At 33.0% G+C, this 63,116-nt stretch overlaps 1 protein-coding gene and 1 long non-coding RNA gene across 4 annotated transcripts; one reads left to right on the plus strand and one right to left on the minus strand.

Moving 5' to 3' along the window:
• Positions 1-429: 429 nt before the first annotated feature.
• LOC132745927 (1-acyl-sn-glycerol-3-phosphate acyltransferase alpha-like) lies at positions 430-16,224 on the minus strand. The gene is made up of 6 exons (XM_060734946.1): positions 15,989-16,224; positions 9,498-9,631; positions 6,465-6,640; positions 2,824-2,919; positions 2,466-2,538; positions 430-673 (listed from the first exon to the last, which is right to left on the minus strand). The coding sequence occupies exons 1-6, from the start codon at positions 16,171-16,173 to the stop codon at positions 501-503; spliced, it is 837 nt and encodes a 278-aa protein (XP_060590929.1). The 5' UTR covers positions 16,174-16,224; the 3' UTR covers positions 430-500.
• Positions 16,225-18,217: 1,993 nt separating this feature from the next.
• LOC132745937 (uncharacterized) lies at positions 18,218-28,146 on the plus strand. Of its 3 annotated transcripts, none has more exons than XR_009627920.1 (6): positions 18,218-19,369; positions 19,740-19,889; positions 21,072-21,249; positions 21,743-21,858; positions 25,102-25,212; positions 27,487-28,146. It is a non-coding gene; the product is annotated as an uncharacterized LOC132745937 (long non-coding RNA). The 3 variants fall into 3 exon arrangements; XR_009627919.1 differs by having other exon boundaries at positions 18,219-19,369; positions 19,723-19,889; XR_009627918.1 differs by having other exon boundaries at positions 18,219-19,889; positions 27,487-28,145.
• Positions 28,147-63,116: the final 34,970 nt, after the last annotated feature.

Here is a 63,116-nt window from a genome sequence, read left to right on the forward strand (position 1 = left end):
TGGGAAATAATTAAAAAACGCCCTTTAAAGGCTTCATACACAGGGACTTTCAATAAGAATCCCTTTTTTTTAAGCTCAAAAAAAATCAAAAAAATTACAAAAAGATACAGGGGAAAGGGAAAAAAAATAAATTTTTAAAGCCGGGGTTTTCCAATAAAAAAACCCCAAAAACAAAAAAGGGGGTTTTTTCCCCGACCAGCATGGATCCAGACCAGCCTGCCCATCCGCGCAGTCTGATCAGGATCCATGCTGTTCGTTATCAGTTTCTCTACTTGTAATAGACTTGGTAAGCGAACAGCACGGATCCTGATCAGGCTGGTCTGGATCCATGCTGGTCCCAAACCCATTATGTTGGTTTTGTCATGATGTGGCTCACAATTTTATCATTTTATAACATTATTGCTTGGAACAACTTTTAAACGTACGCTATGATTAGATATAAATTTATATCTATATTTATTGTATATAAGCCGCAGAACACATATGTAAGCCGCGGAAAACTATTTCGTGCCATTGGTTATTTTACTGGCTAGTTTATTTTGTGTTGCTTCGAATGAGGTCTGATTGAACGTCTCCAGCATTTGTTTCCGTACATTCTCCGAGAGATCTGTAACATCGTTTGAAGTCATTCCACGTGTGCTAATACTCGGCATACATGTGATTATAAATTTCCCTACAACAGTGAGAATAATATATTTGGTTTATACAGAATTTTTTTGAGTTTGATTGTGTGAAGAAGCTTTAAGGTTATGGACACACTTTCGAATCAGTTCCTGGAACCAACCAGTACTGAGCAAGAAGTGTAAATTTCTTGCTCAAGTAAACAACAACTTGCCCCTGATGGGGTTTGAACGCATGCGGCTAGTGATCATTAGATTACTACTCTCATGCGTTAACCACTCGGCCATGCCGCCACAAAATAATATAGTTTGATTATTTATTGTCAGGGTATTATAATTAATCAACACATAAAGTCTCAAATAAGATTAAAGCAGCACACTTCAAGATTCATGCTAATTTTAGTGAAAATTTTGAAAATGTATTCAAAAGTAAAATATTATGAAGTGAACATAGAAAGTTGTTTACATATTGCAAGTAACACTTATAATCTATGTAAATTACCAAAAAAGAGGTAAAAATATGCAAAACAAGAGCTGTCACCCAAGTGACGAATGCCCCCTTAAAGGTTTCTTAAGCATGCAGGTATTATGAAATGAAAAGAGAGTGAAAGTAACAAATTGCTTAATATTGTTTTTTGTATTATTGTTCCTGTAATCTCTAATTGTGATAGTCCAACCTTCAAAATAGAAGAGTGACCTTGACCTTTGAAAACAGGACGTGGTTCCTTGATGTGACAGAATGTTGTTATGAGATAGACATTTGTGCCAAGTTATTTCAAAATCCCTCACTGCATGACAAAGTTACAGTCTGGACATGATTGTTGAGTAAGTGGGGACACACATGGACGGACGGAGAGACATGAGCCTTAGCCGCGACACATTGTCTTGATGTGGTAGTCATTTGTGCCAAATTATTTTAAAAATCCTTCCATGCATGACAAAGTTACAGTCCGGACATGAATGTGTCTCTTCAAACTCTTCTCGAGAGAATGAGTACCTTCAAACTATAGGTGTGACCTTAACCTTGAAGGTAGGGACATGGGTATTTGTCGTGACATGTCATCTTGATATGGTAGACATTTATGCCTATTTTTTTTTTAAATCCTTCTATGCATGACAAAGTTACAGTACAGACACGAATGTGTGTACCTATAAAGTTAACTCTCATTGTGATAAAGTGAACTTCAAAATGTTAGTGTGAACTCTATTGTTCCCTTTTGTTCTGTTTACAGGTAGATGGCCCCTTATCCCTATTCGGTAGTGCAGACAGACAGATGGACGGACGTACCAATTTTTCAGGTTTATGAGCTATTTCTATTGTTCTTTTCTTTTGTTTCCTTGTGGGCTTACTATTGTTTCCTTATGAGCTAACTATTATTTACGGAATGAAGTCCTTTGTTCTCTTTTGTCCCAGTGTACCGTTAGTTAGCTCATATACCTAAAATGTTTGTGCGGACAGACAGACGGATGGTGCGATTTTACTATGCCTCCCTTTGGTGGCATAAAAACAGCCATTACTGCCTTAGTCACATAGTAGAATTATAGTGATAAATACTGCAAGATCGGTGAATAAATGAAAATGTAAATGTAATGTCACTTCATAGTATTATACTTCTAAATACTTAAAATGTTCATGAAAATTAGCATGAATCTGGAGGCATGCTGCTTCAAATCAGCTTGTTCATCATTTAATATGGACCAAACCTTTCATCAGTTTTAAAGAAATGTTAATGTTATAACAAGGTCTTTTGTTTCTTATGACAGTTAAATGAAAAAAATTTAAGCCTAGGACATTTCTATGATTGTTAACAGCTCTTATGAAAATGAAGAGGAATTTTATAGTACCTGTAGTAAATTTTTTGTCCTTTTTATTGTAGAACTCAGAAAATGAAGAGAATACAACGGGCACAATTGGAATCTGAAACAGATGATACATAATTATCATAAGATACATATACAATTATCATTGAAATACACATATACATACCATGAAATACAATAATCGTTTCATCCTTCTCTGTTGGTTTTTGTTTAATTTGGTTTTTTACAAAAAATTTCACCCATTTTTTGTCATACCTCAGCAGTAAATTCACATAACCAGCTTTCCTTGATAATTCAGTCCGTTCATTTTTTCCGCATTTTATACATGCAGTAAATATAAGTATAAGTATGTAGATGTAATAACAAACTGGTAAAAACCTACCTGAGCCTGAACAGCTATATGAAAAGCCCCTTTCTTAAATGGCATCATACTTCCATCGTGATTTCTTGTACCTTCCGGAAATACCAGTAATTTTATCTGAAATATTACCATGATTTGTTAGAATAACAACGCTGATAAATTATTTATTAAAATGTTAAAAATGTCGAAACATGACCATTTTTTATCCATGATAATGGCATGAAAGTTTTTGTAATTATTGATTTGTCAAAATAGACTTGAAAATTCTTTTTCTATTACTGCCTGTAATAACTGTTTGGTTGTTCATTTTGTACAATGCTATATCCTTTTTCTTATTTAATCATCTTAAAACTAAATTTTTTCAAATCATAATTATCTGTAGTATAAAATATGTTATCCTGCCACTTGTATCAATTTCGGCCCGGTAAAAAGGTGCCGTGTATTTTTCGGCTCACCCAATAAATTCCTCCGCCTCGCCAGATAAACTTTCTCCATCCACAGTACCAACCTATTATTCTCTATTCGTCTCTATTTAATAAGCTTTCATATAACAACAAGAATGCACTTCAACTAACTAACACTTTTATACTCAATCACTTGTGAAACAGGCCAGATGGCTATTATGGCCTTATATCACCATTACGTCACTGGTTCAAAAGAATAATTAATAAATTTGCTAACTATACATGCACAATCATTCACAAAACTTTTTTTTTTGGTTTTAGGGTGCACCAACATAATTTAGGTCATATGACGCAAAAACAGGAAAGATGATTTTGGCTAACCTTAGGTGTTACAAACTTAAAGCAACACCAGGGGTCAAAACCATCTTACCTGCTGGAGCTAATAGATGCATAGACTTCTGTTATTCAAACCAATTTATTCGCCTCTTACGATCACGGAGGGATGAATGGTGGCTGCAATTTTGATGCCTCAACCCTTAAAGGTAATCCCTCAGCCACAAATAACACTACATGTAACTTGAATAAAGATCATTTATACAATAACATACTTGTAGAAATTTTATCATTTACTTTACTTTACCAAAGGCTACATATTTTAAGCCACTATGAAACTGTAAATGATTTTTTACCCTTGACTTGCTGAATTTGTCTAATCAACTTGCCCAACTGCAAATCCTAGAATTTTCCATTTAAATTTTAAAGGGGATTCATTAAAAAACAAAAATTTTACAAAAATACACCCACAAACAGTATAGAGCCTAGACTGCATGTACTGGTATAGTGTACTGTATGTGCAGGCTGGCCTGGCTCTATACTGGTGGCAAAGGTTTATTATTTCAGCAGAATAAAGCTTAATAACAGTTAACTTCTCTTGGTTTTCTACTTTTATCAAAAATTCTTGAATTTATGGAGAAAAAAATAACCAAGCTCCTCATGCAAAATGTAGTAAAAAAATTCTATATAAATACAGAATGCTATATAAATTAGAACTCCGCGAGTCGGATGTGTCGTCTTGTGAACAATATAGTTTAAGAGAAATGGCCAGGACAAAAATGAAATTTGAAAATCAACAAAGGGCAATAACTCAAAAAATAAGAAATGCAGATCAGCAGTTTCTGTGCACTGCACTTCTTATCAATAAGATCTATCATCCTATTAAGTTTCAAGTCTAAAGCTTTTATAATTTATGAGAAATGGCCTGGACAAAAATAAAGTATGAAAATTAACAAGAGCGATCAGTAATCACATGTGTCGCCTCATGATGGCCAATTTCATGTTTGGACAAATTTTGTGACAGACGGACAGACAGACAGACAGTGCACAACTAGACTTGGTACTGATCATTCCTGTAAAGTTTGGATAAAATTGCACCAGTAGTTTATGAGGAGTAGTCCGGACAAGCTTTTGTGTATCTGGCAACACAAAGAAAAAAACACCTTTTTATCAAAGGGCCATAACTCGGCCAAAAATCATTCAACCGGAAAACCCGTGCAATATGCGCAAAGCTTGAGCTACAGATCAATCCTGTAAAGTTTCATTGAAATTGCATTAGTGGTATATGAGAAGTAGTCCGGACAAACTTTAAAATTAAAAATTATTAAAGGGCCATAACTCTGACAAAAATCATTGAACCGGAAAATGCTGACAATATGCACAACTAGACTTGGTACTGATCATTCCTGTAAAGTTTGGATGAAATTGCACCAGTAGTTTATGAGGAGTAGTCTGGACAAGCTTTTGTGTATCTGGCAACACACAGAAAAAAACACCTTTTTGTCAAAGGGCCATAACTCGGCCAAAAATCATTCAACCGGAAAACCCGTGCAATATGCGCAAGGACTTGAGCTACAGATCAATCCTGTAAAGTTTCATTGAAATTGCATAAGTGGTATAAGAGAAGTAGTCCGGACAAACTTTAAAATTAAAAATTATTAAAGGGCCATAACTCTGACAAAAATCATTGAACCAGAAAATGCTGACAATATGCACAACTAGACTTGGTACTGATCATTCCTGTAAAGTTTGGATGAAATTGCACCAGTAGTTTATGAGCAGTAATCCGGACAAGTTTTGTGACGGACGGACGGACAGACGGACGACGGAGAAGTGATCCCTATATGTCGCCACTACTCCGTAGAGGCGACACAACAAAGGGCAATAACTCTAAAAATAAGAAATGCAGAGTACCAGTTCTTGGGCACTGCACTTCTTATCAATAAGATCTATCATCCTATTAAGTTTCAAGTCTAAAGCTTTTATAATTTATGAGAAATGGCCTGGACAAAAATAAAGTATGAAAATTAACAAAGGGCAATAACTCAAAAAATATGAAATGCAGAGTACCAGTTCTTGGGCACTGCACTTCTTCTTAATGAGATCTATCATCCTATTAGGTTTCAGGTCTATAGCTTTAATACTTTAGGAGAAATGGCCTGGACAAAAATAAAGTATGAAAATAAACAAAGGGCAATAACTCAAAAAATAAGAAGTGCAGAGTACCGGTTCTTGTGCACTGCACTTCGAGTCATTATAAGAAGCATGCATACCAAGTTTGAAGTCAATCCGACTTATAATGACTGACTTATGCTCCGGACAAGCTTCAGGAGACTCCGACAAAGACGCCGACAACGACAACAACTATATCATATATACATGTACATTGGTATATATATATGTGTGTGAATATATGAACTAAAATAAGCAGGAAGTTTAACTGAATATTTACAGTATTTCAGTACAAGCATTGTCAATATATCATACAATATAAGTTATTTAAAATTATTCATTTCTTAAAAAAACATTTTTAATCTGAACGTCCAGTGTAGCGGATAAATAAGCCATTTAACATGAGGATTTGTTTAACTTCCACAGATAACGGTTTTTTGATATTAATTCTTCTAATGCCTATGTAAAAACCAGTTTGATTGCATGGCTAAAAATAGCTTTCTCTGGAAATAAGACATATAAAGAAGGCAAAACATATACTGTGGTCATCAGATCTACAGGAAATAAATATGTAGATCTAAACTTTAGTCAGACTGTACAATACAAGTAGCTAAAGCAATATTTTCCACAGTCGTGACAGCACTGATCTGGACAAATGATTTTTAATTTCACGCCATCAGTGCGGCATTGTCTTACGTACAAATATATGCTGCCGAAAATGCTCAATGTATACAATATATTGTTGTAACTTACATTTCTCTCTAAAATATCACCAACAGTTTTATTCATAGTGTCCAGAGCTTTTTCCTTGTTCAAACGATTTATAAACACGGTTCCACATAATAGAGCAGCTAGTCCAAACGGCCCTGCGTATTTTAGCTCATTCTTTACTAAGCAGCAGCATCTTTTGGGCCAAATCTGTGTCATACCTTACAGAGAATATAGAAAGTTGGCATGCAAAATTATTAGCGTAACTAAAAGGAACAAGCTAATTCAAATAATTCAAAGTACCTTGGAAATCTTTTCAAATCTAAGCTTTTCCCAAACATTGTCAATTATTATTTACCTTTGGTCCAAACACATATTTACCAACTGACAAATATTTAGTTTTGACTTCCATAACTTTATATGTCGCTTGTATTTTGACCTTGTGTGACAGGTCTAGCAGTACTATAAAACCTGTTGACTGCAGTCTCCTTACATGTAGCTAACAAATATTAAAAATTCCCATAGTGAACAGATCCCAATCTGCTACCAAAAGGAGAGGAAAAAAACCATAACTGTACTTTCAAATAGACCTTTAGACACTCAAATAATTATATAGTTTTGGAAATAAAACATATTATGATTTAATAAATTAGATCAAAAAAGGTTTCCAAGGTAACAAATTAACAGAATCTTAACAGCAAACACTGAAAAAGACCATATTCTGCTGGCAATTTTTTTTTATTAACTATTTTAGTATTTAGTTTCTTATTTTGTGTGTGTTTTAATGGGCATTAAGACACAGTGACGTCTGACATTGTTAAGGTCACTTGACAGCATGACATTTAATTAGCTTAATTACCTTAAAGTTCCCCCTCCAGTGATTTTCCTTATTAAATAACAGACTCCTATAAAAGGCCTCTGCAGTTGTTCCAAAAAATTTGAACATATACCGGCTTTTTATTTCCCAAATAAGCAATTGTAGCAATAATTTTTCCCAAAATCGAGAGGCTAAGGCCTCTTCCCAAGTAAGTGAGAAAAAAACACTGCCCTCTGTTCATTATTTCAGGTACAAGTAGGAACCTGAGTAATATAGTGAATTTCCTTACAAATGTAGCCGGGTTTCATTAACTTATTATTTCTATAGGATTTGTCTTCTTACTATTGTTGTTAAGATTCTGTCTTATTGTATATTGCAAAACTTTATAATCAAAATAGAAAATGATTCACACTTGAGGAGGGACATTTAGTGAAATTATAATGAGGGTAAATAAACATTTGGCAGGAGTTTCTAAATTTAATGGCGTACCACCAACATGGCCATAATGTCAAACCTGGCAAAAGACAATTTGAATAAAATAATTTCCCAATTTTAGATACTTTTTGTAAAAGAATAATAAAGACAAAAAAAAAAAACTTAGTAAACCTTGTCTTATATTATAAAAAAATCATCCATCTTATTCAAATGGGTTCTCTTTTGCTGTGATCATTTGATTGTTAAAACCACCAAAAAAAACACCATAAAAAAAACAAATAACCTGTTTTAATGAAGAAAGGGTCTGGCCACCTAGCAAATTGTCTGGTGAAAGTTTAGCAAAATCTGAATGCAACTACAGGTTAGATGCAATCAAGTTTAATAGATACATAAAGGTCTATACAACTTGCAATACATTAAAACCATGCCCGGCGACCCACTTACAATTCCTATCTGTAATAACCTTTTGGCGTTGTTTGCATTTGTAGACAAGGGGCCTTTTCATGGTTCAGTCGGTCTATAAACACGGAACCACATAGAGCGGCGGCAAGACCGAATGGCCCTGCATATTGCAGATTTTTCTTCATAAGAGCACATCCTCTATGGGGCCATATTGCAAACATTCCTGAGCAGTAAATCAGGAATCATTTAATTAAATTATCGATCACTTTGAAATACAACTTTGAAATAAAACATATATGTATGGTAAAAGGAGATCAATGGTTCCTTTATCAAGTGATGGAATATAGTTAATTATGTAAAGTAGAAGCCTAGTATTGAATCACACACTTTCAACAGCTTTCACAGCTTAACTGTTGGAGGAAGACAGCAGGTATCTGTGCATTATTATTTAGAGCAGAACCACCAACCTTCCGGAAGCTAGCTAGATAATGAGTCTCCCACATGAAAAAATCCTTGTATCAGGTGCCAGTAGGTTTATTTGTTTTGGGTTTTACGTCACATCGACACAGTATAGGTCATATCGCGACGTTCCAGCTTTACTGGTGGAGGAAGACCTCAGGTGCCCTTTCGTGCATTATTTCAGGCACGAACGGGCACCTGAGTAGAACCACCGACGTTCCGTAAGCTAGCTGGATAGCTTCCTCACATGAAAGAATCCTAAGTCCCTGTAGGGATTCGAACCCACAGCGGTGAGGGGCAAGTGGTTTGAAGTCAACGACCTTAACCACTCGGCCACGGACACCCCCTGCTATTAGGAGAGAGTGACCTACCCTCATTACCTACCCAGCAATGTTCGCTGTTAAGTAAAAGCTTGACTCTGTAGCATATAGTAATGATATTGGAAGGTGAAATAAACTGCACTGAGTTTGCTTTCTAATATGACCCAGTAAACCTATAGCGCAGTCAGTACTCAAGAATTTGGTAAACAGGTCAATAACATATGATCATTCCATCAACTGTTCATTTCAAGGCCATGAATTTGAAGACAATATAGAATGATAAAAGAACTGACAAATCTGTAAATATATGCTAGAATCAAATTCTTACTTTAAGGGGCTGAATAAATTTTTTTTTTAATATAATATCATGTCAGTGGTTCCTAGAGGCATTCAAAACTTTTAAAACTTCCCAATTTAAATCTAAATACATGTATACAAAAACCTTTTCCTTACCAAACTAAACTTTTAGGCATATATGGCTTTTTATGATATTTGCATTGAAAGCTGAAAAGAATTGAATCTTTTTAAAAGTCAAGTTTGTAAAACTTTTCCCAAATATATTGAAGTGTACAATGCTAAAATTTCCCAATTTAAATGACATGATTGTGTTAACACAAAACAAGGTAAAAACAAACATGTAAATACCAATACAATCAAGGGAGCTCTGGTGATTGATAACTAGTATAAATGGTTTCTCCGACTTCAGGTTTTCTTCTCCCCTAATCTCCACCTCTATACCAAATAAATTCTTCACATGATTCATCGCCCATAAAATGAACCTACAAAACAATTAAATTCTTAGAGGCATATAATGATATAATGTGACCTCAAATGAAGTTTGGCACTCAGTCTCTCAACTCATATATAGTATATAATTTCATGTCTGTAAAAATGTATATGCAGATTATGCTTAAATATTTATTTTATTCCCTTTGATGCATAGTATTTAATTAGCATACAATATATTGTTTGGTTTTATTAACCTGTCAATTCCATACTAATTAAACGGTCAATGCACACAATATATTAATCTTCGAAAGATTTTCGGTAATTTCCGTGAGATGTACTCAGTGAGATTTGATTAAATATAATTTGTGCCTATGGAGCAATTATACTGAGTGGTATAGCGAAATAGGGTAAGCTACAGGTTAATGATTTCTAAGTGTCCTACGTGTTGTGAGATCGAGACCGCGTACCTCCAATGTTTTTTGGTTTTTTTTCTTCTTCTTATAACTATTTTCAACATTATCGGAACTTTAATTGCTTGTTATGTTGTTCGTTTTGATTTAATATGTTTAGCAATTAAACTCCTTTTAAATAACATGCTTTCATAATTAAAATTTATAATGAATTCGGATTAAAATTAGAAAATGTCGTTTCAATGGTGTTAAACACAATACAAATTGAGACAATATTTCTTAGTTGATTCATATATGTGTAGACAATATTGGAAGCACTCTGCCATTTTCATGAAAATATACTGCAAAAATAAACAAGAGGGCCATGATGGCCCTGAAGTCGCTCATCTGTATATAGCCCCCCCCCCACCCCCCGGCCAATTTTTACCCAAGGGCTTTTATTTGAAACCATAAGAAGATGTTTCATGCTAAACATCTAAGTTCTAGCTCATTGGGTTTTTTAAAAGAAGATTTTTAAAGTTTTTTACCATACACATATAGTTAAAAAAATGACACCCCTGGGGCAGGGCCAGTTTTGACCCCGGGCTTTTATTTGAACAAACTTTGTAGATATTTACTTAAAGATGTTTCATGCTTAATATCTAAACTCTAGCTATTTGAGTTTTTCAAAGAAGATTTTTAAGTCTTTGCTATACACATATAAGGAAAATCAATGACCCCCCCCCCGGGGTGGGGCCAGTTTTGACCCCAGGGCTTTTATTTGAACATACTTGGTAGACACCCATTAGAAACATGTTTCATGCTAAATATCTTAGCTTCTAGCTCTTTGAGTTCTTTAAAAGAAGAATTTTTTAAGTTTTTACTTATATGCATATAGGAAAATCAATGACCCCCTGGGGCGGGGCCAATTTTGACCCCAGGCTTTAATTTGAACAAAACTTGGTAGACACCTATTAGAAGATGTTCATGCTAAAATATCTTAGCTCTAGCTCTTTGGTTCTTTAAAAGAAGATTTTTTAAGTTTTTACTATATGCATATAGGGAAAATCTATGACCCCCTGGGGCGGGATCAATTTTGACCCCAGGGCTTTTATTTGAACAAACTTGGTAGACATTCACTAGAAGATGTTTCATGCCAAATATCTAAGCTCTAGCTCTTATGGTTCTTTAAAAAGAAGATTTTTTTAAGATTTTAGTATATGCATATAGGGAAAATCAATGACCCCCCGGGGGGGGCCAATTTGACCCAGGGCTTTAATTTGACAAACTTGGTAGACACTCACTAGAAGATGTTTCATGCTTAATATCTTAGCTCTAGCTCTTTGGGTTCTTTAAAAAGAAGATTTTTTAATTATTACTATATGCATATAGGGGAAATCAATGACCCCCTGGGGGCGGGGCCAATTTGACCCAGAGCTTTTATTTGAACAAACTTGGTAGACATTCACTAGAAGATGTTCATGCTTAATATATCTTAAGCTCTATTTGAGTGTCTGTCGAAAGTATATGATTGTAATATTTCTAAATATTACATATTATACATTCAATTTTCTACCTATGCATGTCCTTGTTGTTGTTGTTGTTGTTTTCTATTTTCAGAAGGCCACATTGGAAATAAGATATATATGATTGTTATTGTATGTTCTTAATGTGTAACCTTCTTTTAATAAAGATATTATTATTATTATTATTATTATTATTATTATAGCTCTTACGGTTCTTTAAAAGAAGATTTTTAAGTTTTTACTATATGCATATAGGGAAAATCAATGACCCCTGGCGGGGCCAATTTTGACCCCAGGGCTTTTATTTGAACAAACTTGGTAGACACTCACTAGAAGATGTTTCATGCCAAATATTCTTAGCTCTAGCTCTTTGGGTTCTTTAAAAGAAGATTTTTTTAAGTTTTTACTATATGCAATAGAGGGAAAATCAATGACCCCCTGGGGCGGGCCATTTTTGACCCAGGGCTTTTATTTGAACACAAACTTGGTAGACACTCACTAGAAGATGTTTCATGCCAAATATCTAAGCTCTAGCTCTTAGGGTTGTTTAAAAGAAGATATTTAAAGATTTTTTCTTTTGGTTGCCATGGCAACCAGAGTTCTGCATGGAATTAAATTGCTTTGAACAATTTTTAAAGGTGACCACCAAAGGAACATTCCTGTGAAGTTTGGATGAAATTGGCTCAGTGGTTTATGAGGAGATGTCATTTAAACCAAAGTTTACGGACGGACGCCGGACGACAGACGGACGGACGCCGGACGAAAAGTGATCACAAAAAGCTCACCCTGTCACTTTGTGACAGGTGAGCTAAAAAAAAGAGTAGGCCTTAAAACAACGGAAAAAGTAGGGATCGAACTACAGACCCCCAGTATATTAGACAATCACTCTACCGTCTGTGCTATCGGGATTTGACAAGGCCTATGCATTGAGCTGGTGTGACTTTTCAAAACATTAATTTTTTACTCCATATTAATTCTCGTAAACTACACGGACAGAACCGAAGTGAAATCGAATATTAAAATGAGTGCTATAATGTATTCAAAATTGACAGGTCAATAAAATCAGACTATAATGTTAATGTGTTTGTTAATAAGATATAATAATGTTATATAAGAATATTAACTTATAGTTTTTAAAGCTATATATAAAATTAGAAATTTCACATTAACCAAGATAATAAATTTAGTTGCTCTATCAATTTTCCTTTGTTTAAATTTATTGGTATCGAAATTTTACGAGAGTGGCTACTGTATGGTCGTATTTTAGTAAAAGTTCTACCTACCCGATCACATACGCTTATGCCGACACATTTCAAAATTATGAACCAAATTGCATAATTTATATTTTGTTGATCTTTGAACGGGATTTTAACAAAAAAACCTCATTTGTCCTTAAATGTTTACTTTAATAAAGATTCTCCGCCATTTTGTAAACAAGAGGGCCAAGATGGCCCTAGATCGCTCACCTGACCCATCAAACTCATCCGAGCAATTACCTACAAAAGCATCCTGACCAGGTTTCATGACAGTTGAGTCAAAAATGTGTCCACTAGAGTGTTAACAAGGTTTTCCCATATTTGAGCAGTGTGACCTAGTTTTTGACCCAAAGCGACTAATATTCAAATTTGACTTAGAAATCATAAAAAACAATCTTTCATACCAATTTCCAGGATATTTGGATCAAAACAGTAGCCACTACAGTGTTAACAAGATTTTTCTACATTTAGCTCCTGTGACCTAGTTTTTCATCAGAGATGACCCATGTTTAAACTCATCCGAGCAATTACCCAGACAAGCATCCTGGCCATGTTTGATGACAATTGAGTCAAAAATGTGACAACTAGAGTGTTAACGAACAAATCTGGACAGACGACAGACATTGAATTTCAAATATCCTAAAAGCTCACCATGAGTAAGCTCAGGTGAGCTAACAAAAGAAAAGGAAGGAAAATGTTATCATGATAAAAGTGTCAAAGTTACATGACACATGATAAGAAGTACATTATATATCGTGTATGTGTAGGCAAAGTTATTTATGATTTAATAATAAATAGTTTAAGTTAGAACGTCATTGTTTTTTATGCTTTTGATTTGTTGTTTTATTTGTATGAAAGAATTATTTTTAATCATAAAAATTAAGCACATGGAATAAATAATCATAATGGCTAAAGTAGCTTGTTATCGTCGATTTCAAGAATAAACGCATTCTCACTTGAACCCTGGCATTGTGTGTTTAGATGTATAATTGTATTTTTAAATAGATAAATATCGATCATAGAGCTAAATATATGTATATCTGTAATAAATATTGAACATAAAAGCATCATCAATTAGCCTAAATTAAAGCCTATACAGGGATTGACAATAGAATTTTTGAATGCCTTTAACAGAACATGCAAACTTTCCTAAATGATGGACAAACTTCTACTGTTAGTAATTGACGCAATTATCTGAGCAAAACAACAATTATTTTTTGCGCTTTTTTTTTGTTGAAAATTAAATTTATTGAAACAAAAAAAACGTTATAATAATAATTATGTAAACGATTTCAATTGATGTTAATCAACTAAACACTCTTTTTTTCTTGCCATCTGGTGATGACTAAAATCAATATTCGTACTTTCTTTTTTTTAAAAACAACATGGCGATTAATCTCTAAAAAGTAAACACACAAAGACAATTGCCAGGGCCAAAAAGCCCTTCTTTGTAGAGGCCGAATATAGGCTGCTTCCCCAACCAAACTAGCCTCTTTTTTCCCCCAGTTTGGTCCTCAAAATTCCCCAGTCTTTTGACATTTCCCATAGAATTAAGAATAAAGTTAAATAATGGTGTTGAATTAAGGTCTTTTACTGCCTTATTTGTATTTCCCAGTGTTTTTTTGCTTTTCTATTTTGAAGACCTTGTTAAAAGTTTGTGTTAATTTTGAGACCCCTTTTCCCAAAGTATGCCAAAATCATGCATATTTTCCCCAAGAAAAAGGCTGAGGCCCCTTCCCCAAAAATGGTGTTTTGGCCCTGATTGCTGTTTCTTGGTTAAAATCATACATGCCATAATTTTTACACTCATTTCTGGGACACTTTTCATTTGGAGGAGGGGCATTGATCAGCAAAAGTTTCTTTTTTGAAATTTACATAGTGGCATACAACCTGTACTGTATTACCGGTATTTACAACTTGCAAATTTAATGACACCATAAACAAAAAACAGAATGTCAATAATTATTAACAGTTTTTCTATCTTTTTTAAGTATTTAGGCATTGTTAATTCAATCAGTCACAGAATAGAATAAAACTATGTTAAGTAATGACAATTAGCCATGTTGTTTACCTGAAACATTCCCTGAATCTTGTAGATTTTATCACCTCAAATTTAGCGGTAATTTTCATGGTGTTTGATCACTAATTGCCTGCAGGCGGATTAAATTCATACTGGCCAGTTGTTAATTACAGTGTATGACACCTTCGCTCAGGAAGCCACATGGGGCAAACAATTAATCTTTTAATTGATCAAAATATTGCCGATAATTGTTTGTTGGAAGGGGCACGTAGATATACCAATCAAAGGATTAGTGTCACCATCGCAATGCTGTTAGGGGATTATCGTTTGTTATTAGCGTTTGCTGTTAGGGGATTATCGTACGTTATTAGCGTTCTAGACTAGTTAATAAACTTGACAATAAAATTATATAAAAATGTAAAATTTCTTGCATCAAAGTAGATTATTTTAGATTTTCTTTTTACCGGGACATAAATCATCTCCGGGACACCTGCGGGACAGACACCTTATTTCCGGGACTGTCCCGGGCATCCGGGACGTTATGGCATGTATGTTAAAATCCTCGTTTAAAGACATAAAATAGCATATGCATTTTGGACTTTTACGGCTAGCCACTTTCAATTTATAGCCCTCGTAAAGCGAACTTTACAGTAACACGAGTACTTGTTAGATAATGATAGTAATGGTTTACGATAACGAACATTTTCCCTGGAAGTACTGCAAAATTATGGGAAATTGACACATCGTAACTTTTTGAATTACAAGACAACGATAAAAGCCGAGGAATTCTGATTGAAAACAGATGCGTAGACTGGTCTTCTGCGCACTTCTATTGGAACCATTATACTTAAAAGGACAGGGAACCAGAATAAACTGAAACAGTGAATTAAATACCGAATGGCAGTTTTAAAATGGAAAATATGGTGTTGAGTGAATTGTTCAGCCCACCAATTCCAATTGTATTGAAAACATAAAATGTGTTAAATTATAATGTACTATAACTTCTGTCAAAGAGCTCACTTTGAGGCTTTGCCTTATTCATATTAACTTAATGATATGAAAACATTTTTTAATGATCAACTTCTTGAAGTTTGCATTAAAAATAATTATATCAAAATATTATTTTGAATAAATCTAAGATAAACACATTAGTACTGCTTCAAAGACATTTTTGTTCATTTACGCAGTATTTGTAAACTGTTAACGGAAATTATACCAATGGTTGTTGACATCACCAGGTCGAAGCCAGGCATAGGTGCATACCACCGTCGCTATCCCGAAAATACATGCATAGTACAACGCAAATTTAGCGTGGTATCTAAAAGTTCCGCTCAATTCGTATAAAATCGGCAAAACAAGGAGAAAACCTATAATAAACCAGTGAAATAATTCAAGAGCCATGTTGGCCAAAGTCCTTTTTCATCTGGGTAAACGGACGCTTCTTAATATTAACGGTTGCAATCGCCCACTTGATCAAGATGTTACAAATGGTACTGAATAGTTCTGATGCTACCAACACGGTGAATAGATTTGTCTAACTTTCAAACAGATATCGCTCTTTTAAAGTTAAATCCATTTAACTGTGTTATAAATTTTAAAAAATCATCAAAATCCGTGCAATGAGTTATTGCGTTTAAAGCAGCACGCCTCCAGATTCATGTCTTTTTTTATGAAAATTTTGAAAATGTGTTTTAGAGAATTATTTAGTGAAATAACCAAAAAGAAGCAATTTAAACATTATCAATGGCACTTTACAACCCACGTAAATTACTAAAAAGAGGACAAAATATGCAAAAATAGCCCTTACTGCGTTAGTAACGCAGTAGAAATATAGTTATAAATACCACGGATGTAATATAAATCTGTGTAAATACTAAAATCTCAAGTCAATAATCGCACATAACATGTAAATTATTACTTGAATCTTGAATAGTTTTACTTTTCCTAATATCTTAGTACATTTTTCTCAAGTTTGATTTTATTGAAATATTTTCGCTCATCTGGAGGCATGCAGCTTTAAAATGCATTATATGTATCTGTTCTGCTGGGCCATGACTAATGCAGACCAAGATCGGCTAAACATCCGTACCGCCTGATCATTGTATGCTCTGTTCGCTATTTAGTCAGTACTTATTTTGATTTTTTTTCTTTAAAACACTTTTTTAAATGGTGACTGATTTTTCACAGATTGAAAGATGGACAAGTCTACTAATGGTAAGGCTTTATTTTAACCGGTCGTTCTGTAAACCAATATACAGTTTCACTGTACCAAGGTTTATTTGAAATACCCTAGCTGACTGTACTGAAAGTGAATATACACGTTAATTTGAACTGGGACTGTGGCGCCGTTATATGTCGCAACACCGCTAAATGTCGCATTTACCGCTAAATGTCGCACCATTGCCGCTAAATGTCGCAACCGCCGCTAAATGTCGCAAAATCATTTGCCGTTAAATGTCGCAATGTTAACGTTAAATGTCGCACGGATTTCCCCTACCGTTAAATGTCGCAACACTATCGTTAAATGTCGCAAGATGTTGAACTCGAGTTTTATATAAATCAGCGGATCTGTGGATTTTAAAGATACAGCGAGTGTTGTATTCTTACGCATTTTACAAAACTTTTTCTTGCTCATACTATGTTGTTATTGGTGGTGGTCGTGTTGGCGGCGGTGGCAGCGGCGGCGGCGAAATTAAAACGCTTTTAAGGCAAAACTTAGAAGAATTAAAATTACCTCTTATGAAAAAGGTAACAGAAATATTTCATGGATTTTTTTGGTTGAAAATATGGAAAAATATACTGAAAAACATTACAAAAGGAAAAAAGATTTTTCAGCCGTATGTATAAGTTACCTGCCCCTTAGATTACCTCAAATAAGTGGCTTGCCCGGCTATAGACTACACGTGAAAATCAAATAAAAAACAGTTAAAAAAGATATAGAATTCTATACCTATCAATGAAATTTTCAGTGTCAGTTCTAGCTAGGCGCCGTTGAACGTTTTAATAGCCAGAGCAACAGAAATAAATTAGGGTAGATGTGATATATACGCGCTGCATTTTGAACAATCTTATGAATGTTTTTTTATTTTCTACTTTTGCAATCTGTTTTTTTTTCTCTTTCAATTTTGTTATTTTAGTCTGATGCTGATTTTTTTTTAAAATAAGTCAGTGTTCATGTAATTTACTTTTTTGTTTACATTTGTTACAATGTCACGAATGTGTTTCCTATTCTAATTAAAATCTGGGACCAAAACATTTATTATTGTTCCAGTTAAAATATACAAACCAGGGTATGAATTTTTTAAAACTAACGCAGAGATATAGATAAATTTACATCTCTAATAAACGTTATTACTATGACGAAACTGGTAATATCTTTTTCTAAATTTATATACTATTGGATGCATGTTAACTTGTGTGCAAGATTTCAGATTATTCGCTCACTCTATTTTTCCAGTACAAGTGCAAAATGACCCAAAAATGAAAAGTGGTTAAACGCTTTTAAAACCCAAATCGGACAAGAATTACACATAATCGCGGATTTATATATTACATTGTAATTAAGATCCTTGACAAAATAGAATTTATATCGAAATCAAATCAGAGTACATATATTTATTATATACCTATAAATGAAATATTGAGAAATATTGATGAAATAAAACGCTTATTTTCATTTTCGTACTTCACTGTAAAAAAGTATTTTAGTGAAACATATTTTCTGTGTATTCACTGGTGTCTTGCCGGACTTCTCTCTTTCAAATTTAAGGAATAGTTTTCTAAATTGTAATTTAAGAATAGAGACAAATGTATATAATAAACAGAAAATTCAAGTTTTTTTCTATAAATACATGATTTATTTTCATATTGTGGCATGAAAATTATCACATTTCACTCGTGGATACCGCCACTCATGAAATATTTATTCTCATACCACTTGATGAAAATAAATCGTGTATTTACAGAAAAAACTTGAATATCCCCTATACATTTTAACATCTTTTGTATATTTGTCCTGCAGTTTATCTATGTACGAATGTATTTTTTATGTGTTTAGGTTTTAAGACCACAATGGAGCTCCTTTAATTAAATACTTTAACAAACTTATATATTATGAACCGTTTTTAACTTTAAGGTCCCAGCTTCTTTCAATATTTCATTTTGGTACAACTTCCAATTGTTCTTGCGTCTTAATGCTCGAATGACGAATAAAAACTGTTTCGCGCATGTCAGGTGATGGTGTGCCAACCACGTTAACTTTTTGGTCCTTCCGAATTATCCAGACGGGGAACAATAGTTTTATATAAATTCATAGCAAATTAAATCGTGTGACTGAAAAGAGATCGGAAAATGTTTTGCTGGCGTCTTTAACGGATTATTTAGTAAAGTCGTTTTGGTGAGAATCAATCAGTGGTTAAACATACAAGATTGTCCCCGAGCGCTCAAGATTCATGGTCGAGTGATTTTCCATGCACTTTACTGTTAGCTACATTTGCGTGAAGTTTGTGAGAGGGACGTGACGGAAACAAAAGTATGGCAGATTTGGAATTGTTTCTTTTATTTTAGGACGTCGAAGAACTTAGTATCAATCAAAAATGTAAGTTATTTTATATTTTATTAATAAAAACTATATAGCCGAAACGTAATATTATTACACATGAAAATCGGGAAAGCGTTACTGTTTCTTTTTTAGGAAAAAATGTAAATATTTCACAGAAAATTCGGGAAATGTTATTGTATCACATAAAATTTGTAAATTATCAAATATTTTTCGTAGGTACAATTTGTTTGACACAAAGTTAAATTTTCCATGAATATGGACTTTAATTATAAATTAGCATTAATCATAAGGATTATACATGTTAAACTTTTAATTTTTCATGTGACGTTTCGATCATAGTTATTTTTGACCATTATGATAATTGGCTTATGATATAAAACAAAATACAGATATGAATAATTGATAGTTGGCATATGAGGTCTAACAAAGTATTGACACGGATGATTGACGTGTGATATGTAAAAATGATGGCCATGTTGATGACAATGTTGTTTTGATGAGGACGTCCATGGGTGTTACAGTGATGATGGAATGACGTTGTTCAAGTGAGCATCAGGTAAATTTAGTTATTTAAAGGAACGAGCTTTTTTTAGAAACTAGTTATTATTAGACAAATGAGTTTTAACTTTTCTTCGTAAGTTTTATCAGTTTCAGAACGGAACCAATGAACTTGCAAGTAATCATACTATATCGGGCCATGCTTGTGGAACAAGGACAGCACACATTATGCAACATTAAAACAGCATTTACATTTGGAAAATTTGACATTATAAGAAATTTGATATACATATAATACATGTAAATGGTATTATGTCAGTAACTGAAACTGCGTAGAATTACAAAATTTTATTTTAGAAATGAAGATTCTTTGTCAAAACTGAAAACTATGTTTTATGTTTATGTATATTGACGATATTTTGTGTGCATTGTTTATATCGATTTTGGTTGTTTTGGTTTCTTTCTCAATTTTTGGAGTTGGTGTGTGATTTGGGTTATTCGATTTTGGTTCGGTGTTTTAGTTTGTCTCTTTGTTGGAGTTGTTTATGAGTGTTATGGTAGTTTTTCTTTGTCTTTGTTGGAGTTGTTAATGTCATTTGTGTGTTATGGTTGCCTTTCTTTGTCGAAAATTCTGGCCTTATTTCTGAATAGTTTGGGAATTGGTGGTCGATAAGACAGTTGATTCTTTGCTGATACATTGTGATCGATTAAAAAATTTCGGATTTTGGATTTTGTTAAACATGTACATGTACTAGTCGAATTATTATTATTCATCATTTCAAATAGTTATATCAATTTAATAAAAATGGGAGACACATTTATAGTTAGTCTATATTGAATTTTTAGCTGTACAATACCCAATTTTGTATAATTATATTGATGTTTAATATTAATGTGATATTTTTGATAATTATATAAATACATAGGTGGAGAATGCGGCAATATATTAAAGATAACATTGATTCTTTTAGATTTAGAACGTGACATTTCTAATAATGATATTCGGGTGTTGAATGCGACATTTTTAACAATTATATATACTGATTATTTTAGATGCAGAATGCGACATTTTAGACTAGTATAATATTATTGTTCTTTGGTTTTTCGTTTGTTTTCAGATGTCGTAAGAAAATATCACTGGATTACTTTTGAAAGACAAGACTAGATAAAATTGTATATTTCTAAATATTACAACTATATAATTCATACTATTGAAGAAAAATGTTTATTGATCATTTAGCAGACGTAAAGCAGGAAATGGCGGAAAGAATCCTAGCAGACGACAGTTGTCGCGCAGATGCAATCATGCACCATATCAGACTGCCCGAAATTACAGGCTGGCCCAGCTCTACTGTATACTGGACTCGCTTTCAGCATGTTACAGTAGGGTTTGAAAAAGGAAATCATAACTTTGTAACGTATGTCTTGTCTACTTTTTGAAAAATAAACTTTCGTGTCAATGTAATAATTATGTTGACATATCATTATTGTCTAATGTTTCATAATGAACCATTTTTAGCCAAACTGTTTGAAAAACGAGTAAGGGCTATTTTAGTCACTTGGTCGTCTGTTCTCGTAAAACATTTCGTTTTGCATGTTTTGTGTGTAACTTCCTACCTTAGAATTCATTATGATTGTGTAACGGGGAACATAATCTAAACACCTTTAACTTTAAACTAGATTTTGATTTATATAATTACATGTATGCCACTTAGTCAGCTTGATTTAAAGCAGTCATGTCGAAAATAATAATTTAAGTTTACAATATATTCTTATCAAATGAGCATAATAATGTTGAGTTATGGGTCATTAAGAACATTTCAGTAATTTAAACAAATAACTTACAATTATTTTTAAAATGCTAAAAAATGTAACATTTGTTCAACCATGTTACCAATAATGTTTCCACAGGTAGCAGACGACAATAAATTTTAAAGTGGAAATTTGCGACTTCCGGTGTGTCTGCTACTCGATGTTGTGATCTTAGTTACTTCCCCTGACGTTCAGTATATGAAATGAGGGTCGAGGTAAGTAAAGATATTTTAAAGAAATACAAAATTTAGCTAAACATAGAACAATACATTTTACAGATAAGGCTTTGTGAGTCGCTGATTACACCTTTAACTCCGCAAAATATTTTAAATGGACTTGCCCATCTTCAAATCTGGACAAAACCATTACTCATTTTAAGGGAAAATTTCAAAATATGTCATGTATGTAGTGACTTAATATCGAATAGTGCAGATCATGAGCAGATGTCAAGGATATGCCGACTGGTTTTGGTCGGCACTGGTCGCACGGGTACATGTATATGATGCTGGCACTAGAAGGCTGAGAGTAAATCAAAATATTGTAGATCTACCACACAAAATATTCAGAAAGTACTAATTACAGTTCATTAATAATTACAACTTTTAATTTAGTACAATGTTTGTATTTTAAAAGCATGTTAATTTCAGATGGACCATGACTTTTTAGCTCGACTATACGAAGTATATGGAGAGCTGTCCTACTCGCCCCGGCGTCCGCGTCGCGTCCAGATTTTAGATTAAAGTTTTGGTGCAGTAAAATATTTTTCACTATAACTGTGTCATTTCTTAAGGTATCAACTTCAAACTTCAAATATATGTTCCTTATCATCAACCACATCTTATGTGACAAGGTTCATAACTCTAGCACCAATATTTTCAGATTTATCTCCCCTTGAACTTAGAATTTTCCTTAAAAAATACTATTTTTTACTGATACTTCTTTAAGGGATCAACCTCATACTTCAAATATATGTACCTTATCATTATCCCCATCTTATGTGACAAGGTTCATAACTCTAGCACCAATATTTTCAGATTTATCTCCCCTTGAACTTAGAATTTTCCTCAAAAAATACTATTTCTTACTGTTTCTTCTTTATTTCTTAAGGGATCAACCTCATACTTCAAATATATTTACGTTATCACCATCCCCATCTTATGTGACAAGGTTCATAACTCTAGCACCAATATTTTCAGATTTATCTCCCTTTGAACTTAGAATATTCCATAAAAAATATTATTTTTTACTGTAACTTATTTATTTCTGAAGTGATCAACTTCATACTTCAAATATATTTACGTTATCATCATCCACATCTTATATGTGACAAGGTTCATAACTCTAGCACCAATATTGCAAGAATTATCTCCCCATAAACTTAGATTTATTTATAGAAAAATGTTATTTTTTAGCTCGACTATTCGAAGAATATGAGAGCTATTGTAGTCGCCCCGGCGTCGGCGTCGGCGTCGGCGTCAGCGTCCGCGTCGGCGTCTGCGTTGGTTAAAGTTTTTTGTAAAGTCAAATATCTCAATTATTACTTGAGATATTCAATTGAAACTTACAATACTTATTTATAGTAACAAGGTACATCAGATTGACAAGTTGGATAACTCTGCCTACAATATTAACAGAATTATGCCCCTTTTTAACTTAGAAATTTTGGTTAAAGTTTTTTGTAAAGTCAAATATCTCAATTATTGCTTGAGATATTCAATTGAAACTTACAATACTTATTTATAGTAACAAGGTGCATCAGATTGACAAGTTGGATAACTCTGCCTACAATATTAACAGAATTATGCCCCTTTGGAACTTAGAAATTTTGGTTAAAGTTTTTTTGTAAAGTCAAATATCTCAATTATTGCTTGAGATATTCAATTGAAATTTAAAATACTTTTTTATAGTAACAATGTACATCAGTTTGCAAAATTGCATAACTCTGCCTGCAATATTTGCAGAATTATTCGCCCCTTTGAAACTTAGAAATTTTGGTTAAAGATTAAAGGTCTTCAAAGATATTTACTGGAAACTTTACACATGCACTTAGAGTCATAATTTGAGGGTCATAATTGTATGTCACTGATCAAGTTCCATAACTCTAGTCTCATTTAGGCTGATTCATATCCCCTTTTCTACTTAGTCTCTTGGTTAATGTTTACATGCAAGTTTTACATATCTCAATAACTATTAAAGATATTTATCAAAAACTTCACATATGCATTTAGGGTCATAATTGTAGGTCACTGACAAAAATCCATAATTCTATCTTGCATTTAGGCTGATTTTTCTCCCCTTTTTCAACTTAGAAATTCATGCTTAAGTTTTTCTTGTAAGTTGTTATCTCAATAACTACTGATGGGTTTGTGCCTTTTTCGGGACAATTTTATGCATTCATAATAATAAAGCAGTGATTTACGTGATAAAACATCTTAATAACAAGCCTTTGTACCTTTTCTGTCAAATTTATTTATTCATAGGTAATTAGTATTATTATACTCAATAAAACACCCTTGTGACATTACCTTCCGAATAGTCAAGCCAATACTGTATAATTAGACTCTCTCTTAGGCCTATAACATGAATTTATAAAAAAAAATTAGCCCTTTTGTGAACTTAAAAAATTAAACAATATAAAGGCTCTTTTACTATCAAGCACTTAGAATAGTCGAGCGTGCTGTCCTACAGACAGCTCTTGTTATTTTAACTTTTTTATTTTTAAAGGTATCTACCTCAAACTTCAAATATTATTCCTTATCATCAATTACATTTAATGTGACAATGTTCATAACTCTTGAAGCAATATTTACAGATTTATCTCTCTTTGAACTTAGGATTTTCTTTAAGAAATATAATAACTTCTTTATTTTTTAAGGTATCTACTTCAAACTTCAAATATATATTTCTTATCATTACACAAATGTTGTGTGGCAAGGTCCATAACTCTAGCATGACTATTTCTAGAATTATTCCCCTTGATCTTGGAATTTATGTTAACAAATGTTATTTTTTACTGTAACTTAATACATAATTATACATAATTGATTTTTCTTTCATAGTTTTGTCCTCCTTACTGAGTCCAGTATTTCATTAGTCGAGCTTCGCTGTCTCCTGTGACAGCTCTTGTTGTAATTATTGTTGCTTTTCTAGAAAAAAAAATGAACTGAACATAATATAAAGACACTCGCTTCCTTAAAGTATTACAATCTAAATACAAAAAAATATACATTCAATAACTAAATTCACGAATAGGTAAAAGATATCGGCACTATTTTAGTGATTGTGCCGAAGGAAGGGAGATAAAAATATCTCTTATTATAATTATACCATAAAATATCATAATTATTTCTAATGCATAATGTGTATTTTGTAATGATCTGGTGACTTTGATTGTGACACTCCGATAACATCTTAATTTTCAACCTATAAATAGATAAAAAATTTAACATATATTTCAGTTTCAGGATTTGAAATTAAGAAAGAACGAAAGATATGAAATGAGCACCGGCAAACTGATCTTGGCATGTCACATCCTTATCACAGAACTGGAACCTACTGATTATGATGAGGTAAAAGTATATTTAATGAATATATGTATAGATTTGTTTCTTAGCCTGCTGAAAGCGAAAGTCATTAGTCTTTGCCTCCAGAATAGAGCCCGGCCAGCCTGCACATTTGTGCAGTTTGACCAGCCTCTTTACTGTTTGCTAACTTCCAATTTTTATTTTCATGTGATAATTAGTTATAATAATTTATAATGGACTGTTCCTTAAATAAAATGTTGAAAAGTCCATTTAATAATTTCCGCAGGTTAAAGCAGCATGCCTCCAGATTCATGCCCATTCTTCATGTAAATTTTGAAAATGTATCGAAAAAAGAAAAATATAGTGTAGTGAACAAGGAAAGTAATTTACACATTACAAACAGCATTTACAGTCTACTTACATTACCAAAAAAAAAGGCCAAAATATACACTAATAGCCATTGCGTTAGTCACGCAGTAGAAATATGGTAATAAGAACTGCGACTTCGGTCGTTAAAGACATTTAGCACATAAATAATTACTTGAATCTTAAATCTTTTTACTTCTCTTAAAATCTGAGTACATTTTTCTTAAGTTTGTTTTTCTTGAAATATTTTTGATTCATCTGGAGGCGTGCAGCTTTAAGGCTTGTTTATAGCTCTTGAATGAGACGTGTATTCATTTGGTTCTGAAACAGTACGGCATTGTGAAAATTGTTTCATGTTCGGGTTTGATAAAAAAAAAATTCTTTGCTTAACACAGAAGCAGTTACCTTTGTTGTTGTTATTCAGTTATGAATTGCTTTGGCTAAATAAATACATATACACCTACACTGGTATCGAACATTTTTCTTCATTATTCAAATTTGATAAAACTTTTGTAAGTTTTAGTTATAATAAAGGGCGTCCGTTACCGAGTGGTTGAATGAATTCATTGACTTCAAATCATTTTCACCCCACCCCCATTCCTTCACTTTTATGGGCAGCGACTTTGAATTCATGAATAGTCCTTTTTCCGCCAGTAAAGCTAAAAAATTATTATTGTACCGTCGAGACAGTAACCATTCACCTACTAAATTAGAGTAATGGATCTGCCCTGCATAGAATTTGGAACAGTCCATTTGAAGTTTATGGGATTTTAATGACAAAATACAAATTTGAGCACACGATAATACATAGCCTGGGCACGGAGTGCAAAGGGTTAAACCCAACCAGAATAATTGAACCATTGCAGTTAAGAATATACTAGAAATAATAAGAGAATCGTTTAATGACATCTTGAGTGAATAAAAGCTTTATGACCACTATTTGAGTAAGACGTAATTATTTGTTTATTGTATTCCTGAATTCTATTATCTGCATTTTTTAATAAGAGTATTGATAACATTGTTTTTTTTTTTTAATTTGGTGGTTCAACCCGTGCGCCTGCTGTCTTTTGCAAGTGAAACGCAAAGTGATACAAGTGATATGAATATTTTATACATTATACAAGTTAAATGTTGATGCTGACATCAAAGACGCCGCCAAATGATGTGAACAGTCAATCAGCATTGAAAATCGTTCTCTATTACTGTTGAATATCCGAAGCACAAATCATTTTTTTTCTCCATGTTCTTGGTATGTGCTCGTTGTTTAATAATTAAGTTGCATATTTTTGTGAAAAAGTAGAACCTAATAGGTAATGCAATGTCTGAAATTCTGAAATATTTGTCTGTTGCGACAAAGATTGAAACGTCTGGTCAAAGCAAAATAAATCTTTGTTCATTTTTTCTGAAGAGTTATTTCTTAAACAGTTTGTTTGCTGGTATTAAGGTGTGCAGCTTTAAAGGAAGGCCCATTATGCCCCCAAAAATGTTTTTATTTTTATATCTGAAAAGCTTTTTATTTTTGGTATCCTATTATAGTTTCAAAACAGATATTCATTGGTCATTTATCTTAATAATCTTTTGTTTTTTTGAAAACAGTTTTAATGATTTAGTATTTTGTTCATATTCATTGGTCATTTATCTTAATAATCTTTTGTTTTTTTGAAAACAGTTTTAATGATTTAGTATTTTGTGTAGAAATTAAAATACGACTGTGTTTACAGTTTGCGACCTTTAAAACAATATTTTCACATTCAGCCATACTTTATTTTTCTAATAAGCATCTAACATGCTTTAAAGCATTATTTGAACGTTATAATACTTATGTTTGCACTGCCTAATGTAGGAAAAAATGATTTATTTCTGAGGCATAATGTGCCTTTAAGGAAAAACAGTTGATTCTAAGTTGAATATAATTTTTACAATGCAGGTGTATCGGTGATCTTTACATTTCAGAAATACGGAACATGGTAAATTGAGCAGGTGAAGGAATGAAGAAAACACCACCCTCTTGACAGTCAGCAAAATAACTATGCTTTGTTACGGTTTGGAACTACTGCATGCCGTTACAACTTAATATGTGACAAAGAGATTTTAATCCACCTGATACGATTTGGTATCTTTCTGAAAATGTCATGTTCAACTTCTGAATGGTGTTTTTTTCTGCCAAATTTAAGAAATATATTACCATGTAACTGTCTAATATTTATGGCAATTATGAAGTAATAGTGAGTTTTTGGCGTAGTAATAAAAACCATAAAAGGTGTTAGCTCGATTGGATTTTCTACATGAACTTAAAAAAATAACACCTTCATAAATGCCTTGATGTGAACAGAATAGAAGGGATATTTTATTTGCTTTTTACATTGTACATCTTCTATTTAACATACTGTGCCGTCAATAAATTGAAATGGCAATAATGAGTATAATTGCAATAATGAATGATGCATTTTTTTGCAATGTATATTTCAAGTGGTGTAATAAGTAAATTTTGATCAGGAATGTACATTTATTAAGACTTAATATATATGCAAACATACTGTACCGTTAACATAATGGCAATAGTAAAATTGCAGAAATGAATGATGCCCATTTTTTACAATGTATATTTCAAGAAGTGTAATAACTAACATTTAATACATGATAGAAACATCCATTTGAAATTTCTTAAGATTTAGATAATAATAACACCACCAAGAATATCACCACTACCACCAAAAACAACATTAATGAAACATAATGAAAACTCCAACGATGAAATATTTCATCATTTAAAAACATGCAATGATGAAAAAATTAAATAAAATATTAGAGTAATTGTAATCACGACCAGAAGAACAATAATGAAATAAAGTAATGAAATAACAATATGAGTGAAATAAAATAAAAACTATAAAATGAAATGAAATGAAATGAACAATAATGAAATAAAATGAAAACAAAAATAATGAAATAAGATAAAATAAAAACAATAAAATAAAAGCAAACAAAAAATGAAAATAAAAAATTGAAATAAGGTAACAAGAAATGGAATGAAAGAATATTATTGTCACAAGTGACCATTTAGTTGTTTACCTATAACATTCTTGACCTTAAAGTGACCAGCCTTTGCCACCAGTATGCAGCCAGGCCAACCTGTACGTCCGTGCAGATTGACCAGGCTCTAAACCGTTGGCTGACCAATTTCAAATTTGATTTTATTCAAGTTATATTCCCTAAATTGAGAATGAACGTATTCAGAAACGGAAGCTGGACAAGTCCGCTTCCGATAATATTATCAACCTTATACATGATATAATGTGTTCCTTTATATTTTGAAGTATCATTTGTTTCATTTTTTATCTTTTAAATGCTTTAAATAAGGAGTCACAAAGGGTTACTTTATCATTTTCATTTCCAAGCATATCCTCGTGCGTTTCATCGCCGGATAGCCACTGATAAACACTGCCTATCTTGATTACATGTTTATCAACCGTGAGTATCCGACGATGCATGCGTTTATGCTTGTTTTTTTTTGTTGTTGATTTTTTTATTGTTGTTTTCAGTTTTTATATGATCTGACAAAAAGTTAAAAAAGATGGTGGGGGCTAGCATCATTTAGCTTTTTTGTTCGCTTTTGATACGTTATTCTATCATTTTTTTAACTTTACTTGCCTGTTTTAATTTTTTTAAAGTTTTTTTAAATTAATTAATTAATTAATTAATTAATTTTATTTATTTATTTATTTACCTACTTATCTTTATTTATCTATTTATTTATTTATTGTTTTGCAAATTACATCAAGCGAAAAGGGAGGCTACTTGTTTTAAAATACAGATTGATCTCCCCTGAAAATTTAAATGATAAGAACGGACCAAAGGAGACTTCTCTTCATTAAAAGAAGTATAAAATGATAAAAAGTCGTTTTCCCGTCAGTTTACACTCCATTACCACTTGTTATTTTTTCTAACTGATAACTCTCACACATCTTCGGCACTAACATTAACATTTGGGGAAAATGACTTTCATAATGCTACTGTAAAACTTCCAACAAATATCAATCAAAAGTAATAACATTTGGTCGTGAAAATTTAGCCGCAAAAGGCATAATGTTTAATTATCAATAGGGAGAGAAGTCGCCTTTTGGTCCAATTTTCAGGGGTGGTTACACCGTTACTTAATTAAGAATGGTCTCCCTTTGGTCATACTTGCTTTTACAAATTCTTCTGCAATATTAAATTTAACATCAAAAACAATTTAAAGGAACACACTATAGTCAAAATTGGATACTTCCTTTTTTACAAGTATACAGAAACTTGAAATATTTCAACCAATTTTTGGGTAGATTAATGCTTTGATTAGAATCTTTTCACTTAGTACATATAAAAATATGAAAATACTATAGACCTAGTATCTTTACTTATTGAATCACGTTTTTTTTCAAGTATTATTTAAAATAGTTGGCTATAATTTGTGTCACGGGTAAACAGAGGAAAACCATCAAAATTTTGTATACTAGTTTATATATATCTGGAATATTTTAAAGAACAACATTTGACATTTTAAATCTGTCTTGTATCTTGGAAACTTCTTTGCGTTTGTTAATATTTCATTTCTGGAATATTTAAAATATCTCAACATTCTTAAAATTCTAAATAATTCTAACGATGTCCTTTCATAGTTTGAAACATTAATATATTTGTTAATATTTGGGGGAAAAAATGAAATTAATTTGTGTCGTGGGAACTGCTTTACTATCTAAACGTCCTTAAATGAAAAAAAGCTTAGTTTTAATGAAGACCACTACTTGAAATAATATAACTTGTGTCTGGAAAATCACTTGAAATATCTTAACTAAATTAAAATATCTTAACATAAGTTGAGTTATGAAGAATGATTGAAATATCTTAACTTAATTGTGTCTTGAACAATAATTGAAATATCTTAACTTAGTTTGAGTCTGAAAAACAATAATTGAAATATCTTAACTCAGTTTGAGTCTGGAATAATACTTGAACTATCTTAACTTAGTTTGAGTCTGTAACAATACTTGAACTATCTTAACTTAGTTTGAAACATTTGGGGAAAATGACTTAGTCTATCATTTTATCATTTTATACTATCTTAACTTAGTCTGAAACAATACATGAAATATCTTAACTTAGTTTGAATCTTGAGGAATACTTGAAACATCTTAACTGAGTTTGAGTCTGGAACAACACTTGAAATATCATAACTTAGTTTGAGTCTGGAACAATACTTGAACTATCTTAACTTAGTTTGAGTCTGAAACAATACATGAAATATTTTAACTTAGTTTGAATCTTGAAGAATACTTGAAACATCTTAACTGAGTTTGAGAATGGGACAACACTTGAAATTTCTTAACGAAGCTTGTGTCTGGAACAATACTTGAAATATCTTATCTAAGCTTAAGTCTTGAAGAATAGTTGAAATATCATAACTTAGTTTGAGTCTGGAACAATACTTGAAATATCTTCACTTAGTTTGAGTCAGGAACAATACTTGAAATATATTGACTTAGTTTGAGTCTTAATCAATATTTGAAATATTTTAACTTAGCTTGTGTCTGGAACAACACTTGAACTATTTTAACTTAGTTTGAGTCTTGAACAATACTTGAAATATCTTAACTAAGTTTGAGTCTTGAACAATACTTGAAACATCTTAACTGAGTTTGAGTCTGAAACAAGACTTGGAATTTCTTTACTTAGCTTGTGTCTGGAAGAATATTTGAAACATCTTAACTGGGTTTGAGCTTGGAACAATACTTGAAATATCTTAACTGAGTCTGAGTCTGGGACAAAACTTGAAATATCTTGACTTAGTTTGAGTTTGAATCAATATTTGAAATATTTTAACTTAGCTTGTGTCTGGAACAACACTTGAACTATCTTAACTTAGTTTGAGTCTTGAACAATACTTGAAATATCTTAACTGAGTTTGAGTCTGGGACAATACTTGAAATATATTGACTTAGTTTGAGTCTGAATCAATATTTGAAATTTCTTAACTTAGCTTGTGTCAGGAACAACACTTGAACTATCTTAACTTAGTTTGAGTCTTGAACAATACTTGAAATATCTTAACTAAGTTTGAATCTTGAACAGTACTTGAAATTTCTTAACTTAGCTTGTGTCTGGAAGAATATTTGAAACATCTTAACTGGGTTTGAGCTTGGAACAATACTTGAAATATCTTAACTGAGTATGAGTCTGGGACAAAAATTGAAATATCTTTACTAAGCTTGAGTCTGGAACAGTACTTGAAATTTTTTTAACTGAGTTTGGGTCTGGAACAACAATCGAAATTTCTTAACTTAGCTTGTGTCTGGAACAACACTTGAAATATCTTTACTTAATTTAAGTCTTAACTTAGTTTGAGTCTGAAACAATAATTGAAATATCTAAAATTAGCTTAAGTATGGAAAAATACTTGAATTATCTTATCTAAGCTTGAGTCTTGAACAATACTTGAAATATCTGAACTTAGTTTGAGTCTGGAACAATACTTGAAATATCTTCACTTAGTTTGAGCCTGGAACAATATATGAAATATCTTGACTTAGTTTGAGTCTGAATCAATATTTGAAATACCTCAACTTAGCTTGTGTCTGGAACAACACTTGAACTATCTTAACTTAGTTTGAGTCTTGAACAATACTTGAAATATCTTAACTAAGTTTGAGTCTTGAAAAATACTTGAAACATCTTAACTGAGTTTTAGGTTGGAACAATACTTGAAATATCTTAACTAAGCTTGAGTCTGGAACAATACTTGAACATTTTTTACTAAGTTTGAGTCTGGAACAACAATTGAAATTACTTAACTTAGCTTGTGTCTGGAACAACACTTGAAATATCTTTACCTAATTTGAGTCTTAACTTAGTTTAAGTCTGGAATAAAAATTGAAAAATCTAAACTTAGTTTGAGCCTTGAACAACACTTGAAATATCTTCACTAAGTTTGAGTCTTGAAGACTACTTGAAACATCTTAACTGAGTTTGAGTCTGGGACAACACTTGAAATATCTTAACTTAGCTTGAGTCTTGAACAATACTTGAAATATATTAATTGAGTTTGAGTCTGGAACAACAATTGAAATTACTTAACTTAGCTTGTGTCTGGAACAAAACTTGAAATATCTTTACTTAATTTGAGTCTTAACTTAGTTTGAGTCTGGAATAATAATTGAAATATCTAAACTTAATTTGAGTCTGGAACAACACTAGAAATATCTTAACTAAGTCTGAGTCTTGTAGACTACTTGAAACATCTTAATTTAGTTTGAGTCTTGAAGAATACTTGAAATATCATGACTTTACTAAGTTTGAGTTTGGAACAATAATTTAAATATCTTAGTTTGAGTCTGGAACCATACTTGGAATATCTTAACTTAGTTTGAGTCTTGAAGAATACTTGAAACATCTTAACTTAGTTTGAGTCTAGAAGAATACTTGAAATTTTTTAACTTTGTTTGAGTCTGGATTTTTTTTTCAAAAACTTAGTTTGAGTCTGGGACAATACTTGAAACAGCTTAACTTAGTTTGCGTCTGGAACAATACTTAAAATATCTTACCCTAGTTTGAGTCTGGAACAACAATTGAAATATCTTAACTTAGTTTGAGTCTTGAAAAACACTTGAAGTATCTTAACTTAGTTTGAGTCTGGAACCACACTTGAAATATCTTAACTTGGTTTGAGTCTTGAATAATACTTGAAACATCTTAACTTAGTTTGAGTCTTTGAGAATACTTGAAATATCATAACTTTACTTAGTTTGATTTTTGAACAATAATTTATATATCTTAGTTTGAGTCTGGAACAATACTTGAAAAATCATAACTTAGTTTGAGTCTGGAACAATACTTGAAATATCTTTACTTAGTTTGAGTCTTGAAGAATAGTTGAAATATCATAGCTTAGTTTGAGTCTGGAACAATACTATTATTAAAATATCATAATTTAGTTTGAGTCTTGAACAATACTTGAAATATCTTTACTTAGTTTGAGTCTTGAAGAATAGTTGAAATATCATAACTTAGTTTGAGTCTGGAACAATACTTGAAACATCTTAACTTAGTTTGAGTTTTGAATACCTGCATTTACTAATGAAGTGCAAGAAAGATCTGGTTTACATGTACTTTAAACATGCTATGCTAAAATCATAATTCATAAGAGCTTTCCGCCTAACTTCATATTAAATATTGTATCATGCAACAGTTTTGTCTTTGATATTATTGATTTTGTAAACAAAAACAATTACATGTATTTTTGTATGCAAATTATTTTGAAAAACGATAAAATTGTACTGGAATTAAAAAGGATTTTTCTGAACGTGTTAAGTTATCTTTCCTCAATCTTTATTAATAAGATATTATATGATATAAATACAAATTTTGTTTGGGGCCGTAAACACACATCCTTCATTATTAAATATATCTGATAGCAAATGGAGTGAGAAAGCAAAGGGAAACCACTCTAACCTTTCATTATTAAGTCAGAGTAACCTCACTTGACTCATTGTAAACCAAATCACAAACCTTTCAGTATAAGGTCAGATAGAGTAACCTACCCTTAAGAAAACAAAGGGAAATCAATCTAACCTTTCATTATTAAGTCAGATAGAGTTATCTCCTCTGAAGAAAACAAAGGGAAATCACTCTTACCTTAAATTATTAATCCCGATAGAGTAACCTCCCCTGAAAACAAAGGGAAATTACTCTAACCTTTCATTATTAAGTCAGAAAAAGTAACCTCCCCTGAAGTAAACAAAGGGAAATCACTCTAACCTTTCTTTATTAAGCCAAATGGAGTAACCTCCCCTGTAGAAAAAAGGGAAATCACTCTAACCTTAAATTATTAATCACGATAGAGTAACCTCCCCTGAAAACAAAGGGAAATCACTCTGATCTTTTCATTTTTAAGTCAGATAGAGTAACCTCCCCTGAAGAAAATCAAGGGAAATCACTCTCACCTTCCATTAAGTCAGACAGAGTAACCTCCCCTGTAGAAAAAAGGGAAATAACTCTAACCTTAAATTATTAATCCCGATAGAGTAACTTCCCCTGAAAACAAAGGGAAATCACTCTAACCTTTCATTTTTAAGTCAGATAGAGTAACCTCCCCTGAAGAAAACAAAGGGAAATCACTCTCACCTTCCATTAAGTCAGACAGAGTAACCTCCCCTGTAGAAAAAAGGGAAATCACTCTAACCTTAAATTATTAATCCCGATAGAGTAACCTCCCCTGAAAACAAAGGGAAATCACTCTAACCTTTCTTTTTTAAGTCAGATAGAGTAACCTCCCCTGAAGAAAACAAAGGGAAATCACTCTAACCTTTCTTTTTTAAGTCAGATAGAGTAACCTCCCCTGAAGAAAACAAAGGGAAATCACTCTAACCTTTCATTATTAAGTCAGAAAGAGTAACCTCCCCTGAAGAAAACAAAGGGAAATCACTCTCACCTTCAATTAAGTCAGACAGAGTAACCTCCCCTGAAGAAAACAAAGGGAAATCACTCTAACCTTTCATTATTAAGTCAGAAATAGTAACCTCCCCTGAAGAAAACAAAGGGAAATCACTCTCACCTTCAATTAAGTCAGACAGAGTAACCTCCCCTGAAGAAAAAAGGGAAATCACTCTTACCTTCCATTAAGTCAGACAGAGTAACCTCCCCTGTAGAACAAAAGGGAAATTACTCTTACCTTTCATTATCAGATAGAGTAATCTCCCCTGAAGAAAAAAGGGAAATCACTCTTTTCCATTAAGTCAGACAGAGTAACCTCCCCTGTAGAAAAAAAGGGAAATCACTTTAACCTAACCTCCCCTGAAAACAAAGGGAAATCACTCTTACCTTTCATTATTTAGTCAGAAAGAGTAACCTCCCCTGTCGAAAAAAGGGAAATCACTCTAACCTTAAATTATTAATCACGATAGAGTAACCTCCCCTGAAAACAAAGGGAAATCACTCTGATCTTTTCATTTTTAAGTCAGATAGAGTAACCTCCCCTGAAGAAAATCAAGGGAAATCACTCTCACCTTCCATTAAGTCAGACAGAGTAACCTCCCCTGTAGAAAAAAGGGAAATAACTCTAACCTTAAATTATTAATCCCAATAGAGTAACTTCCCCTGAAAACAAAGGGAAATCACTCTAACCTTTCATTTTTTAGTCTGATAGAGTAACCTCCCCTGAAGAAAACAAAGGGAAATCACTCTTACCTTATTATTCAGTCAGAAAGAGTAACCTCCCCTGAAGAAAACAAAGGGAAATCACTCTTACCTTCCATTAAGTCAGACAGAGTAACCTCCCCTGTAGAACAAAAGGGAAATTACTCTTACCTTTCATTATCAGATAGAGTAATCTCCCCTGAAGAAAAAAGGGAAATCACTCTTTTCCATTAAGTCAGACAGAGTAACCTCCCCTGTAGAACAAAAGGGAAATTACTCTTACCTTTCATTATCAGATAGAGTAATCTCCCCTGAAGAAAAAAGGGAAATCACTCTTTTCCATTAAGTCAGACAGAGTAACCTCCCCTGTAGAAAAAAGGGAAATCACTCTAACCTTGAATTATTAATCTCGATAGAGTAACCTCCCCTGAAAACAAAGGGAAATCACTCTTACCTTTCATTATTTAGTCAGAAAGAGTAACCTCCCCTGTCGAAAAAAGGGAAATCACTCTAACCTTAAATTATTAATCACGATAGAGTAACCTCCCCTGAAAACAAAGGGAAATCACTCTGATCTTTTCATTTTTAAGTCAGACAGAGTAACCTCCCCTGTAGAAAAAAGGGAAATAACTCTAACCTTAAATTATTTATCCCGATAGAGTAACTTCCCCTGAAAACAAAGGGAAATCACTCTAACCTTTCATTTTTAAGTCAGATAGAGTAACCTCCCCTGAAGAAAACAAAGGGAAATCACTCTAACCTTTCATTAGTAAGTCAGATAGAGTAATCTCCCCTGAAGAAAACAAAGGGAAATCACTTATTCCTTCCATTAAGTCAGACAGAGTAACCTCCCCTGTAGAAAAAAAGGGAAATCACTCTAACCTTAAATAATTAATCCCGATAGAGGAACCTTCCTTGAAAACAAAAGGATATCACTCTAACCTTTCATTTTTAAGTCAGATAGAGTAACCTCCCCTGAAGAAAACAAAGGGAAATCACTCTAACCTTTCATTATTAAGTCAGATAGAGTAACCTCCCCTGAAGAGAAGAAAGGGAAATCACTCTTACATTTCATTACGTCAGACAGAGAAACCTCTCATGTAGATTAAGGGAAATCACTCTAACCTTAAATTATTAATCCAGATAAAGTAACCTCCCCTGAAGAAAACAAAGGGAAATCACTCTAACCTTTCATTATTAAGTCAGATAGAGTAACCTCCCCTGAAGAAAACAAAGGGAAATCACTCTAACCTTTCATTATTAAGTCAGATAGAGTAACCTCCCCTGAAGAAAACAAAGGATAATCACTCTTCATTCCATATAGTCAGACAGAGTAACCTCCCCTAAAAATCACTCAAACCTTAAATTATTTACCTCCCCTGAAAATTGCAAATGGCGTAAGAAACCAAAGGGAAATCAATCCTACCTTTCATGTTTAATCCAGATAGAGTAACCTCCCTTGAGGAAAATGAAGGGAACTCATTCTAACCTTTCATTATTAAGTTAGATAGAGTAACCTCCCTTGAAAATTGAAAATGTCATAAGAATCAAAGGTGAATCTCTCATACCTTTCAGTCAGAGTAACCACTCCTGACAATTATAAATGGCGTTACGGCCAAAGGGAAACAACTCTTACCTTTCATTATTAAGTCAGATAGAGTAATCTCCCCTAAAAATTGCGTAATAAACCAAATGGGAAATCACTCTTACCTTTCACAAGTTATAGTTATAGCGACGAGACTGTTATGTGGAAATATCATGGCCTGGTGCGACATCGAAGGTTTTTCTTTACAGAATATTGGCCGAGAACATTGTTTGAAGGGAAACGCGTAAAATTTCAATTTATATTTTGCTTCTCTTCATAAATTAAATTCCCCACTCGGAACCTCGGTTACTTTTTATGTAATGTGTCAAAGACCGTTCTTGTAAACCCCACACCATATGAGCCAATCAGAAGTATGTTGGGTGTTTCTGATTAGTTTGGATAACCAAAGACACTGTAAATACTTTGGACGCGCCAGTATTACGCTAACCGCCGTTTCATCAGCATTTTTAATGACATGCCAAAAGATTGATTTTTGAATTTTTATCAATAAGTCGATTATTAACGGTTATTGTTATTTTCTCGGGGACTTGAAATGGATAATATTGCAAGTTATGCTACTTATGAAAAGATTAATAGAGGCAGTGCCTCCTAGCGCAAAATAACATTTAGGAAAAAGGATGCATGTCCGCTCAATGCGGTTAAGATTTGTTAAAAATTCTTTAAAACTATTCAAAGAGTTACAGCGCAGGCATAAAATAAGTCAAATAGGCATTGACCCATAATTGCGACTATGGGCATGAAGTGCCTTGATGTGGTAAATAAATATGCAAAGTTTCTTTGATCTTTTATCACTAACTTTCTTACTGCATCATACCAAATTCAAACACGCTTCACATTACTCCCCTATTAAGCAGACAGTGCAGTCGAGTGAATAATTAGTTAATTAATTAATGCATGACGGCGTAAAAGGGAATGAATGCAGTACACACGACGTCAATAAATCAAAATAAATAAGGCCTTCCCACCATATCTACGTATTTTCAATGCCTTTCATATGCAGAATGTCTTTTATCTCTTTCTATATGGACACTATGTTATTCAAGCTCGTCCGTGAAAATGTGTCTATTTTGGATAATAGTTTTTATTACACAATGAGATTACACTTTATGAAAGTGATCCGTAATTATAGTGCGATTTTTATATATGCATATGGATCTCCTCAACACATATGGAGCTCAAATGCAATTTTGAGCAGCGATTCCTTCGTTTGTAGCCAAATCTCAATAAATGTTTAAATCAGGATTTGTCTGAATGTTAAGCATCGCTCTGTATTGAGATTTCGTAAAATCTCTGGATTTTTTAGTCCGTTTAGTGATACACATTGCATGTTTTGGACACACGGAAAGAATATCTCAATGAAGACTACATAGAAATCAAAACAAAAATGAGTAATATAGAGGAGAGTCAGGAGGTAGAATCACATTTCGATTTTCTTAAAAAAATGATTGAATTTTATATAACTGTTTAAAAAGTTAAGGTTCACATCTGGAGCAGCGGAAATTCACACATACTTTTTAACGATGCTCATTTTTTGAGATACATATGGGGTTCTATCCCTGTTTTTTATTGTTAAACAAAATGCATATGTGTTTCTAGGCCCAGGGCATGTGTCTTATGTTGTCGTAAATGAAAGAATTGAAAGCATATAGTCCAATGATAGGCCAACGATCAGTAAAGTCGGACCGAAGGGCACTAGTAGTTACCCTCGGGCTTCGAAACCATAAAAATATTCGATATACACCAAATCATTCGGGTCCTTAAAGTGTATAAAGCTATATATCCAATGCAAAAAGTATTGTTTGGATTTAAAAAAAAAAAGAATACTTCCAAAATGCTTGTATGAAATAAAACTGACAATAAATTGCCATAAAGAGAGTGGCGCATGCACAAAAATTGCTAAATTGCTAAAAGGATAAAACCCTACTTAAAATAGCAAACTAATATTTTGTTCTGGAACATTTTATTCTGTTTACGTAATATGGCATGTTAAACGTTGCAATATTCAATAAATTAAATTTTTGTCCTATATCCAATATCTATATTGTATAACTCTTATTTTATATTCTATACCATAATATTTATTCATCATTAAAATATTTGTGTGCGATAATTTTCTATATGTATGTTCTATATTTGAAAATATATTGTATAATTAAAATATTTATCTAATGAAAAATATTTATTCGATAATTTGAATCATGGGATAGAACACTTAGCATACTAAGCCCCGCCTATAAAGTAAGCACGATTAAACTAGACTATAGTGTAGTGGAAATGATCAGCGTCCCTTGTAAATAGTGCATATGCTTAATCCTCCTTATAAATGTATATGTAAAAATGGAAATAGATTTTAAAGTCTTCGAATAATAATGGTTTTTCATATGCCTAATAATTTAACCACGATATGAACCTATGTGAGGATATCATGTAAGATGCATTTACATAAAAATACATGGAACATAAATCGGAATATATCCCCTATATGAAACGAAAAATACCAACAAGAAGATTTTTTTAAAACGTTTTGTTCTAAGTGCCATTTTGTTGTTTTTGAGAAAAAAAATTGAAAAGATTTAGTATTGCATTTTTTTTTTATTTATTGTCGGATTTTGAAAATTTAAAAACTACTAAACGTGGTGTCGGGAGAACAACTCGTTAAAGGTATGTGGATTTTAATATTTCCTTGCTTAAAAACCTAAGAAAACATTTGGAGAGAGAACAGTCTTTGTAACTTTTTTCAAAAATTGTTAAAATCAAAGTGTTCAATGTGACTTAGAACATTTTGTCTTTTAAGTTGAATTGATTTATGTCACATAAAACACTATGCTTTATCTTTAAAAGTATGCCAAAAATGTTCTAGGCTAATTATTCCTTGATTATTAGTCTTTGAGACCACACTATTTCGTAGACCATATACATCTATGACAGCAGCAAACGACCATATTTTATCCACCTCTTCAGCGACGAAATCTCCATCGCGACTGATTCTGCAAAAGCTATTGCATTAATATTTATTTTTTAAATTCCTTAGTAAGAATTGATAACACAGTCCCGTAGCTACTGTCGAACATAGTTTATAATGTCCTCAGTCAATCGCCTGTCACTTTTCAACGTCTCTCTCGGCGATTGACGTCACCAACGTCCTTGAAAATTTCTTCTTTCTGCCTCTCCCTTATCTTTCTTTTTTCAATTTCTCAATTACCCTTTCTTAATCAGTTATTTTAATCAAAAACTGTGCTGTGGCTACCTTAACCTTAACCTTAACGCGAGTTTTTCTTTTACAAGTGACATATGAATTGTGATTGCACAGATAAATGTTATATAAATAAAGTCATTTTTCTGACAACGTCAAATATGGCTCATGACGTTTCGGCGTATTTTGAAATCTAATTGTGTCATATTGTAAAAATATACGCTTCATAAAGCGCCTATTGTCAGTGCAAATTTATACTGCGCCGGTGTGCGTTGCCATGTTTTTTTAAATCGCTGTTACGTACAATATCAAATTAGATATGGTATGTAATAGTTACCGTACGAGGAATAGGTCTGCATAGTATTTACTGACCCGGTGGCGATTTGAAGACCGAGAGAGCGTAGCGATCGAGGTTTTTAAAAGGCCACAGGGTCTGTAAATACTATGCAGGCCTATTCCGAGTGCGGTAACTATCTTACCTACATGCTCTTTTGTTTTTCTATCCATACATCAGTTTTTAACTCAGTATTTATTAATATATTACTCACAAGAAACATATTATTTATGTACTATATCATGTTTAAGAAAGCATTTTAAAGTCATGCAAAGATACATCCGCTACTCTTGTAATTCATTCGTTCACAAATCAGGTGTTATTTGAATGTTCTCGTGTTTTTCTTGGGGTTTCATTATGTAATAAGGTCAGGTAATGTACTTATTAAGTTGACAGAACTTGTCGAGAAGGCAAAGGTAAGATCATCTTTTTGATATATGAATGCATAACAATAATATATATTATTTTTCAACATAGTCACTTTAAAGGAACAAATGATAATAAATGCAACATATATGTTTAACTTATTTTATTTATGGTTGGCATAAAATTTCCGTCATGACTGGTCATTAAGTAACATAAAGTTAATAGAGTTTGAACCTTTATATAAAATAGAATATTATAAAATAGGTTTTGCTTCGTCATCGATTGCAAAAACCTGTAATTTTATGTTAGATTTTCGCCATATCGACGGCTAAATAAGAGCATTAAATATTCCAGACAATCTGTTATAGAATAATATTAACAATTACATGTATATCAATTATAATATTATATGACTAATGCTCATATCCTAACAGTCGGAAGTGACATTTTATATATTGCTTATATATGCTTCGGTAGCTTAATATTCAGATATAATCAATTAAAATTATGTTTCGAAAAAGAGACAATGTGCTGACAATGCCAGATATGATAAACACTTGATATCCGAAGCTTATAAAATATGTTTTATAAATATTATCAATAAAAATTAGTTAAATTTTGAAAGGAGTGATACAGCCATTTGTATATATAAATACATTTATCAAGCATATCACGATCAAAACTGCCATAGAATGTCTAGGATATTCCAAACCAGAACAATTACTCAACAGGTTTGATCGTATATTCGTCTTAGGAATACTGGCCGCCTACGTAAAACCCCTTTTTTAAGAGGAACCGTAGCATCCGTTGGCATGCACGGAGGAAACCTCCTCAGACTATTCCTCGGAATATAGAACAACGGACCTGCTCAGATATGCCAGTAAACATATAAAATACAAAATACATACAGCTCAATAAAGAGAAACGTTCTTTATAAGAAAAATTATTATTTTAATTAAATAGTACATGTAGTGTGATATATAATGTAAGTAAACTTGCTTGAAACCATGTATAACAATGTAATAATTATGATAATAACCATTATATAAATACTTTTTTAAAGACAATATGTGTTTTATTTACACATGGGTTAAGTTAATTAACAGTGTTTTGTTTTGTACCGACATCGGTTACAGGTTATCTATTGACTATTCTACAAATATCCGAAAGTCAGTTGGATCCCACAGGTGTTCGAAATGTTTATGCTTATGTACAGGCCAGTTAAATGCATGTTTTGAACCGACGTCGGATTCAAATGATAGGGGTCTGGCAGTCGACGTTGGTAAATTTCCGGATGTCGCAAAACAAATATTGACTGTTGAAATGATAATTCCAGCCATGACGAAGAAGGGCTAAGTATCGCGGCGGTCATTATTACCTGAAAACAGAAAAAAGAGACAACAGCAAAGCAAATGGGAAGGGCGGGTGGGTATTTTTCCGTGTTAGTTCACGGCAGCTTCTGGAGCTCGGAGACTGGATCGAAAAGGAATTTGCAGAAGCGTGCTCGGTTTATATACCCAGTCTACTAAGCATGCGCGAACGAAATTGAATGACTTGTTAGGAGGAGGAGCCAAATATACAGGTCATTGCAAAAATACTGTGACGTATAGTGTAAAAATAAAGAGTTTAAACTCAAGCGCTTAAACTGAATATTAATATTGAGGAAGATAAAAAATGTTTTCTAATCATAAAATTTTCTAATCATAAAAACGGAACACTTTATCTGTATATGTAATAAATTTCATGATAAATAAATGATCCGGCTATTTCTAATATAACTAAAATATACGATTTTTTCAAAGGAAAGTAAAAGACATGGTTCTATGAATAAATATTAGTAATGCATGTAGATATACCGTCATGTAATTTTGGGGGTTTTTTTGTTGTTGTTTTTCATGATGGCTGATTTTAATTATTCTAAGAATTTCATTCATATTTGGAAGAATTTTCTTTCGGTGTATTATTAATTAGCATCATCCGTTATTCATATGTTTGATTAAGACCGCATGTAAGCACGCAGTCTAGAATAGAAGCGCAAGTCGTATTCTTGCGAAGAACAGGCGAGTACTGGTATACAAAATCCAAATTGTAATGTAAAAAAGCTGGGGGGGGGGGGGGGAATGAGCAAAAAAACGGTCTTATACTTAAAATGAACTATACTCTCACTGAAAGTAATATATACAGAAGTTGACTTTGATTCGATATGCACCAATAATATAATCGGCGTATATATCCCGTAATGCAGAATTGTTAAAATTATGCAGGATTGTGCAAAATCAGACATAGTTGTGGAAATAAATGCCGAAAACTAGTATCTTATGAAGCTATATAGTTCGGCAAATGTGTTAGGTATACCGAAAAGCAAACTATAAAAAAAGGCTAAATGTGCGTTATTGTACTCATTAATATCGGCGAAACACAAACTTCAACGCTAGAACAGTAGCCAGTTCCTTTTTCTCACAAATAATCTGGAATATATGTTATGAGGGTCCTTACAGCCGTATGCGCTAATTTATTTCTATTAATTTGATGAAATATACTTTAAAATATATATCGACCCTTCTTCCTATTCGAAGTGGTCATTACCCCTCCTCCCCCCACCCCCCCCCTCCCATATAAATTTGCACACCCCCCCCCCCTCCCATATAAATTTGCACAATTCAGCGTTATTTTCAAAATTTCTTCGTTTACGGTGAGTATTGTGTAATGCACGAGTTTCTCGACTTCACATATTTTCAATTGTATAGAGAACACGGTAGGGAATCACGTGACTTTTACGGTTACGCGTACAGACAATATGGCGGCCTAAAAACCTCGCTTCACATGTATTTTTCAGGTAATTCTTTAGTATATCCCTTTTACTTACATACAAGACATGTTGCAGCCTACGCGGAATAAAGAATTGTTGCCGCCTATACCTTATTTTCCACCCCTGTGCTCATAGCTTTTACAAACACCCAAAAATTCAACAGAAATTTTCAATGTGAACAATTATATTTCGGGTAACATTCACGCAAAATTTGTATTTTTTATGAATTTGATTAAACTACGTCGAAACATGGTCGAGTAAGCAAAGAGAAAATGTTCATAGAATTTCTTTATTTGAAAATGTAAATATTAGGCATGTTAAATGTTGACAGGTCATTTTCTATTCCATTACACGAGAGAAAAATGAATTGGGTAACTCCCACGCATACTTTTATTGTTGATAACTCCCACGCAATATTTTATGTGTGCAGGTTATAGCCTAGATATTGATTGGAAAAAAATCATGATTGATGCATTTAGCATCAAACTTTCATAGAATTTTGAATAATGTTAAAAATACCGCCAAAAGGTCCATGATAGAAGTAACCCAGCAGGCACATCAACGGTGAACAACGTTGAAGTATGGTCAGATTTCAACGTTGAAATAACGTTAGATTTATGTTCGAATTTGAAAGTTTAAAAAACGTTGAAGTTCAACGTTGGCACAACGTTGAAGTTTCAATGTCATTTCAACATACTTTAATTCTAATATAAAGCAAAGTACTGTAACAGAGTTTAACAAAAAAATCAAGGCACTATTAAATACTTCAGCTATTTTATTCAAAACTACAGTTCAAGTGTAGCTTAAATTCAAACGATTAAAGAAGTCCTTTTAGTTTAACAATTAAGCTACAATCTGTTCCAATCTACCACTAGTACTTCTTCTAGAGCTCTCTGGGTATGTCTTAAGTGTTTCATCATGGTGTTTGAATACTTCTACTGCTTCTGCAAATAAAATAAGAAGTTACTAGTTGACTTGGTCAATCTCAAATTATATATAATTAATCAACTTAGTGATTTGTTTTATCTTAAAATGCTTATCTTCTAAGATTTACATAATAAAAAAGCATAGAAATTAAGTAATAGTTATAGTACATGAAACGAGTTAGTTACGAGGATATAACACTGGCTGGGGCGACATCAAGGGGTGTTTCTGCTAAAAACTGGCGAGGCCGTAAGGCCGAGACAATTTTTTTGGCAGAAACATCCCGAGATGTCGCCCCAGCCAGTGTTACTAGTTGACTTGGTCAATCTCAAATTATATATAATTAATCAACTTAGTGATTTGTTTTATCTTAAAATGCTTATCTTCTAAGATTTACATAATAAAAAAAGCATAGAAATTAAGATACAGCTGAAGTTTCATATTGACAGTAAATTATGTACACAAAACAACAAAAACTTTTTAAAAAGAAGCTATTTAAGTCTGACCTATGATTGGTAAGAAAAACTGCTCCCATCAGTTAGTTACGTTAGCATTTTCCCAAGAACAGTCCTTTCCATGTTAAATCTATGGTATAGAAGCTACAGCTGTAATACTCTAAATTTCAGCCAGGACCAGGATAGACTTATTAATCCCTATAAATTCACGGCAATTAAACCTAAAAAATTCAACACTCATCTTTATTATTTAACCTCAAACAGTTTAATCAATATTTGTTTTGATAATGCAATGGATTTAATGTATTTTTCAAACTAATTCACATTTAATTTTACTATCACTAAGATATAAAATTAATACAGCTAAATTGACGAATCGTCTTGGGACGTAAATTATATGGGGCGAACAACACTTCATATAAAACCGAAATAAAATTACTCTGGATAACAATCGAGTACTGCCATAACAATTGATATAAGTCGTAATACTACCTACAAGAATTTCCAATAGCCCTGTTTCCGAGTTTTTATGACAGCTTTGCCATATTTTGCTGGAGTCCTCATTTGACGTCACTCAAAGGGAGGTAATTTGCGACCCGCTTATAGGTTACAATAATATGATAAATAAATTTCAAAAAGGCATGGCTTGTAAAAAGGACATCAATAACTTCGCGTAAGGCCTACCAAACCCAAATCATTCAATTAGGTCGCGTTTTGATACAAAAGTCTAAAATATTAGAAGGAGGTTTTGTATTTCTGTTTTTATTAGTAAAATTACAGTTGTCATTTTTCATATTTTGCAGATAAGGTTCCATCTCGGATATTGTTTGTGATAAATGTGGGAAACATTTCATTCACGGATAAGTCTCAAATATTGACCACATGAACAGTCTACACGGCACAGGACCTTAGAAATGTTGTGGTAAAACATTTTACAGCCCAGCAAATCGGAAACGTTACGGGTTTTACTGTTGATATTAAGATGACATTCAAACATAAGTCCTCTAGATTTTATTACATAGTTTGTAAAATAAAAGACCCATTCTAATATTCTTTAGGGTTTTTTTCTTTTCTGCTTTAGATTAAAAAAACACAACATAATAGTGTTAAATACAGACACTAATTTGAAACAAGAACGTGTTTGTTAAACACAAATGCCCCCGGCTCAGATTCTTGTCAGTAGCAATACTTCGTAAATGTTTACCCATTAACTCAGTTATGGACAGAAAAATCACCAAAAAAATGTAAACACAAGTTTTATAGCTTGACAAAGTCATGGCATTTTGTAACTGTGGAAAATATAAGTTGCCAAGTCATTGCTCTGACTTGTGAAGTTGAAAAATATTCAACTTCATGCAAGTTATCTTCCTACCAAATACGAAATACATCTGTCATTAAATAAAGGCTGTATGGGCAAAAGTGTAAAAATCTATTTTGAGCACTGGTGACCTTGACCAAACTGACCCCTAACTCTATCAAAAAGAAGAATACCATTTAAGTTATCTTCCTACCAAATATGAAATACATCTGTCAATAAATAAAGGCTGTATGGGCAAAAGTGTAAAAATCTATTTTTAGCACTTGTGACCTTGACCCAACTGACCCCTTACTCCATCCAAAGGAAGAATACCATGCAAGTTATCTTCTTACCAAATATGAAATACAACTGTCAATAAATAAAAGCTGTATGGGCAAAAGTGTAAAAATCTATTTTTAGCACAAGTGACCTTGACCCACTGATCCCTACCCCAATCAAAAGGATGAATACCATGCAAGTTATCTTCCTACCAAATATAAAATATATCTGTCATTTAATAAAGGCTGTATGAGCAAATGTGTAAAAATCTATTTTTAGCACTGGTGACCTTGACCCAACTGACCACTAACTCCATCAAAGTTTATGATTCTATCAATTATAAATAACATCTGTCCATAGAATAAGGTCAATACACCTGTAAAAATGTAAAAATCTATTTTTAACATTGGTGACCTTGACATTGGTAACATTGACCTTGACCCAAATGACCCCATACTACACCCAAAGGAGGCTTTTGTATTAAACTAAGACATCAACTTAAAAATAAAGGCTGTATGAGCAAAAAGGTTTATATTTATTTTTTAAACCAGTGACCTTGACCTTGACCCTAGAGACCGCTTAGTCTAAAAAAAATTAGAGGACAATCAAAGGTATCCACCTTCTAAATATGAAAGATATCAGTAAAGAAATTAAGCAATTAGGAGAAATTTAAGATAAATCAAACTTGCCGAAATAGGTTAACCAGACAAGGCCCTATTTTCAAAGTGAAAAAAGGGAAATAACTGGGAAATATGGATGACACAGTTATATAACTTGGCAATATCACGTGCTTTGTATTGATAAGTAAGTGTGGAAATTATAAAGAGAACTCAAGATATTTCCAACTTGCCGTTTTAGGTTAACCATTATTCATTTTCTAAGTGCTGAAAAGGGCAATAACTTGGTAAATATGAAAGCCAGAGTTATGAAACTTGCCCAGATTGTGTACTTTGTATTGATTAGTAAGTGTGTAAACTTAGAAGCCATTGGTACAGGTAGAACTTAAGAAAAATCCAACTTGCCGTTCTAGGTTAACCTCGTACGGAGAGACGGACAGACGGACAGACGGACGGACGGACGGTTCAATCACTATATGCCCGGGGGCATAAAAAGTTGGTTACATAAAAGACTAAGTGATAAAATGACTTGAATGTCTTTAAAATCTTAATATAACGAATAACATAAAATGCCATACCTGTCACGTTTCGACTTGCCACAACATTTTCAAGGTCCTGTGCCGAGTAGCCAGTTTATATGGCATTAAGACAAATGTTGTCCAACATTATCCACAAAAAATATCCGAGCTGGAACCGTCCATATCTGCAAACTATGAAAAATGACAACTGTAATTGTGCTTAAACTGTTCAAAATCGACCTCCTTATATTTGAGACTTGTATTTTAATTTCTGCGATTAATCATCTATATCGAAACTTCATTTAATATATTCACGTGAGTATGTATTCTGCTATCCATAGGGGCTTCATTCTATCCAGGACCTTTTGGCGGTATTTTTAATATTATTCAAAGTTCTATGAACGTTTAAAGATAAATGCATCAATCATGATTTTGTCCAATCAATATCTAGGCTATAACCTGCACCATAAAATATTGCGTGGGAGTTATCAACAATAAAAGTATGCGTGGGAGTTACCCAAATCATTTTTCTCTCATGTATTGGAATAGAAAATGACCAGTCAACATTTAACATGCCTAATATTTACATTTTCAAATAAAGAAATTCTATGAACATTTTCTCTTTGCTAACTCGACGTAGTTTAATCAAATTCATAAAAAAATACAAATTTTGCGTGAATGTTACCCGAAATATAATTGTTCACATTGAAAATTTCTGTTGAATTTTTGAGTGTTTGTAAAAGCTATGAGCACAGGGGTGGAAACTAAGGTATAGGCGGCAACAATTCTTTATTCCGCGTAGGCTGCAACAGGTCTCGTATATAAGTAAAAGGGATATAATAAAGAATTACCTGAAAAACACACGTGAAGCGAGGTTTTTAGGCCGCCATATTGTCTGTACGCGTAACCGTAAAAGTCACGTGATTCCCTACCGTGGAGAACAATAGAACAAAAACAGGTCGGTATATATTTGCAGACCAGTCTGTTAAGCGATCGGTAAGTGATTTACTAGGTAAATAGTTTTCCGATTCATTGTGATATATATCAATAAGTGATAGTTTGAAAATTCTTCAATTGACAGCCCCAGTCCGGTTTATTTTTTATCACCTTTCGTATGTCCTGAAGACTTTAAAATATTTTTCCATTTTTAGACATACATATATTTTTATAAGGAGGATTAAGCATATGCACTATTTACATTGACATTCACAGGGACACTGATCATTTCCACTACACTATAGTCAATCAGGATGATAACGCTTTATCAGACATTCGTGCTTACTTTATAGGCGGGGCTTAATAAGCTATGATTCAAATTATCGAATAAATATTTTTCAGTACTGTATCCAATCAATATTTTAAATTATACAAAATATATTTTCAAATATAGAACATATATATAGAAAATTATCGCACACAAATATTTTTGGATAAACAAATATTTTTAGTAGGATAGAATAAATATAATGGTAAAGCATATAAAATTAGAGTTATACAATATAAATATTGGATATAGACCAAAAATTTAATTTATTGAATATTGCAACGTTTAACATGCCATACACTTCAAGTTTATATATTCCTGTTCTTTAAATTTCCTGTTATCGACATGAGGTCGTTACACCACCGTCTAACACCGTTGTATAACCATACTTGTCGGCAATATCCGGGACATTACCGGCTCCAACCGGAGCGTTGTTGCCTATGACCTCAATGTACACTGGCTCTACCGTAGCTCTGCCTGTTTCACCGTGGCAACATCGTATCATCACCGAGGCTTTGCCGTTTGGACATTGATTGACACGCATCCCGGTTTACTACGATTTGTCACGGTATGGATGCGGTATAGATAAGGTGGTTTCCCGGCAATTCCCTGTTCCAAGCCGATAGAACACGGTTTTGGGCTTCCTCCCGGTGAATGCCGGTGAGCCCCGGTTGTATTAAACATTTAAATACAACCGTGGCGATCTCTCAGTTTGTTCCGGTTCACCATGGATTGTCCCTTTACTTCAAGGAATCGCAACGGGCCAACGCCGGTTTACCACGGTTGATCCCGGTTGACTAAACCGTGGCAAACCGGGACACCAAACCGGGACTGTGTAAATGGGGCTTAAACCGCCCGTTTACGACTGTACAACTATTAGCACTAGCAACAAAAAAGGTCTTCAAATCAATGAAATGACTTAAACCGAATTCTGATCGCGACAATATCATAATACCTTTAAGATGTTGCCAATCAGGGTTATAAATGAAAAAGGGAGACAAAAGAAAAATACTTATCTATTGAGAATTGAATTTCAATTGTATCTTTCTAGAATACGCTTTCTAGCGTCAAGATTACATTATGTAGCAGCTCAAAACCTCGATATTTAGGTTCATAAAAGAAAACAATTAAAACAAAGATACTTTTTGTTAAATGGCAATTACAGTAAAAAATAACTATGAGAGCGTTAAAAAGTAAAATAATACTACTTTTAATCATGATTTTAACATGAATTTACATCTTGCGACATTTAACGGCAGTGTTGCGACATTTAACGGTAGGGGACATTCGTACGACATTTAACGTTAACATTGCGACATTTAGCGGCAAATGATTTTGGGACATTTAGCGGTGGTTGCGACATTTAGCGGAAATGGTGCGACATTTAGCGGTAAGTGCGACATTTAGCGGTAAGTGCGACATATAACGGCGCCACATGCAGTATTGATTTTGTAGAAATAATCTATGCTAGTACAGATGATGACACAAAAGATGTTTCGTTTCTGTTTCATGCGATATTGTCTTTTTATCAAGAAACAAAGTCACGTGACAAAATGAGATAATGATCAATTGTTGTATTCGAAAATGTGATTATGTTAGCTCAGACAAAAACAAATTTAATTTAGTTTTATCCTACTACTTTTTTTAATTTGGAAGTGATCGATTTTGTTGCCATCCTAGAAAATAACCTATGCTGGTACATATGATAAAACATTGATTGAAGGATGAAAATAGAACATTATTTTTGTAGTAACCAATGTCATTGATTGAATAAGAATAAATACCTGATAATAGGAATGCCACATTTTATTGTACTTTTACAGTATTAGAAATATAAAAGTGATAATGGTCGTTGTTAGTATGATATATATCATAGCATTATCATCTAGTTTTGTTTCCTGATTAACGTGACATTTCCGTATAAGACAAAGTACGAATTATTATAATGTATTGAATTTGTTATCATACGTAGGCAAGCACTGCTAGTCAACAAATTATCTATCATTCACACTCATGATCATGATGATGATGATAATCATGATCATGATAGGGATAATGAACTGACAATAATCTTTATCTAGTATTATTTATTTTACGTATGAAGAATTCTTTATTCTATTTCATTGTTTATAAAAACTAAAGCATTTCACTCTCAAACGAGAGAAAATTATATAACACAATAGGCTTCAAGTTGGTGAGATTTAATTCCAACGTTTTAAAGCAAATAGCCATGAATGAAGACTGACTTTGATTATTCTAATATAGATAAAAGTGGTATATAATCAACCTTCTTTTTCAAACATGCCTTTATAATAAATTATTGATTTTTTTCTTTGTTATTTATTTCATATATTATGTTTGATACCTCAACATTTATATTCAATTCATATTAATTCTGTAACTTGATAAATCGAAAGCATTGACAAACATTTGAGCCGCGTCACGACAAAACCAACATAATGGGCTTGCGACCAGCATGGATCCAGACCAGCCTGCGCATCCGCGCAGTCTGATCAGGATCCTACGGAATGCCGTTAGGGCCTTCGCCTATGGATGTGTTGATCTAAAACGCGATAGTCGATAGTACGATGGTGAAAACGCGAAATCACGGAACTACAATGGTGAAAACGCGAAAGCACGATGATGAAAACGCGATAGTACGATGATGAAAACGCGACAGTACGATACTACGATGATGAAAACGCGATAAACTATCGTGTTTTCACCATCGTACTGTCGCGTTTTCACCATCGTAGTTTCGTGATTTCGCGTTTTCATCATCGTACTGTCGAGTATCGCGTTTTAGATCAAACCATTCATAGGCGATGGCCCTAACGGCATTCCGGAATGCCGTTAGGGCCATCGCCTATGAATGTGTTAATCTGAAACGCGATAGTCGATAGTACGATGTGAAAACACGAAATCACGAAACTACGATGGTGAAAACGCGATAGTACGATGATGAAAACGCGATAGTACGATGATGAAAACGCGATAGTACGATGATGAAAACACGACAGTACGATGGTGAAAACGCGATAGTACGATGATGAAAACACGACAGTACGATGATGAAAACGCGATAGTACGATGGTGAAAACGCGATAGTACGATGATGAAAACACGACAGTACGATGATGAAAACGCGAAATCACGAAACTACGATGGTGAAAACGCGACAGTACGATGGTGAAAACACGATAGTTTATCGTGTTTTCATCATCGTAGTATCGTACTGTCGCGTTTTCATCATCGTACTTTCGCGTTTTCATCATCGTGCTTTCGCGTTTTCACCCTCGTAGTTTCGTGATTTCGCGTTTTCACCATCGTACTATCGACTATCGCGTTTCAGATCAACATATCATAGGCAATGGCCCTAACGGCATTCCGTAGGATCCATGCTGTTCGCTATCAGTTTCTTTACTTGTTATAGGGTCTGTAAGCGAACAGCATGGATCCTTATGCGCAGGCTGGTCTGGATCCATGCTGGTCGCAAACGCATTATGTTGGTTTTGTCGTGACACGGCTCATTTATTGTTACAGTTGCAGCTCTTTATTCAGTACATTAGTAGCAAGTAATCAGTATTAGATGTGTTAAGCATATCTTGTATTTAATTGTAAAATACCATTTGAAATAGTCACGTTGTGTAAAAGTACCTGCTATCTTTTGTATTTCTGTGTACAAAGAATATGTAACAAGTTGGATTTTATCTTTTTATATTTTTTAATTTTGTATTCACTTTACATCTGTGGTTATTTCTTAGTTTAAAGTTTTACCATTTTATGTTAAATGTTGGATTCCACTAAAACCGGTGCTAGTGGGCATGGATGGAAGCTTGCACTTTTTAAGTTCTATGCATGAACAGCTTAAACCAAACTGAGCCTGCAACATTTTTAATTTTGACACTGATTTGTTTTTTGGGGGTCTTTTTATTCTCTTTTTAACATAAAAGGAAAAGATTTTTATCCACATCAATAATTGTCCTTTTTTCTAATCTGTAGGTGTTTGTCTAACAAGTCTTAAAGAAACAATGTCAGAATCCCGAAAATTGATAATAAACTTTCGGAAGCGACTTTAAACCAATGTCTTGTGTAATTAAATTTAGCATCTATGCTAGTCAACAAAACAACAAGAGGTAATTTCCGGACTTCATTTATATCTCTATAAAATTACTAAAACCATTCTCGTTTCATATCTCATATTGACATCGGTATATAAAAGCGTGTCACAAATAGTCTTCTCTTTTGGTTGCGCTACCTTTACGTTAAACACCTAAATGTATCATCGTATCTGGAAAAAAATAGTATCAAACTTATCAATACATTGTACATGTACTTTCATTCTGAAATAAAAAAAATAAAAACTGAATGATAGAATTCTGACAGGGAAAGTAACATAATAACAATAAAATACATGTTCATGAGAAGACATTGTTACAAATGAGCCGTGTCACGACAAAACCAACATAGTGCGTTTGCGACCAGCATGGATCCAACCAGCCTGCGCATCCGCGCAGTCTGATCAGGATCCATGCTGTTCGCTTACAAACTCCATAACAAGTAGAGAAACTGATAGCGAACAGCATGGATCCTGATCAGACTGCGCGGATGCGCAGGCTGGTCTGGATCCATGCTGGTCGCAAACGCACTATGTTGGTTTTGTCATGACACGGCTCAAATAACGAATTACTTACAACGGAGATTTTGATGTACGTCATTTAGTAACAAATGCCAATAATGCCGTTCATATGGTTATATGCGCACGGCAGATTTCTGTCATATTCGGTATGAATTCTAGTACGAACTGTGAATGATGTTTCGAAATGATTTTTCAATGGCAAATTATTTATAGCTACAACTATCGGACACGTGTGTTAATATTATATAAAGAAAATATATGTATATAGTTATAAAAAGGAAATCGAATTCAATAGAAAAAGATCACGAACCCAAAAGGTGAGCTCTTGACTTTTTTGCCTTTTACCCAATTAAAGCCATTATCTGAAAGTTTCATTTAATTTGAGTTTGAACTTAAACAACAAAGTAATCATATGTCTATGTCATTTTAAAACCACGTGTTGTCCTTTACTTTTGGCAATAATTTGTTTTATACATTCGCTTTGTGTTGACCTCATTCAGAAATAAATACGGACTAGAAAGCTAATGAATAGTAACAATCCCCTTCAAAAGTGAATTATCTCTAATAGAAAATTAGTTTCTTGTTCTTCTTTTTGATCTCTCAGAAGATGCAAATGATTATGTAAACATGTTTTTTAGAGATTTGTCGGGGAAATTTGATGACGAATTACCATAAAGTTGTTCATTCCTGTTCAATTAATTCCCAGTTTGTCACCATTGAATGTGAATAATTATAATCATGATGTATATTCCTTTACATGTATATAAGTTCTTTAAACCGTATACGTATACAAGTACATGTATAATCGGATAAAATATAATACAATTACAATTTTTGTAGTCCATTGACTCTTAAGTGCATATTATACAGATGTATGATTTTGTAGATTGTTTATACGCAACGAGGCACAACACTTCAGTAAATAATTCATTTCGTAAAACCTAAGTAAATTCTTAAAGTGATAATTTAATTATTTTATTGTTGTCATAGTTATATAATTCAACATATTGACTTTTATAATGATGATATAACTGATAATGAAAAATGTGAGCAACGGGGGGGGGGGGGGGTATTTATTACAAATTAACCATTATTTTTGTGAAAGTTTAATGATGGATCTTTTAGTCTCAATGAATACCATTAAAATTCTCAACGAATATGTCTTAACAGTATCATAAAATGGTTATCAAAAAACTTTATCTATTTAGTATGACATTTTCCAGAAGGCTTACATGAATCTTGCAAAATCGGCCATGAAGGAAATACAAGGAACATGGCCTCTGTAAAATTGTCTCTCCTGTTTCTTGTTGTAGGGATAATTTAGTTATTTTATTGGATCATGTAAGGACAAATTGATAATGAAATCTCCAACATAGCAATAAATCATGCACAATACGTAGAAAATGGAAAATCTTTAACAATTTCACGATGGGGTACACCGATATAATGGTATGGATTCTTAAAAATAAGTATTATTTGTATTTTGTTCTGAAATCTTTCATACTATTGAAAAATACATGTAAAAATGTATTCTTTCACATAGACCTGTTTTGATTTGCTATGAATAGGTAAGGTGTTTAAAGTCAGAGGGATTGTGTGGAAAAGTCACATTTATATGTTTTGATAAAAGGGTCCGCAAATACTCAATATGTCTGGCGTGAAACATGAAATGCTTGCCCTGTTCAGCATGATAAGGCAGTTATTCGACAAGGGGTATTATTATCTTGAAAGCTAAATGTTTGCAGTTATTTCCCCTTTTAACTTAAATATTGTCAACAATATGTTAATTAATTTAAATGATTTCAAAACTATTTGAGAATTGAGCATGAAACCTAAAATGCTTGGTTATTATGACAATGTACAAATGCACATTTGTAAGAACAACGGTATTTTCTATAAGCATTATGTTTAGGAGTCATGATCCTATTTTACTTTTTTTTAAATTGTTATTGATAATCGTGGCCCTTAACAGACGGGCGTGAACACAGTATACGGTGTAGCGCCGATATATGTCCAAACGTCGAAAAATGTCCAAACGACGATAAATGTCCAAAAATTGACGTTAAATGTCTCAATCGCCGATAAATGTCCAAAACTCCTTTAACGATAAATGTCCAAAAATTAACGAAAAATGTCGCAACAAATAAGGTGCTCATAAATGTCCAAATCGCTTAACGATAAATGTCTCAACTTTTCATATTTTAATTTGTAATTTATTGTATTTGATACTGTAACAGTCTATCCAACTAACCCGTGATTTAACCCTCTGGTTTACCCCCGACGTAAAATGTATCATACATTATTGTGCATGGCCAGTTGCAGATCCGGATGGGGCGCGGGGGGCATGTGCCTTCTTAACTCACCGAAGCAATAAGTTTTAGCACTGTTTGTGTTCTTCAATATTTTTGTGCCCCATATAGCGTTGCCATTGTCCGTCCGAGTGTCTAAGTGTCTGTCCCGAAAGTTTGTGAACGGTATAGGGGCGTGGACAGAGTTGCATATTCCTTTACTGTCAAGTGGTCAAAAGTTAAGAAAAATATGCAACTCTATCTGGCAAACAAAGCAGTTAACCTGTATAAACCATGTGAGCTAATCAAGGGGTTAACTGCTTTGACAGTTAAAATCTGACCTACTGATTCAACAGCGAACAGTGCAGACCTTGACAGGATGACGCATTTGCTTGTCGGGGGATATGGTTCGACAATGGTCGTTATAAGCATATACGCAACACGTGTTTTAAATGGGTTTTGTGACTTTTCTCTTAAGTGCTGCGAAGACGGTCTTTCTCATGCTACATTGATTTAAGACATTTGTATTTGATTATTACTCATTCGCGCGTGGTGGACTGAAAGCCACTGCGGTGCCACCGCCTTATAAATACAGAGTTTTGAAAGGCTACTTACATGTATCCCTCCAGTGTCGCCCCAGATCAGTTTGCACGCAAATGCGTCACCAGATGAGGGTATGCGCTATTAAACACCAGTTATTGGTAGTTAAGGTTTTGTATGTCCTACAGTGTGGCACTTTTCAAGATCAACCTACATGGTTATACATGAATATAATGTATATATAATCAAGTAAATGTTCAACTAAATAAGGGGAAGTAACTGCTATATTACCATTTTACAGCTTCTGATTGGCTATAATTATGTCGTGAGAACAAGATAATTATTTCGTGGGAACAAGATATTATCTCGTGGGAACAAGATAATTATTTCGTGGGAACAAGATAATATCTCGTGGGAACAAGATAATATATTGTGGGAACAAGATAATATCTCGTGTGAACAAGATAAATAAAGACACCCATGTGTCACATCTGTGCCACCGTAATAGACACTTGACGTAATAGTATGTTTTCTTGCTGTGCTGGTTGGATACAAACATGTACATTTAAAAATTACTTATATGTCAAATATTAACTTAACAATATTATATAAATAACACATGGCTGTCATTTTGCATTATGCTAACTGGTTACTAAAGCATTATCGTTTTTATCAATACAGAGTTATGTAAGAGTTATGTACCCCAGGGTGATATAAGAATTATTCCCCGGGAAATATATTCTAGGAGGGTGATATTCGATCAGAACACATTGTAGGCCTATTGGAGTTTTACATTAAAGGATATATTGAGGTATTATAATATATAAATAACATATTGCTGTCATTGATATTGTCAACCCGAGAAGTTGTATATTACCCCGAGGCACAGCCGAGGGTAATATGCCAGTCCAAGGGTTGGCAATATCCTCTATCACCCCGACAGCCATATGTTATTTATTTTATTATACCGAAAAAAACCTTAGGTTCCAAAACATTTATAAGAGAAAATACAGATCAATACTACAAAATTACAGCGATTTGATCTGTAAACACAAAAATGTATTGATAAAAACAAGACAGCCATGTGTTATTTATTTTATTATACCGAAAAAAAACCTTAGGTCAGCAGTCTTTGCCTGAAAGAAAATACAGATCATCACTTCACAATTATAGCGATTTTGATCTGTAAATGTTCGATATACACAAAAATAGTATAATGTATATTAGATAAAAACAAGAGACAGATAGACAGACAAACAGACTAGGAAATAAATAATATTATGCTAACTGGGTACTAAGGCATTATCGCTTTATGAATGAGTTATGTAAGAGTTTTGTGCTCCAAGGTGATATAAGAAATATTCCCCGGGGAATATATTCTAAGAGGGTGATATTCGATCAGAACACATTGTTTTACATTGAAGGATATATTGAGGTATAATAATATAAATGTTTAAATGACACCATCATATAGCAATTATAATGTTACTATTCGAATACTGTGTAATATTTATTTTAATATGTTGACAAAAACTTTTAACATTTCTTCTCCATTCGACAAACGTTATTTTGAAATTATCACAATTTGTCAATGAATATTTTCATCTTTAAACTGTTTTTACACATATATTAACTGGTTTACACTTGGTTATGTTTTGGTTGCAACTTCGGTAATGTACTGATGCCATTTCTTACGGTCTTCTGTACCATATATCTGCAATCTCGTACCAACAAAGGGCATCAGTACATAACCGAAGGTGCAACCAAGCATTGGCCCATCTAGATTCTCTTATAATATTGCGGATTTCTAATATTAGGCCACTGAACCGACCAAAATTCAGCAAAAGTCGTCTCACGCTTACAACATTTGGCACATCCTGCATTATATCAGGTGAAATGTAAATTCTAGGTAGGTAAATGTCACATAACTGCACAACACTACTAAGATGACATCTGCTTAAGACGTATCTCATTGCCGGAGTTTCGTTTATACAGTATCGCACTATCTTAACTTGTATAAGTAGTGGTAGATTTGTAAATATCCGTTAGTATATTATTTGTTAGTATATTATTTTTCGGGCGATAGTGCACGATACAGAAGACGCCCCGTTCCAGAGGCGACCCTGGTTCTTTTAAGTGTCCGGTGTAAAGCACCAGTACAATGCACCTCGTTTAACTTATTTTTTTCCCCTTTTAATAGTAAGGGAGATAGATCAACTTATTTTCAAATACATTTTTTAAACTTTTTTAACAATCTCACAAGCATCCCGCTAGAGTCACAGTGGTCGGTCGGGTGATCCAGGAACGACCGGGATACGTCCGTAACTCTGTCGGCAACGTCCGGGATGATCAAGGGCTCTGCCGGGGCTCTACCGGTGATTGTCAGCACTCTATCTGACCGTACCGGGGCTCTGCCGGGATCATCCGGGACTCTGCCGACATCATCCGGGGCTGTGCTAGCATGGATTTCAGCTTTTATGATATCTTTGATCGAAGACTTAACAGCGTTTGAATATCGTGTTAGGTCATCCGTCGTCCACTTACGATTTGCATTATCCGTAGTTTCAACTGGACTCTGCATGGATGGCCCGGAGTTCATCCTGGTTGTTATTAGTATGGAAATTGGGTATCGCCGTAGTGCTACTGGGGTTATTGAGACTGCAACAATATTTTCATCCCCAATCGTCTGGGGTGGTCCTGGGCTTTGCCGGGATGCTGGTGAGAACGCTACTTAAATCGGTACTTTTAATCCCTATGGAAACCTTTATAACTGGCTGATGCATTACTGTTGATCATAGAAATAAGTGCAATTAACATATGAAAAGTTGAGACATTTATCGTTAACCGATTTTGACATTTATGAGCACCTAATTTGTTGCGACATTTTTCGTTAATTTTTGGACATTTATCGTTAAAGGAGTTTTGGACATTTATCGGCGATTGAGACATTTATCGTCAATTTTTGGACATTTATCGTCGTTTGGACATTTTTCGACGTTTGGACATATATCGGCGCTACATACGGCGCTCTTGTTTTCAATTCATATCGCCCAAAAATGTAGCTTTAATCAGCAGTTATCTGTTCCAAGTAAGGTTTTTTTCTCCTTATAGAAAACCATTATTCTTTTAATCAAGTTCCTATTTTTATTCTTTAACGCTTGAAATTCTTGAAAATATTTAATCGAGTGTACAAAGCATTAGCATATGTTTGTCCATTCCTCTTGATTTTTTGTTCTTCATGAATATTCATTATTTTTTATCGCATCTCTCTCTCCCTGATAATTTGCTGTCATTTGTATTTTAATTACAGTAAGTCACTGAGAAGTCTGTTTACTGTATTTACCGCTGAAGAGAAATCCTTAGTCCAAGGCTTATGAATACATACTCGGTCATCTGCGGGATTTAACCCTACTTAAACTAGCAACGAAATATTGATTCGAGATTTATAAATGTCATGTGTGTAAACTAACAGAGAAGCTCCATGTTAAATATTTTTCAGGAATCATAACGTGAAAATACTGTGATTGTAGCGAAGTTCAACACCATACTGCATATTGCACCAGTTAAAATTAACACCCTTAACTTCTTGTTATGAAGATAAATCATATACACAAAATTTTAAATGAAAATTCAAATTGTTCATAAAAGGCCTAACACACAATGGTCCATATTTCAATCACTCATCTGATAACAATTCTCTTGAAATTCATTTCATTTGAAGTATTTAGTTCGTAATTATGCGATGGATTAAAGACAGTAATGAATAACCAGTTTTCTTGTTCGATCGTTTCTGTCCATTTATATAGATACGTTTGTGCTTATCACATAGTTTCAATAATCGTTTCAAGATTACTTATACTGCAATTTCTGCATTATATAGGATTAAATTGGTCATTGAATACTTGCGTGTGAATGAAATTTTGATATTATTCGTCATTTGTTGTGTTCCCTACATACATATTAAATACCTTTTTATTGTTTGTGAGAGTTTTGGCGAATAATTAATTAAGGAATTGTACCATAACAATTATATTCTTTTTACATTCTTTTCAATGAAAAATGAATTTATACACGAAACAAACATTGATTCAATGATAACAAGGTTAGTTATCTAACATTATTGCAATTTTATCCAACGAAACAAGGTGTTAAGAGATCACATCGGTCAGTATTGGCATCAATGAAACTTCTCTTTTCTCGAGAATTATATACGAATGGAAAAAAGAACACTTTAAAAATAAATTTCCCCCAGACGTGTACGTTTTAGACTAATTTCATGCTATAATTCTAGAAACGTTATTTAAAATATTTTTCCGAAATGTTATAAATAGAACACTGTTTTTGTTGTGTATAGCTACTTCTGAAGTGATTTATAGTGCGCAAAATATGATTGTGTCATAATGTATTGTTTTATTACTTTGTTATCTGGTATAGACTACGGCAAATTGTGTATAATTCATATAATACAATCACCGAACTTCCTGCTAACCTTTTACATAAAAGTAAGAATGAAGAAATGTCCTTACTTCATTGTGATATTGAAACGTAATATTTTACCCGCTACTTGTTTTATCATTTATCAAAATAAAATATATATGCTTTTTTACATGTATTTCTTTAGTGCTTTATACATATGGGGAATATAAACAATAAGGACATTTGCGAACCAATATTTGCCATACCAAATTGTTTTATCATTGGAAACTTCTTGCCTTAATCAAATTGTATTCTTAAATCAAATTTGTTCCATTACATTATTGTCACAAATCACAAAGCCATTTTGTCTTTTAGGAAAAATTTTAAATGTTAAAGTGATAGTTTCTTTTGTTTGTTGTGTTATCACTAAATTCCCTTTTTCCATTAAGCGATTATTTCCGTTGATTTTAGTGTTGAAAATTCCCCCTTTTCCTTACGCGATAGTTTCTGTTGTTTTACTGTTATCACACAATTCCCCTTTTCCCTTTTGCGATAGTTTCTGTTGTTTTTAGTGAAATCAATTATTAGTAAATGAAATCAAGAAGACAGTGAACGCTTATGACGTAATGATCAATTTTAATAAGACAAGGGTTTGAAATAATAGTTGTCATAGATATCTGTAACATAATAACGACAAGTAAAGTAATATAAGCTTTACAAATTGAATTGAGATATAGACGGATATATCACTACAATTTATAGAATAAAAGATATATAAAAATAATACAACGCCTTCTGCGTACTCAATTAAACATAATGATACATGTACATTTCCTTAAAGGACCATTAAGCCTCAGAAATGCTTTCATTTTATTTCTAAAAAAACTCTATTTTTTGTTTCCAAAGACATAGTAATTTGCTATATACAAGAACTATCTTTTTCATGTTTAGTTCTGTTGGCCATTGGTATAAGTATAGAGAATTAGTATTTTGTATTGAAGTCAAAATACTACTTTGTTTACATTTGTTACCTTTACGATACATAACTCCATATTCAGCGCTATTTTTTCAGATGTAAAATTTAATATGCCCGAATTATTTATACACAATTAAACACAAGTTTGACAATTCTAAAGAATTAAAAACTATGGAATTCTGAGGCATAATGTGCCTTTAAAATTTATAAAGAAATCGGTGTTAGCTGAAACATCAGGCATGTTAAGTTTAGTATACTTAATATTTAATCCGATTGTAAGGAAGGTTTTTACCACTCGCGGCCTCATTTCTCAGAAATAACCAATGCTTGTACCATATAAGGAAACATTGATTTACTTATTTATATACAAAACACAACATGATAGTTTGTATTGCAACAACGTAATTCATTTCATACCTTGGATTGTATCTGATGAATGTAAATTACCTTTATAACACGACGGATATTAAATTGATATAAACGCGATATTTTTATATAATGTGTTATTACCACACATTGTCATTTTGTAATGTGTCCGTGGTTTGTTTTGCAATACAAATTGACTATTGCAAAACATTACTTACATTATGTGTCATATAAGACAAAATGAAATTATTATAATATATTGTATCTGTGATCATACTAAGACAAACCCTGCTAGCCAACATATTATCATTTACACGAGATAAATAAGTGGTTACAATACAAAATAATCAGTCAGACGATCCTTTAAGATCGTTGAACGCGACATTATTGTTGTGTTTGTGGTATTTTTTGGTTTCAGTTTTTTTGCTTTTTCAGTTTGGGTGGTTCCAATATTCCTACTTGAATAATGTTGAATCACCCTTAGGATATGTTGCCTGCTTTTGAACTTTCTTTTGACGTCTTATCTGTA

Source organism: Ruditapes philippinarum, unplaced genomic scaffold (assembly GCF_026571515.1).
Source record: "Ruditapes philippinarum isolate M1 unplaced genomic scaffold, ASM2657151v2 ctg211_1_1_1_1, whole genome shotgun sequence".
Classification (NCBI taxonomy): Eukaryota; Metazoa; Mollusca; class Bivalvia; order Venerida; family Veneridae; genus Ruditapes; species Ruditapes philippinarum.

Excerpts from the sequence above, each read along its gene's own strand:
- LOC132745927 (XM_060734946.1), bottom strand. The coding sequence starts at position 16,173 with ATGGCTCTTGAATTATTTCACTGGTTTATTATAGGTTTTCTCCTTGTT. Across the intron at positions 2,920-6,464 it reads GTGATATTTTAGAGAGAAAT|ATAAAATTACTGGTATTTCC; the intron begins GTAAGTTACAAC and ends GTAATATTTCAG. Across the intron at positions 2,539-2,823 it reads ATATAGCTGTTCAGGCTCAG|ATTCCAATTGTGCCCGTTGT; the intron begins GTAGGTTTTTAC and ends CATCTGTTTCAG.